We start from the raw sequence: 70,595 nt of genomic DNA, 5'->3' as shown, positions 1-70,595 counted from the left end.
CTACTTCACTACTCTACTTAAGTACTAAAAGGCTGTATCTGTACTCTACTGGAGTATTATTTTTTTCTCCCACTTCCACTTTTACTTGAGTACATATTTTCGATGAATGAAATACTTTTACTCCAATACATTTTTTTTATGTGCTGCATCGTTACTCGTTACTGTTGTGAATTCCTCATGCTACGGAGACTGTGTAGGTTACAGAGATCGCGTCGTGTTTTCATTACGGTTGCCCGTTCAGAAGTCAGAGACGATGTAAGTTTGTACTCTTTCTATTTAGCTATTTTTGCAACAGATTAAGCTATTCCTGAGTTGTTTCAGTCTGCAATGAGTACTGAATGTTAACCGTTTTACCCTGTGATAAGCTGCTAGTTTATCTGTATTTTGCTAGCTTGCTAACTTTCCTGTTCATCACATGTTACTAGCTAGTGTGTGATACGTTTTTTGAGGCTTCAATCGTTACTGTGCTGGAGAGGATGTTCATTTTACTTGCACAGTGTGATAATTGTACATTTTATTTCAGTATTTGTTAATATTTGTTATTTTTAATATAATATATTTAATATTTGTTAATTCCTTTGGCTACAGCCTTGGCTAAACATTTGACATCATATAAACAATATGATATTCAAACTTTTGACTGCTTTCTTTAATAACTAAATAACACAATACTTGTACTTTTACTTTCAGTACTTAAAGAGCACTTGAACTTCTACTCAAGTCACTTTTTTGATAGAGCACTTGTACTTTTACTCAAGTATGGGTCTCTAGTAATTTATACACGTCTGTTAATAAGGCCCATGGGCTGGTCTCTTTGTTTACAGTAATGTCATAGTTAGCAAATAGCACAACATTGATTGAACTGAAACATGATATAAATAGCAAATAATCAATCCACGTAGAAGTTGCCTTTTGTTAATTACACAGCTTTATTATATGTTTCTTTAGTATGGACTTCTCAGTAATGAGCAGGTATCCATTGAACAAGGCCTAGACTACAGTACAGGATATATTTAAGACAAGAGAGGAGAGGGTTCAAAGAGTCAAGAATGGAAGCAGCCAGGACCTCAGAGAACTTCACTGCTGGAAAATCTGGGACAGCACGTGTGACATTTACCTCCAAGCTTAACCCCAACCATCTGTATTGTTAGAGGGCTCACTCTGACACAGATCAACAACAATCAGCAGAATGAAGCCAGGTCATATAATTATCTCATCCTTAAATGAGTTTTTTCCTTAGAAACTCCAGCTGCCCCTCACTTAACAATCCTCATGGAGAGATTTTTGTTAAGCTCAAAACAATGATAGGCCTACTAATAAAACTGTAAGAGTGTGCCAAGAAAAATCAACAAAGAAGGGAAAGGGAGAAGAAGAAGCCAACGGGTGGAGGATAGAGATTCTGTGGTCGTCCATCCCAGTCGATGCAGGGTGTATGGGGGCCGAGCCCCTCCAGCACCCCTGATCAACCCCAACTACTTGGCCTTTAGGAGGACGCAGCAGCGTTGGTCTTGTCGTCACGGGTGACAGGGATGCTGCGGTCGCTGCGGCCGGATTCACTCCCCCCGGTGATCTTTGGCCCGGTCAGAGTCAGCAGACCATCAGTTGACAGGGTGCAGGAGATTGCTGATTGGTCAACACTGGAGGGGAGGCGGTAGCGGCGGTGAAACTCACGGGAGATGTAACCGTGGTCGTCCTGAAAAACAGCAAGGTTAATGCCACAGTGGCAGGGTCAGTCCAAGGAAAGACTAAATGATCAAAGGAGCTGTTCACTCCAAGAATTCAATTCTATCTTTATATAAATGGCCATATATTCTGTGCAAAGATTACACTTACGGAAAAGAATCAAAGAATCTCACAACAAAATAGCAACAGTGAGCTGGGATAAACGTTTTATTTTGGAGGTTTTGAGATTTGGAGGTACTATCAGGAACTACAACAAACCAACACACCAAACTATTTAGCAGCTCCTGCAGCATATTTCAAATGTATTGTAGCTAAACAGAATGTGTATGAAAGTGATGGATTTGCCTCGTGATGTTATGTATTCTTATATTATATATATTGTATAAGTGTGCTGTTAAAACCAGGTGGTCTTGCCTGCTGACAGGAAGTTAAAGGAAGTTAAAGTAACCTGTTGACCAGATGTATCTCATTGTACTAAGTAAGGACACGGGAGCACAGTCATTTGGCTACTAGTCTCGCTTTCCCAGACAGTGCTGCCGAGGAGGGTCTGGCTAGCCCACACAGCATTCGAGGATAGGAGAAAAACGTACTGTGGTTTATTGCCATTTCTTTAAACCAATCACAATCCACCATGGACAGAGCCACGGTGCCTCTGCAAAATAGTCTCGAAGGAACTTGTTTAGGTGGAACGTGTACGTTCAAAAGTTGTTTTAGTCGTGCAACAGAAAACTCAGATTGGACAGATAGTCTAGCTAGCTGTCTCAATTTACCCTGCAGACATCTGAGGAGCAGTTTACCATAGTCCTCATAAATCGGCCGGAGCTTAAAATGCCAAGAGTGACACCTGGCGGGAATTTCCGGCGGCAACGGAGCAGTCCCGGAAGTGCAACGTCGTGGATATAGACCAGAGGTGCCCAAATTCTTTCGTATGAAGGGCCAAAATGTATCTGGATGGAAGGCCACGGGCCAAAAATAAATGTCGATGTTGAAGAATACCGTAATTCTTGCCATTCTCCATAGATAAAATGTACATATGTAATTTAAATGGGTAGTTTACCAGCACTGTGCATTACATTGTCGTTAAACTCAGATTACGTACTTTTTAACTGCACAAAATGTATGTTTCGTAATCATTACTTTTAAAATAAGAGGAGAATAAGCATGAATATGTCAAATCCATGGCGGGCCAAAACAAGGAGAACACGGGCCAAATTTGAGCGGCTTTGATATAGACTATTTGGCTACAAAACACTTGGGTTATTCAACACTGTTTAGAAACATGTATTGGAAATTTAATAAAACAGATTCTCTTGACTTTTCAGCAGTTTGGTGGAAGAGCAGTCTGCCTTCATAATGGGTCAAAAGGTTATATGAACTTTTCATTGACTGAGGATAAGCAGATAAGGGTAGAGTTTTTCTTTCCTAATCTGAAGATAGTACTGCAGAGTAAATACACCCAGGATAGATTCTGCTAATTGTTCCACTTGACATGGTTTAATTTTACTGCCATTAAGGAAGAATATTGAATGTAGATTAGGGATTCTATTAAACTATAAGGACCTGTGAACAAAAATCGGTGACCATGTTGTGTAATGTATGGTATTTTTGGGTCCTTCTCACTGTTGTGTCGCATTGCTAGACCTTCCTCCACAACGCGAAGGAGGGTCTGGCTAGTGCACACAGTACTCCGGGATGGGAGAAAAACGTGCTCTGGTTTATTGGCATTTCTTTAAACCAATCACAATCGTCTTGGGCGGCACTAAGCGCCGGATGGAGCAACGGTGCCTCTGCAAAATAGCCTCAGGAAGGAACTTGTTTTGGTGGAACATGTGTACGTTCAAAAGTTGTTTTTGTCGTGCAACAGAAAACTCAGATTGGACAGATTTTAGAGTTTAGAATGCCAACACAAAGAAAGCAGATGGTGACAGACATCCGGCCGAAAATTAAGGACATCCGACGGAATTTCCGGCGGCACCTGAACAATCCCGGAAATAAAATGTCTGATCACCTGTTTTCTAACTTTGTGTTTCCACTCACAATACAAAATAAAATGTTCAAGGTCAAAGATGACCTGAGCACCTCCCTCCCACCTTAAAATGGCTAGAAGACTTCTTGATCACATACATCGTTTTAGCTTGTATATATATATATATATATATATATATATATATACACACACACACAGTGTGCAGCTATACAATGGTGACCCTCCAGCAGAGGGCACAGTCCTACTAGTTAGTTTAGTTTAGATTCCAGCTGATCCAGAATGCTGCAGCCCAGAGCTAGGAAAGGAGATCATATTTCTCCCTTAACATCCAGGATCGAATTAAAACTCTTTCTCCTGACCTACAAAGCTGTTAATGGTCAGGCACCATCATATCTTAAAGAGCTCAAAGTAGCCCATTGCCCCAGTAGAGCGCTGCACTCCCAGAATGCAGAGTTACTTGTGGAACCAGCTCCCAGTCTGGGTTCGGGAAGCAGACACCATCTCCATATTTAAGAGTAAGCTTAAAACTCTCCTCTTTGATAAATCTTATAGTTAGGGCTGGCCCAGGTTTGTCTCGGACTAGCTCTTTGTTATGCTGCTATAGTTTTAGACTGCCAGGGGCTTCCTTTGAGCTCCTCTTTCTCTTCATCTGTGTGCATTCATGTCCCTTTAATGCATGTTCCTAACTTAGCTCCGGGGCGCTTCTTCCCCAGAGTCCTTATGCTTCTCGCCTCGCAGATTTCCTTGGATTGGGGTGGCACCTGGATCGTTTTTTGCAGCTGGTGCCGTGGTCCTGCTCGACGCCCTCCTACGCCCTGCACTGCTACTACTATTATTTCTAGTCATAGTTCTATTATCTTTATTGTTACTATAATTGCCACTGCGCATCATGCCAACTGCTATAATTATTATTAAATCATATGTCTGTATCTGTGTCTCTGTGTCCCAACAGTAAGTGGCAGATGGCCGCCCACCATGCCTGTTTAAAGGAAGTTTTTCCTCACCACTGTTGCACTAAATGCTTGCTCTTGGAGGGAGTTGTTGGGTCATTGTAAATTATAGAGTGCGGTCTAGACCTACTCTATCTGTAAAGTGTCCTGTGATAACTTCTGTTATGATATGACACTATATATAAAATTGAATTGAATTTAGTGTGACTATTCTGAAATATTGATAACACAAATTTAGTCGCACAATGTTTCAACTACAGAGCTCCCTCTTAAATGTATTCTGTTGAACATTAAACCATGCCTCCTATCATTACCTTTAAGCAGTTATATCACTTATTCTGAGACAACTTTTTCAATATATGTTTTACAAAATATAGTACTGTTGGATCAAGGTATCGTTGCTCTATGGAGGGAAATGAACCAAAATATTAGACAGCCCTGTCTGCAAACATTGACCCCATGCCTTATTTAACAGTCTCACTAACTAATATTAAAAGTGATGTGTGTATAAGAGACAATAGAAGCATTACCTGTCTTTCTCCATGCTTGCCCTGGATCTCCACATAGTCATCAGTGACCTTCACACTGAGCTCATCGGGAGAGAAGTGCTTGACGTCCAGGTAGACTGTGTACTTATCCCTGTCAGACCTCACCTGTGGGACACACACAAGCATAGAGAGGGTCCATTGTATCATAACATTGTCAAAATATAGATTTCTTTAAGAGCTTGAACCAAAGTTTAGGTTCTTCAACTTTTATAAATACAATTTCTTGACTTTGAATTGCGATGAGCACAGTAGAAGTTAAGATGTAGAGCAACTAACTCAAGACTGTCACTGGAACAATAAACAAAGATCTTAGACATGATCTTAACTTCACTAAAACCATTCTTGTTTGGAGGCAGATTAACACAATCCTTCTCTCTTTTTATATCTGTTCTCCTATGAACATATGGGTTAAACAAACATCTACATATTTCTCCAAAGTACTAGATGCGTAATGATGTGATTCCTGGCATGGAGGAGCCCGAGTCTGGTCTTGTTACCTCAGAGAAGCCGGAGTTGGTAGAATCCAAAAAGTTGCGGAACAGCGACTGTCTGTAATAGGGGCTGATGGTGGAGGTGGTGTAGGGGAAGAAGTCGTGGTCAAACATGCCCTCTCCAAAAAACTGGTCAAAGAGGCGGGCAGGGTAGGCAGAGCCCAGGGCACGTCTGAACCAAGGGTGCTGGATGGCAATATCCATAGTGACTGTTTTGTTTTGTCTAGCTCGGCTTGGTGTGGCTCAGGTTGGCAGATGTACCTGCTCAGCTCAGAGTCCAGCAGCTGAAGGAAGGGAGGTGCGGCAAGATGAAGAGAACAGAATTTTGATGAAAGGCAGTGAGTGAAGAACGTTTCCAGAGTGCTTTGTCCTCTGCTCTACAGCTGCCTCCTATTTATATACCTGAGAGCCAGAAAGAGAGGCTTTATCCACGATCCCTCTGGAATGGCATTATCTCATGGTGGGTTGGGCCCTGTCAGCAAAATCAGGGTTGAGGATGGGGGGGCACTGTTGGGTCCAGACCCTGGTGTGACCCAGTGCCACCCACACATCAGACACCCAGGGCTGCCAAAACAAACCCTGCTGGACGGAGAGGAGGGAGGAGGAGGGCATGACAGAGACAATGAGGTCAGGAAGCAAAACTAAAGACACAAAAGAGTTTACCTGAGTGATAATGCATCAAACAGATACACACATATCTATTCTGTCAGTCAGTCAGTGACATAATACTGCTGTATTGTTCTGCCTGCGTGGTTGGACGGAGGGCAGATTTAAAAAAACAATGCTGCCCAGGGTCAATGGAGCAACAACAACTGTCACAGAGAGAGGAGAACAGACGGTTTTTGGTGCAAACATATTACTAACATATTACTAATGTAGATTACTCAAGTCGAAAGAATAGCAGCATTTCAAGGTTGTCATATAATGTCATGATTACTTTTAAAATTTAAATTAACTTTTAATTGTCCCAATTAAAGGGTGTACAATAACAGAAAAACACAGAAAAGGCTGTTTTACAACCGCGGTGTTGGCCCTAAAACAACTGTTGAGATGTTTTCCAGTCTGGATGTTGACCACACAACAGCAATGAGACTGCTCTTGGGTCTTATTGAAAGCAACAAAATATCGTACCATGCATTGTATTGCGGCCAACACACAGATTTAAATAACATTCACTGAGTCACTTTAGTTCCATACAATAAGTGCACAGAAGAAATCCGTGAATGGATGGGGCAACATTTCCTCCCGTTACACAAAGATAGATTTGGGATAATTGTTTTTGGTGCCAAAGAAGAGTGAGTAAAAGTCAGCGCTCACCTTGAATCCCTAAGTTGTTGTTTGAGGTACTTGTACTTCAATCCTATTCTTTTCTTTTCATTACTTTCTACTGCTACTCCACTACATTTCAGGAGGAAATATTGTAGTTTTCACATTACTACATTTATTTATATATATATATATATATATATATATATATATATATATATATCGCTATTTTATAGCACCACACTTCAACGGTAGCATAATGAGGGTCCCTATGTTAACCGAAGCATTGAGAACTTGAAGACAGTTTATTAAAAAGATAGATTATAAAGACAGTAGCGTTCATGTTTACATGCGGGCGCCATCTTGGAAAACAGTCAGGAGTCATTCGACTGGACGAACGCCGTGCAACCAGTAACCAGTAACATAGCTCAAACACAGCGTTCAGGGCAGGGATGCAATGCTGTGATTGGCTCTTGGAATTCATGGCCAATTCTGGTTGGTTTAACTGAAACGTGACGCCCCAAATCAGCTGATCAGTTTAGGAAAGAGAGGTAAATAAAGCTTAAAAGTCTTCCTGAAAGAATTTACGCTGAGCTTAATATATATACTCATTTTCAATGCAGACATTTTACAGAGAATTTTTACAGTGTGGTATTAGTACTTTAACTTTCACCACTGGAGAGTACAGCCACCTATCAAGGAGTTTAGTTCTAGAGCCAGTGCAACGTGTATACGTTAGCCCAATTACTGCAATAAATAAAAAAATCGATATTAATTAATAAAATAATACCACTTCTTGTCTAAGTGTTCTACTGATGAATACAAGGAAGGAAGCCTTTTACAGATATATACATTACATAGATGCAACAGCATGAATACTTGTAAAATTTGATGCAATTAAAGACAACAGGCCATAATTTGTAGAGTAACTTCTAATGTAACGGGTCACTTCCCATGCCTGTTGTTTCACCACCAATGACTTCCCGCCACCTGCATTAGTCTAATCCCACAGGGCTTTGGCCAGCCAGCACAGAGGCTTAGCCGCTCCATGCGTCCCCAGGCCAAGAGCAACTAGGCCAGCCAGCCGGGGTTGGGGCGGTTTTAGGGGCAGTTTGGGGAGGTTGTTGGGGTTTGGGGTTACTAGCTGCTGCAGACCGGACTTAGATGCCGTTAGACTGGCTGCAGTTCAGCAAAGTCAGCATTCTGGGTTTGTATCAATGGGACAGACAATGCCTGTGTGCCCTGTGTTTCCATAGCTCTGAAAAGCCTTTTTGGCTGACAACCTGACGGGATGGACATCCTCATATTCATTCATAGATTTTTGCTCTTTATAAAGAGCTAAGAAAGTTCAAAAGGACAAACATGTAGGAAGGAAAGATCTTTAAAAAACAAACATCATGTTATTGGAATATATCTGACATTAAACTCACTGTCATCTTAGACTTCACCATACCTTCTGTAAACTTTGGCATCTTCCAGTATAGGTTTGTAATAATAGTTTCACATTTCTTTCGAGTCCATCTAGAAATCTACACACTGACATACATTTATATTGCAACAGCTTTTGGTTGCTGTAATTACTCCTCCTGTTTATACTAACATCCGTTCCTTACACAACCCTTTCTCCTAGAAATCATTGGTTCGTTCCCCAGCCCTCCAGTCTACATGTCAAAGTGTCCTTGGGCAAGATTCTGAACCCCAAATAGCTCCCAAAGCTGTGCCATAGGTGTGTACATGATACGATTAGATCCTGATGAGCAGATTGGCCTTACCTTACAACATAGAACAATTTTACAGGTGTGTAGTTGAGCTCAAAATGAAGGCTCGAAGGTGGATGTTGTCCAAGCAAGGGCGCAGATAGAAGGGGTGTGCAGTGACCCCCCCACACGTTACACCCCTGGCCCAATTTGGCGTTGCAGTTGGTGTGATCCCATTGCAAGATGGTCTCTAGATTCTCTTGATTATTTGTTTATTTATTTATGTAGCATGTGGGTTTAAAATAGTAGATATATGTATATTGAACTATGTATTTGGAACCTAGATATCCCTGCTCTTTGAGAGCTGAGAGGCCAAGTTCTGCTGCCCCCTGCTGCACTGACATCATATCACCTTCCTCACCATATAAACTCTAAAACCTCCCTGACCCAGATGGAAAAAATAAAACATAAAAGTGGGACTACACTGCTAGTGCCTATCAGTTCTAATATGCAAGACCACTTGAATGACACAACGGGATTTTGAAAACTGCCCAAATGTTGTGTAGGACAAATATAGAGACAACATCTGTCTTAATTTGGATGGATCTGTGCTTAGTAATTTAATGTGTGTGTGTGTGTGTGTGTGTGTGTGTGTCTGTGAACTGTGCATAACTCCACACTGCACCCTGCTGGTGTTTTGCTGCCCCATCAGATGTAACTTGTTCATCCTTCCTGTTGGATCATTTAACTGGCTTTAATATTGTGTTATTTGACACACACACACACACACACACACACACACACACACACACACACACACACACACACACACACACACACACACACACACACACACACACATTTTATTAAATTACTAAGCACAGATCCATCCAAATTAAGACAGACGTTGTCTCTATATTTGTCCTACACAACATTTGGGCAGTTTTCAAAATCCCATTGTGTCATTCAAATGGTCTTGCATATTAGAACTGATAGGCACTAGCAGTGTAGTCCCACTTTTATGTTTTATTTTTCCATTTGGGTTTTGACAATCATTTTGGGTACTTTGTGGATGACTTTTTTTTAATTAATTTTTTAAAATTTGTAATGGAACATGAAGGAACAGCCACAGTGAGCTTTTTGATAAAGAGCTGCAGGCGACAGGCTGCACACCTTCAACTTCTCAGCAACATAACTTTACTATGTTCTGCTGTTGGAAAACTGCTTGTGCTGTGTGCAGCATGAAACAGATTAGGGCTGCAATCATTATTGACTCACATTTTTAAACAATGTGATTCTGTTGTGGCCTGCACTGTGAACCGATACACATACAATATTTTAACGAAGCACAAAGCACAGCAAATTTCTGAGCAGTGGAAGAGTAGGTAAAACACTGGAAAAGAATATTACTGTTCCACTGCTACTTGTTCACACGACCCATTAATTAAACAGCAATAAACAAATAGGGACCTAAAATGCTCCATATAATAGCAATACTAGGGGTCCTAAACTCCAAAGGAAAATAATAATACATTCATGGGTGTGATTCCCTAAAATTAAGTCAAATGAAAATGACTTGGATGAGCTGTTTGTTTTGATAAAATGAAATCAAAGACGACATAAAGAAAACCAAGAGCAGGGTGTGGACAATTCTGAAAAATGCATCGTAGAAACGGAAGGTGTGCAGGGGTTGGACACTAAAATACTTACTGTGTTTGAAAGTTTTTGCTCTCGTTATGTACGTGTTTGTCTTCATTAAAGGACAATTCCGGCGCAAAATGAACCTAGGGGTTAATAACATATGTGTACCGAGTCGACCGTTCTCTGGGACATGTTTTCATGCTAATCGAATGTGTCTCTAGCTTGAAACAAGCTAGCGCAAACCGCTGATTAGCTTATAAAGCTAGCCTTCGGGGCAGAGGGTAAATCGCTATTTCTACACCACTAACAAGGTTCAAAATAGAACCACACTTCAATGGTAGCATAATGAGGTGAGTCCCTAAATGATGAACCTAGGGGTTAATAACATATGTGTACCGAGTCGACCGTTCTCTGGGACATGTTTTCATGCTAATCAAATGTGTCTCTAGCTTGAAACAAGCTAGCGCAAACCGCTGATTTGCTTATAAAGCTATCCTTCGGGGCAGAGGGTAAATCGCTATTTCTACACCACTAACAAGGCTCAAAATCGAACTACACTTCAACGGTAGCATAATGAGGTGAGTCCCTCAATGAGTCCCTACATGTAAACCGAAGCATTGAGAACTTTGTAAGTGTACAGACAGTTTAGATGGCGCCTGCCTGTATACATGAATGGTAAAGTCTTTATAATCTATCTTTTTAATAAACTGTCTGTACACTTACAAAGTTCTCAATGCTTCTGTTTACATTTAGGGACCCTCATTATGCTACCGTTGAAGTGTGGTGCTATCTTGATCCTTGTTAGTGAATAACTAAGAACTTGTTAGGAATAGCGATTTTCCCTCTGCCCCGAAGGCTAGCGTTATAAGTTAATCACCGATTTGCGCTAGCTTGTTTCAAGCTAACTTTAAAACCCAAAAATTATCTTATTTTGTGTTTGAAACATAGCATTGTTATTTAAAAGAAATAGGGCTGCCAGGGTTCATAAGAAATGTATGAATATTTGTAATTTTAGGTTATGTATAAACCAGAATTAATTAGCTGATGTGCTGTTTTCAAGAGCACATAAATTATGAAGGAATCATGATGGATTTCAGATACATGATGAAATATAAATATATATATTAAACAAATATTTCATCAATCTCAGAATCTCATAGGACATTTCTATGAAAACAGATGAAAACATCATCTTTAATGTGTCTTGTACAAACCTGTATTCACATTAAGTGGATAACAACCATTAAGACACAATCATGGGAACAAATATGAAGGCTCAACAATGAACAGTGCAAGTAAAAAAAAAAGCTATTAAAATTTAGATATAAAAGGCTGTTTTTACCTTGATAAATAGGTTTAACTTTGATGAAATCTTTCATTTCTACTTATCGCTCCTTTTTCTCCTCAGTTTGAACATGTGGTGTACAATCACAGACAGATGTAATGTGACATAAAAGGAAAGTTAACACGGAAGGAGGGCTGGACTGAAGATACTGAATCCACATCAGAGGCTGCTCTGCTTACATCCCCGACCCTGGAAACACACAGACTAATTTATAAATGCATTTATGTAGACACTAATCTAAAAAAAGCATGTTTTTAGCTTTGTTTTGGGGTTCAGGGGGTTGAACAAATGTTGCGACAGTGGCACCTGTTGGAGGGCCTGCAGGTCCTCCATGGTCTGCTGGGCAGCCAGTCTCAGGCTGGGCTGCACACTGGAGGTGAGCCGGCTGACACGAGCATGGAGGTCTGGATCCAGCAGAGCAGAGCCCAGCAGGAGCAGCACCTCCTCCTCCAACAACACCGACTGCAGGAGACGCAGAGAGTGAAGACACACCTCCCAGTCTCCATCTGTCAAACAAACCGAGATCAGAGGCACCGATTTTTTTTTTACTGAGGCGTAGTCTGTGGGGTTTCCAGTCGTAATAACAATGTCAATTTTTGTGGCAGCGTCCATTTCTTTAGTATGAAGTGCAATATGTTCAATGTTTGATTTTTGAAGTAATCCAAAAGTATTCAGATTAGATTTAAAAAAAAATTGTAATCCAATGCATTACATTACTAATTTCAAAAATCGCCATGTAATTTGTATTCAGTAATGTACAGTTCAAAGTAATCCTACCCAAATCTGCTTACAAGTATACAGAATCAGCTTTATTGGCCATGTTTGCGTAAACAAATTTGACTCCAGTTAATTTTTGCTCTAAAAGTACAACACTCACTTAACATATAAAGAATAAAAAAAGAAAGGACAGTAAGAAATATAAAAATATAAAAAAAATACTGTTAAGTATACAGTATAACAATACAATAGAATTTACAAATTTACAAACGATATACAATAACAATTGAAGAGAGGGAAGCAATAGTGCAAAGATTTAAGATTTAAATATAGTGCAAGGCAGTTCAGTGCAATGGTAATATATTAATAACAATATTGTAATTGTAAGATTAAAATATATATGAGGTAGATGAGCAGAACAGTGTTGATTGACTTTGTTCAGTGTGAGGGTGGGAGCTATTTCTGAGCGTTCAACAGAGTGACTGCTTGGGGAAAGAAGCTGTCTTTGTGTCGGCTGGTTTTGGTGAACAGTGCCCTGTATCGCCGTACACACTTTTCACCACAACTGTACATACCAGCTGTTTAATGTTCGTTTATCAGCAGTGCCTTTGGTGCACACACTGTTCATGAATAGACAGTTAATGACTTTCCGAGGGCTCGAAGGCTGAGGTCACTGCATTGTGAAGGACAGGAAGCCTAACTATGCTGTTACTATGTAACACACATATTTATGTTACATAGTAGCATAAATGTGTCTTGTTATAAGAATGTGTCTTGCAGTTTGTACCACAGTTGAGCTGTTCTGAATGAGACTGGTGTGTTTCCAAAAAAAAAGTCTCCTTACCGTCCAGCAGGGTCCAGATGAGAGGCAGGAGTCCTGGGTTCTCACTGATGCCCTTCAGTCCTTTAACACTGATGCTGACATTATACAGAGCCATCAGCATCAACCTGCAGCAAAACAAAACTACTGTGTACTGCAGAAGTACAGCACTGCCACCTACTGCCCACATCTAGACACTTAACATGCCTGTCTGAATCTACATTCATTTAAGCTTTTAATAACCAGTAAGTGGTAAATGTGCACACAAATGGTGGCTTCTCTACACTATATAGTGCAATAAGTGATAATGCTCCTGTTTTCTTGTTATATCTGCTTTTTGCTTAGAACAGTGTTGGAAATTATAGCTATAAGGTTTTAACTTCAAGAGGTCCGGCCATTAATTGAAGTACAGGTTCAGATTTTTTCAAATCTGTCAACACTCACAAGCCATATGAACACTGAGAGAGGGATTGGTCACTGCGATTATTCCTCCTATACATACTGACAAGAGGTGTTCAGTACACGTACAAGTGACTGAAAGCACCTGTTAGCTCAGATGTGATTCACACTACGTTATTTTCTTGTTAAAAAATTGTATTAAAAGCCACAGAAACAATCCTAATGTGATAACTCTGTTGCAAATAACAAAATGCTGAGCTATATAACCAGTCCTGGTATAGGCTAGTTTTGTACTGAGCTGAATTTAACAGCTTGAACCAGCCGCAGACTGACTGGGGGCGCCTAGCTAACTCACCTGCTAGAGCGCCCCATATACAGAGGCTCAGTCCTCGACGCAGATGTCCTTTTGCTGCATGTCATTCCCTTCTCGCTCCCCTTCAAGTCTAAGCTGTCCTGTCATAATAAAGGCCTAAAAATGCCAAAGAAATAATCTTAAAAAGATTCAGCAGTGTGAAACTAATTTAGTGGAATTCTATGTCCTGGTATTTGTGTGTGGTTTATTGCTATGTTTTCGTGACAAACCTACATGGACATAACCCTCCACCACAGGCAATCATACATATGGCATATGAGTGTTGCATTAAGATAAACTTTGCAAAAATCTGAATCTTTAAGAAGTCACACTATTTTTCTCCTGATCCTTTCTGTAGTATCTATTGGACATGTTTTTTTGTTAGAGTTAGAGTTAGAATTCATTCAAAATCTACACATTTTATGTTTAGGGTACTAACTAACCCTGGCTAAGCAACAATGTTATATGAAAACAGTAGGATTTTGCAAATGACTTCTTGAGAAACAAGCAAAGCTCCACATACACTTTCAGTTTGGGGAAGACACCGGGCTTCATCAGCTCCAAAAGCTTCATCAGAGTGTCCAGTAGGACAGAGCTTGACAGGAAGTCCCGGCCACGTGTTACTGCTGCTACGTCTGATTGATGAGAAATAAAGACAAAGCAGGTGATTGTGGGGATTCCTGGTCTGTAGTAGCAGTAAGCAAATGACACATTTTTAGTCTATGTTGCATTCAGGTCCTGCAGGAAGATTTGCACAAATGAAATCAATGTACTGTATTTAGCTTATTGACACATTTCGTTTGATATGGTCACAATGTCATGACTGCAGTTTTCTGGTCTTCTCCATCAGCCTGATATTACATTCTGATAGTACATCCACCTTAGTTGCTGAGAGGCTGGTACAGTGACTAATGACCTGCATACATATTAAGTGAGGGCCAGAAATGAGATCCCTCCTCTGAAGCTGCTGTGACTCAGTGGATCCAGGCAGGGCTCAGTGGCACGGGTGGAAGTAGCAGATTACATTTACTCTTGTTGCTGTAAACAAAGTATTTTTTCGAGTATTGCTAAAAATCTATATTTTCACATTAACGTTTTTATCAAAAGTATCGTACTTTGCTACATTTCAAGTGGCATCCGTTACACAGTAAAAACAAAAGTCACATTCAGTTATGAGAATGGAACAGAAGAAAGGAGTTAATGATGGGCATGGTTCTGGCAAAAAACTAATTCTTAAGGACTGGAGAACATCAAATCCACCTTGTTTCAGAAACTGGCTACATGAACTTGTTTCAGTCATCCACCTGGAGAAACTGCTTTTTGCAATAGCTGGACCCAATTTGATTCTACCTATATTTATGCACGTATTTATGCACTAATTTTGTTTTGGCTAGTCTTTATTTTATTTTTTTATGCATACTACTGGACATTTACGGGTTTTGGTCACCTTGACTTGGGGTTAAGATAAACTTTGCATACTTGTACCACTCCCCCCTTGTGTGTGTGTGTGTGTGTGTGTGTGTGTGTGTGTGTGTGCTTGTTTTACTATATTCGTGGGGTCCAAAAACCGGGGAATACAGTATACTTGTGGCCAGCCTTGTGGGGCCCAAAATGCTGGACCCCACAAGGTTAAAGGGCTGTTTGAGGGTTAAGACTTGGTTTTAGGATTAGGGTTAGAATTAGGTTATGGTTAGGGTGAGGGTAAGGGTTAAGGTTAGGCATTTAGTTGTGATGGTTAAGGTTAGGGTAAGGGGCTAGGGAATGCATTATGTCAATGACGGGTCCCCACAAAGATAGTGAAACAAACGTGTGTGTGTGTGTGTGTGTGTGTGTGTGTGTGTGTGTGTGTGTGTGTGAGAGTGTGTGTGTGTGTGTGTGTGTGTGTGTGTGTGTGTGTGTGTGTGTGTGTGTGTGTGTGAAAGTGTGCATGTGGGTATGTATTTGTTTGTTTCGTTTGTATTTTGGGTGTTGATTTTTATATTTTGTTCATATATTGTCAAAAAACGTCAATAAAAAGAAATCTTAAAAAAAGAAAAGAAGAAAGGAGATAAATGACCGGCTGGAGCAGAGAAAAAGCTGCAGGTGTGTCTGTGGCATAGACTGTATATAAAGATGGATGACGCGCCTCCACTTCCACCCGCTGTACAAAAGTGAAGCCAAAATATCCCAGCGCTACCATCTTGTAATTTTGGAGCCAGAGTCCGAGCAGTTGTGCTCGGGCGGGGGGAGCCATGGTATCGGAAGTCCCGCTCACACACCTGCCCGACCAATCGCAAGTCAATCACAGCTGTCAATTCATGATGTTTCACCCCGTTTTTGAAGCATCAAATAACTAATGAAAATCTAACTTTTCAGGAAAATTACGCTTGAACAAACATCTAAAATAACAGGAACTATCTTTGGAAAAAATGTATTTGACGTGTCCTTTGGTTTTTTAGTTTGGCCCATGTCACATCTACTAACATGAAGGAGGCGGTGTTTATGACCTATAGTGCAGACAGCCAACATGGGGGGATAGAGATGTTTTGGCTTCACTTATACAGTCTATGCATCAACCCCTGTCTTTGGCTGTAGGAGATACACGTTGTTAATGTTAATGTTTACGTTTACCGGCCGAGGGTCAGCCATCAGTGGATGCTGCTGGGGTGCGGAACTTACCGGGGCCAGGCCTAATACTTAGCGAACAGTACAAATGCAATCGAATTATGGATCACATCCTTATGGGTTATAGTTAGCATTATTGTACCTTGGCATAGTACTAAGTGTACCTAGTGTGTCAAACAGCTCTATTGTAGTCCAGCCTTTACTTCTGTGACGAACGTGCGTCACATTGTAACACATGTTATAATGCTCGCCTAGCTACTAGCGTGGCACGCCCTCATACTCTGCTCCTGACAGGCTTGTAGTGCTGACCTAGGTACTGCGCATGTGCGACTCCCAACAAAGATGCAACAGAAGTGAGATGCCTCACTCGGTAGCTAAAACTGAGAGCTCAACACACAGGGTGAAAAGAGGAGCTGCAGCAATGTGTAGTACAACAAAAATATGGTGTTTTTTGAAAATAAAACCATGTAAACCTATTCTGATATAACCTCTACATACAATTATGAACCTGAAAATGAGCATAATATGAGCACTTTAATTAAATGTGTACACAAGTACGTTTACTTGTAAAATGGCTTTAAAGTAACAGAACGTTTTACATTCAATATTATAGTACTCTTTCCACCTCTGCTCAGTGGTATAAAACCTACTGATGTACAGAAATATTATATAAATACTATTATTACTATTACTATTACTATTAATACTATTAATGAGCAATAGAAAAGTGGTGCAAAATATAAATCTTAAAGTGTGTGCGAATACACCAGTGTGTTGCAATACAGAAGCTGTGAACTCACTAGTAATGGTTCCAGCCATAGCAAGCACAAACTGGTGCTCCTGGGAGTTGTGGTCCTCAGTTTGAGTTTTCGCCTCCTCATCAAGAGACCTGACGAAACTCTCCAGAGTCTGAGCAGCTACAGCCAGGAAGGATTGCAGCTTCCCCTACACCATACCAGCACACACACAAACACACACACACACACACACACACACACACAGATATCAAATGATCTCACTGTTTAATGTGAAACCCTGAGAGCTTACAGTTTGGTAAGAGTATAACACACACACACACACACACACACACACACACACACACACAGACCAGACAGTGGAGACGACTCACATCAGCCAGCCAGCGTGTGACCGTGTCCTCACTGGAAGAGCAACTCCACAGCAGACTGCAGGCTGCAGATCCCAGACCAGAGCAGAAGTCTGCCTGCTGCTGCAGCTCTGCTCCGCTCTGCCACAGCTGTTCACGTAACAGCAGCTTCTCCTACACACACACACACACACACACACACACACACACACACACACACACACACACACACACGCAAGTGGTAACACACAGCAAGGTTTCCTGATATGACAAAATAATGGCCGAGGTAAAGCCATAGAGTGGAGTTTTCTCCACCAAGGATTTATTTTCTATATTGGAACATTTTTCAATGTTATTGATACATACTTATGATTGTGTTCATCTAAAAATGACAAGCTATCTGCATGGCTAGGAAGACTGACTTTTTTGTTTGTTTGTCTGAAACAACCCCTTTAAAGCCTGATCATTGATCTCATTGTCGTGTCAAGTAATGAGTCCATTTTACAGTCATACAGTACACAGACAACATGTTGCCTGCACTCTCTCACCTCCCTCTCTTTCTGACATTCAGTCTGCACTGCGTCCAATCGGGACTGAAGGTGTAGACACTCCTGTCGCAGCTGCTCCTGTTCCTGCGCAAGGTGCTCCTTCACTACACACACACACACACACACACACACACATTCTTCATAAAAACAATAGCAACAACCAACTAGTATTTAGAAATACCACGTGAATTATCATTATTATCATTATCTTTTAATGAATTGCTTATTCTTTGATTATCCAGCTGGCGGGTCAATCTCAGTCTCTATGTATAATTTAAGCCAGGTAGAGAATAATATTAACTTTCTGAAAGCCACTGCTGCTCAATAACCCTGTTTGTTTGTGTCCCTGTCTAAACAGACTTCCTCTGTGCTGGACAATCCATCGTCCTCCTGGGACCCCACTCTCTCTGCTGGCTGTGTCTCTTTCCAGGTTTCCATGGTTGAGAGGAGGTTGTGTGGCTCAAGCTCTAGCTGTTTGGAGACATCTGGAAGCTGCTTGATATTTCTCGGATCCATTCTCTTCATGTATGTTCACATTGTATGCCATTTTTGTCATGTGGAATGACTATACTCTAACTTCATTATGTTGGTTATTCTGTACACACAACATCTATTGCACGTCTGTCCATCCTGGGAGAGGGATCCCTCCTCAGTTGCTCTTCCTGAAGTTTTTTTACACTTGGGGGGAGTCTTTCCTTAAGCCCCTTTGAGGCAAATTTGTGATAGTGGGCTATATAAATAAAATTGACTTGACTTTATATTTATTATAAACAGAACAAAACGTATTGATGATAAAACTGCAACTTCAATCACAGAATCTACTAGCACTGAAAAGCTAAAACAGCCTATAGTTTTAGCAGAAAACTTCCATTTTTTTCTTTTTCAAAAGCCCTCCTTGTCCTATGACTTTACCTTTTAATTCTGTTTTTTAGAAGTATATTATGACAACACGCATTTACAATGCAATAATAACTAAAGCTATAGCTAACCGTTTAAGTATAAACATGTAACGGAAACAATGTTGTCATTAAACAAAATACATCTTTTGTGCATTTTAAAGTAAAATGTAAAGTAAAGTAGTAGATGACGGAAAATTTGCTCTAGGATTTGGAACTGCACATCTAGCTTTCAAACTGGCTAGTGCCTACTGAGCTGGTAGATATCTGTGAAGTCATCCAGGTCATAGTTATCCAAAGAAGGGATAAAATCAAGGGCAACTGGACTTGGTTAAAGGTATTCCGAAGACCTTTTGTCTCTCATCCAAGCGTCTTCTTCAGTTCTGTAGCTGGTAACCTCACCACATTCGAAACGCACAGGAGTAAGGTAACTGAAATCCAGTTCCACTGTTCACGAAATAAATCAGCAGCGCCAATCACAACTCTCATATTGGGGAGTATCTCACAATGACATGGCATTTACTATATTAAAGAATTTTCAAGGTAAAATTGTATGTAAGCGTACTTGTCTGAGCTGCTCGAGCTTTATGCAGCATTTCTATCAGGTCTCCATTCAGAACTCTGGGCAGGAACTCCCTCAGCTGCATGACTTCTGTGGTTAACTTCTCTAAATCACTTCTCCTCACTCTGACAAACCCATTCTAAAAGAAAAAAAGATAAACTTCAATGCATTGATCTAAAAAGATGTTAAGATAGTATTTTAAAAATGATCTATCCAAGCAAGAGGGAGGTTCACACAATATAAGATCATGCATAGATATTATCATACCCCTGTGAGATTACATAGAATGAAATTGATGAATGATAATATGTGTTGGAAGTGTAAAACAGAGGTAGGAACTTTTCTTCACTGTGTATGGGAATGTGCATTAGTGAGTCAATTTTGGGTCAAAGTTGTGGACTTCCTGAGTAACTGGTCAGGTACAGTGATTCCCCTGACTCCTGCCGTATGTTTACTAGGGGACAGATCACAAATACCGAATATATCCAAAATAACTTTCTCTGTCATTATGGTGGGCTTGGTCACAGCTTCTAGAGTTATTTTAAGACACTGGAAAACTACTGTATCTCCTAATCTGAAAGACTGGACTAATGCAATGGTGGAGACAGCATCTTATGAGTCTATGCTTCACAAACTGTCGGCTAACAAGGAGGATGGGACGACCTCTTGGGATCTTTTTTGGACCTACACAAGGACTAATGAAAACTCAACCTAAGAAAGCAGAGCGTCTTCGTCCTCCTGTAGACTGGATTTCCCCCTTATATTTACTTTATTTTTCCTCTGTGACATGTCATATGCTTATGCCAAGATTCTGAAATGTATGACCAACCCTGTACTTATATACTCTGCTATTAAGAATTCAATAAAAATTTAAATAATAAAAAAAAAAAAAAGATCTATCCACCCACCAAATAACTAATCTGCACACAACAAAGGGTGAACATAAAGTGACAACATCATATCATCTGGTTTTTCAAGTTTTCAGTAATCCATAATCTCAATTATTTATATTTAAATATGTGGTTAAAACTGTTTAGCCATCATTTTACGAATTATGGAAAAATATTAGAAACACTTCTGAATATAAAGCAGTCCAATACAATATAAAATGCAGACTCACATATAACCACAGAGTTTTTGATATATAATATATAATATTTAAACATGTACTGCTTACACACACAAACCACTATTTGATGCAGGCAGATGGACACAGGTTGTACCTGTGTTTGACCTAGTCAGCAGTCTGCAGTCACCGGTTAAACCCTGGTTGTCAGTATTCACACAACAAAGCTCTACAAATTACAGACACTGTTCAACACAGAATAATACCAGAATTGTTAATGTAGGTGCTAAACAGGACGTCAAAAGTTTCAGTTTGTTAAAGTGGTCAGTGACACTGCAATGTTTACAATAAATGAGGTGTTTTCATTTTATGAAATTTTATGGAATTTGTTTGGTCAACTTATGAAAGAGTTAAACTCACATTTTACATGTTCACCTGGTTGAGTAATCCCTTTAATAATCCCAAAGTCCAAAACACCTGCAAATGCACAGTACAGTCCGGCAATATTAGGACAGTGATACACTTTTGCGTGATGGCTCCAGCAAAGGAGGGGACCAAGGTGGAATTTCAACAAAAACTTTATTAGACTACTCATATCAATTAATGATCCACCTGGCCTATGAAGCAATCCATTATTCTTGCTTGTTGTGTAGGCTTTTTTACTTTGTGTGTGTGGTCTTCTTCATCATAATCAGTTGGACTGAGGTCAGGTGACTGATTCAGCCAGTGAAGAATATTTCACCGTTTGGCCATAAAACGCTCATTGCTCACCTTGTTTGTATGTTAAAGGGGTGATAGAATGCAAAACCAATTTTACCTTGTCATAGTTGAATAACAACAGTTTGGTGGGTAAATAGGACATACATAGAACCTCAAAATCCCATTGACACTTTCCTCTGCAAATCTCACAATTTGAAACTGCTGAACTGAAAACGGGCAAATCTCCTCCTTATTTGACTCTAGTCTCTATCTTTGTCACGCCCCAACATTTACATAGGCTACACCACTGATCTGAGATCAGGTAGTCTTCTGAATATTTCGCGCAGATCTCAGAAATTGTATACATTGTTCATCTGCTATTTTACCACAAAATTTACTTCTGAGACTTTTTTATGCGAGAAATCAACTATGTAGAGGTCAAATATGGGCCGTTTTACGAAAATTGATGGCTAATTGCAAATTTTGTCCGACTGTGTGTCGGAGTTCAGCGGCCGGTGCTGCCTGGGTTGCTGCCTCGCCGCCTGGCCTGTCTTCCTTCACAGACCCCGGCCTGCTGTGAGCTAGATGGAGCTCCGTCACGGCTGGCAGCCCACGGTGCTCGATACCCGCGCAAAGTTACCGTTTCTGGGTTAGTGGACTACCAAACGCCGCTGCCCTGACAGAGCTCCAGGGCCTGCAGCTCGCTGCTCTCCCTCCCCTCTTCCTGCTAAATGGCCGGTGTGTGTGAGTGAGAGCGCGGTCAGCGAGCTTGTTATGCCCGCAATCTCTTACCACATGTTCCAGTTAATCTTATAATGGATATGTGTGTTGAGTTATTTAAACAAACGATCGGGGAAATAAACGCCTCTTGTCTGCGAGTCTCATTGATAGAGCCCACGGCTGGATGGAGCTCTATCAATGAGAGCTAGCTAGCCTCCTCTTAGACCTCTGAAATTCACAAAAATGCATTAAATTGAAATCGGACACAATTGTTAGCTTTATAAGACCTTGGGGTAGATGTAATATAAGTGGCGTGACGAAATTCAAACTGTAAACATACTCTAATTATGCCAAAAGTGTAGCTAACTAGCCGCGATCTGTACACATAGGATTGAAGGAACTAGCTAGCAGCTAACGAAACCCCTCATGTTCACAAAAATGCATTAAATTGAAATCGGACACAATTGTTAGCTTTATAAGACCTTGGGGTAGCTGTAATATACGTGGCGTGACGAAATTCAAACTGTAATTAAAGCTGCAAGCAGCGATGGACGGGCCCTCGCGCCTCGGCGCGTCGGAGTTACCGGCGGACGCCGCTCCTTGCGACCGTGCATTTGCGCGGCACTCAGACGCCACAAATCATCATCAATGAAAAGGGAACTCCCTGCCTAGTGCAACAATACCTCACACAAGACTCTACATCATACAGTTAATTTGCTGTGAAAAGGGGCGTGGCTAAATTATAGGGTGCGGGTCAAACCATCACCAATTAAAAAGGAAGTCTCTGCTGAGTTCATTGATACCTCACATAAGACACTACCTTAAACGGTTCAAATGTTATGAAACGGGGCGTGGCTTAAGCATAGGGGGGCGGGCCAAACCATCACCAATGAAGAAGGAACGCTCTGCTGAGTTCACTGATATCTCACACAATGGTAAACCGTAAATGGTTCAAATGTTATGAAAGGGGGCGTGGCTTAAGCATAGGGGGCGGGTCAAACCATCACCAATTAAAAATGAACTCTGTTCTGAGTTCAATGACACCTCACACAAGACCCTACCTTAAACGGTTCAAATGTTATGAAAGGGGGCGTGGCTTAAACATAGGGGGCGGGCCAAACGATCACCAATGAAGAAGGAACTCTCTGCTGAGTTCAATGACACCTCACACAAGACTCTACCTTAGATGGATCAGCATTCATGAAAGGGGGCGTGGCTTAAGCATAGGGGGCAGGCCAAACCATCACCAATGAAGAAGCAACTCTCTGCTGAGTTCAATGACACCTCACACAAGACTCTACCTTAAACGGTACAAATGTTATGAAAGGGGGCGTGGCCTGAGTAAGTGGGCGTGGTTATATTATAGGGGCCGGCTCATTATCACATGTAGACCACACACTCTAAGTTTCATGTAAATCGAATGATGTTTGTCATATAAGGCGCATTTCCTGTTGCCAGCGGGGGGCGCTATGACCAAAAGTCAAATATGGCCTGTAGGTGTCCTCAGGCCTGGACCCTTGTCAATCTTGAGAATTTTCGGGCAGATACGACAACGTACACTCAAGTTACAACAATTTATTTGTTCATCGCTCAACACTCAAAATGCCCGCCACGCCACGCCCACACCGTCAGACGAAAAGTTTTTCTTTTAATAACTTTTCATCTTTAAGGTGTTGGGATGATAGAGACCAAGTTTGAAGTACATCGGATGAAATCTCTAAGAGGAGTTCGTTAAAGTATAGCACCTTGACTTTTAGGCCTACTTCCTGTTGCCACTAGGGGGCGCTATGACTTTAAGTAAATATCAGCCTTTATTTGTCCTCAGGGTTGGACTCTTATGAATCCTGAAAAGTTTCGAGCCAATCGGACAATGTACACTCGAGTTACACCCACTTCCTGTTTCGGCGGCGAAACGCACAAAATGGCCGCCCCGCCACGGCCATGCCCTATGACGAAAAGTTTTTCTTTTAACAACTTTTCATCTTTAATGTCTTAAGATGGCACAGACCGAATTTGAAGTTGATCGGATGAAATCTCTAGGAGGAGTTCGTTAAAGTACGACATGTGGAAATGGCCAAAATCGCACTAATTTCGAACTTTGAAATCAAAATGGCGGACTTCCTGTTGGGCTTAGGGTATGGCTTCAATGACGTTTTTTGTACATCTTGACATGATACATATGTGTACCAAGTTTCGTGAGTCTACGTTAAACGCACTGCAGGGGCTCAATTTTTTTAACATTGTAGGGGGCGCTAGCGAGCCATTTTTGCGTGCCTATTCCCGAAACCCTTAAAATACGTAAATTTTCACCAGACTTGATGCGACTGCCAAATTTGGTGAGTTTTTGAATATGTTAAGCCCCTCAAAAAGCCAATTCATTTGCCGGGAAAATAATAATTCCTTCAGTTTCAATAGGGCCTTCGCCGCTGTCTAATATACTCTAGTTATGCCAGCAGCTGGCAGCCGGCCAGCGCCGGTAGTCCAGTAACCGAGAAACGGTAACTTTCACTGGGTATGGAGGTTGCCACTTTCTCGTCAGACTGTGTGGAGCTCCTAAAGTCCGACACGTCTTACCAAATTTGCCATCAATTTTCGTAAAACGGCCCATATTTGAGCTTTATATAGTTGATTTCTCGCATAAAAAAGTCTCAGACCTGAATTTAATAGAGCGCAACAGTCCCACCCACAGCAGGTTCCGGAAGTAAAAATACAATGCAATTTCTCCATTGACAGTTGCAGTATAAGCACTAACTTTGTTTAGAGATAAATGTCTTTTATTCGCGATGTCTTGGATAAGTACTTCATTACCCACAATCCTGAACAATCCCACAATCCCAGAGTGATGCCTCTGATCCGTCACGAGGATTTACGACACTGCACGAAACACGATCTGTTCCACGCTTCTGACGTTAGCCTCCACCGGGAAGCTAACGTTAGTTTAGCTAACAGCTAATTCGGCTAACCGCTAGCTGACAGCTTGATTCAGTCTAAAATAACGTTAACTCAAACTTAACACTGGGTAAAGCCGGCTACATAAGCCGTTATATATGTTAACTGTTATTTTCAGGTTTTATTTTGAGGGTCTTTTAAAGTTATTACATGCTGTCTCAGCTAGCGGTTAGCCGAATTAGCTGTTAGCTAAACTAACGTTAGCTTCCTTTGTTCAGTGGTGCGTGGTGGTTTATGGGATGAGTAGTTCCTTCGCTCTGAGATGACGATATGTACACAGTGTTGTACCTTTAATTTTTTTTGAATTTTCTGTTCGTTTTTTCACTCGAAATGATACGTTGTATGTTTATGAGTCACATCCCATCTGGTTAGCCTAAGGGCCCTGACACACCAACCAGACGGGCCGACCGTCGGCAGAAAAGCCAGTCGGACTGATCAGTCGGGTCCCGAGGTCCAAAAAATGCCTCAGAACACACTGAGGCGACGCCGACTTGAGCGTACGCTCTGCGCATGCGCGAAACGTAATACGTCTCCATAGCAGCAGGTGGCGCTGCTCTGTATTGTTTCCATTAACAGTCTGATTATTTCCCAGAAAATGAAAACCAGCAGCTGATTGGACGAACGCGTCACGTGGTTCTTTTTTCTCCGGAAATTCCAAGGGGGTAAGCTTCTCCTTGGACCGCGAACCTCCTATGGCGCCATTTTAATGCTACAAAGCGATCACCCCCCGTTAGCATTCCACTGACTGCCATTCATTTTGGCGCCACTTTGACAGCGAATAACTTTACATCTGAAACGTTTAAAGACTCTATTTGTCCATTGTTTATTTCTAAAGAAACACGACAATGTATAAAAAGCTCCATTACCTTGTACCTCACGTTATGGCTCCGTAGCAGACGTTTTTGTAAAAATAGGCTAACAATTGTGTCATAACCACGCGACTTACTGTTGCATAGTAGAGGAATTACCGTATAGTACAGGAGAAGCCTGCAGGCAGTTTCGTCTCACATTAGCTGTTTAAGTGTAAATACTAATGTTAACTAGCATTTTAGTTAGCAATAATTAGCCTGTGCCTATGTTTTCTCCTTACATATACCTACGCTCTCCGTCTCTGCAAGATTGGGAATGATTGAGATTTCTCTTGGCACAGCTACCAGAAGACTTAGAACTTTCAGACATTTACGTCGTCTCTCTCAGTTGGAGGCTGCGCAGTAACGCTCAGCGCTCACCGGAAAAGTGCTTCTAACGGCCTTCACTGGTCTCCGTCCAGAGCAACGGGATCTGTTGGTCCATTCTTATATACAGTCTATGGGAAATTCACAGCCAGACTGTCATGGCGGCTTGTTCAGAATACGATCTCATATTGTACTAAAATAGTTCACCGAAACGTGTTTCTGAAAACATTTTAAGCGAGAAATAGGCCATGCAGTTGCTGAATCTGTCTTCATTTCATATTGACAAAGGTCTGTTTAAAAGATTTTCGTCAGATTTTGAGCGGCTCATCCGCTCCCCATTTCCGGGTGAGTCCAGACTGCCCTGTCCCCGACTGAACATGTCGGGTCGGCCCAAATGAATGCCTACGGCTCCTCGGACGGCCGACAGCACCGAACAGACTCGAGTCATATAGCTAGACTGTAAAAATGAGTGTGGCTGGAGTAGAGCCAAACAATAGAAAATGTCAAAGTGCTCTGGATTAAACCTTGACAGCAGTCTGGTATGAATAGGTCAATCATAGATTGAGTGTGTGTTCTAGATTTTGTTGAGGATTTATTACCTGTTTCCTTGCCTTCATCTTTGCGCCATAAGTCAGAGCTAGCGATTTCCCGCCTAATGATCCTGACATCTTGTTACGGTCGGAGTGTTTATGGTCTTCTTCTACTTCTGCTGTTGATTCTACTTTTCCTGTGTGAGTGTTAGCATTGTTGGTAGCATTAATAAAGTGTGTTAGTAAAGTTACCTCCGTGTTCCTCAAACCCAGCACCAATGCAGGCTGGAGTTGTTCAGCATAAAGAATAGTTTCAAAAATAATTAGATAAATAATGTTCACTTGTGAGTATAATTTCAAAGTTTCCCTCCGACCTCTAGGCGGCACAACGGCGGATGGTGTGTTCCTCCTGACCGGTTTTGAACCAAAACCGCCTAAAACAAATAACTAAAATGCAATCTGGTCAAAGTCACACTGCCTAGTGCGAGACTCCAGTCCGGGTTTTGTGATTTTCCAGCCGCTCAGAGACAGAGGCTTATCTCTTCTTCCTTTGTGTTTGAAGGTTTGAACCTTTTTTTTTAGTCTGCACCGTGGGACAATCGGCGGGAACATTCGAGAAAAACGTTTCTCTGCAACTTTCGTAATCCACTAATGTCTGAGGGACTAGAACCCGACTTCTCCAGCGATGAGGTGTTTAACAGCCGGTTTCCCATCCACCGCGCCTGTCGGGATGGAGATGTTGGAGCTCTGGTCTCACTGTTACAGCAGCTCTCAAACCAGGCTCATCTGACTGCTGAGGACTCGTGCTACGGATGGACCCCTATACACTGGGCTGCTCACTATGGCCAGGTAGGAATTAACGCTAATTACTAGCCAGATTAACAGATTTAGCTAACGTTACCTAGCGAAATGTAGTTTTCATTAAATATATACTGTTTTATAGCTATGGGTAAAACTACGTCGGGGATGTTTTAGATTGTGTGAAGACATTCAGGTCCTGCATAACTTAATATTAACGTTATAACGTTACCATAAAGTAACGTTAGTTAAGGTAAGGTTAACGTCAACTGCAGTGAACTTGAATCACTGCTTCGCTAACTTGAATTGTCCTCATGGTACTTTTCAACCATAAAATGGGTCAGGACAGTAGCGACTAGCGTTAACCATGTCTAAAGGTTGATATTTTAAGGGAATAATGTGCTATTAGTGAAGTCTGCTGTTGCCCGCCGTTGTTTTTTTTTCTGACTGAACTGCACCCATAGACCCATGGACGTATCACGTATTAGGCATGGTATTATGCTACCATACAGTTGTGTCTGATTTGTAACTGTACAATAAAGTTGTCTTGGTCGAAAAAAATAAATAATTAACGTAACGGGTGGCAGGATTGTCATTGGTTCCAGTGGAGCCAATGGCTACACAGGCGCCAAAATAGCTCTAGGAAAACAGGAAAATGTCTATAGATGTGATCTGTAACAGACTTCTATATATGTCTATGGTAACAGGGTAGCTATATACAGATTATTATAAAAACATACTATTAATAGAGTACAGTATAGTATGGGATATGAAGTGTAATATAACGTGAAATGTAGTGATAGTATAATGTACAGTAGCAGCATAGAATAGCATAATATAGTATAATGACTATAAAATGCCTGGCTGGTCAGAGTGATTTGGACAGTCTGTGGTTTCCACTGCTGTCATAGTCTTGATGCAATGCCATCAAGTGTCATGGAAACCTGGTATTTTTAGCATTAAAACTCAGTAAAAATTTCAGCAAAGGCAAATCCTTCCTGTCCTTTATTTACACCAGCATCTCTCAACCACGGGGTTGACCCTATACAGGGTCAGTTGATATTCAAACAGGGTTGTGGGAGATTTGTTACAATAAAAATAACTCAGTGCACACCAGGAGGCTCCTATCAGTATTCTTCAACAGTTCATTAACGTGAGCTTCCTGGTGTGTGATGATTGATTTGATTCTCTGTTTACCACCAGATGTTTTCAATTGTCTCATCATTGGCCTGTATTCTGTGTTTCCGTGCACATAGTTGGAGTGTGTGGTGTGCCTGGTGCAGATGGGTTGTGAGGTGAACACAGTGACCAGCCGATTCAACCAGACACCCACACACACTGCAGCGTTTGGCGGACATCCTCACTGCGTGGCCTGGCTGACTCAGGCTGGAGCCGACGTCAACGTGCAGGTCAGTATTCCAACCCCATCCAGCAGCAGTGGAACCAGATGTAATCGTGTGCAATTACATTGAAAATGTGAAATATGAATATGTGTCATATCTTAATCTATTGTTTTGAATCTAGAGATTATTGAAGATCTAATATATAACACACATGTGAATGGATCAACACTGGTCTAGTATATGAAAATAGGACCGGTGGTTTTACCATCACAAAAAGCATGCCTGTTGTCTTTTTGTCACAATTCCATAAATCTGGATGTGGATGTTCATCAGAAATGCCTGTGTCTATAGGATTACAGCTCTAACATTATTTTAGGCTAGGAATAATAACAATGAATCTACGACCGATTAACTGGTCATTGAGAAAATATTAAAGAACGTGAATTTTAATTGATCTACTATAAATTAAAGATCGGAAATATAAACAACATGTAGTCTCCTATTACATTCTCGCTATCAGTAGAATGGTGTATTTTCAAAGCATATTTCAATGACTCACATTTGCAACCAGAAGGCACAACATTACTATTTATTACATTAGTACCATCCGAGCGGCTGGACTGATTGTGACCAGGCTGTGCTCCCATCATGTTAAAATGCTAATTTTCCTCAATAGGTAGGCTAAAATCAGGACACTGTGAGCCGGAGATATTTTTTAGGTTCTATTGTCTTATTGCTCAGTTGATTTTGAGCATCTTTCTTCTCTTTCATTTTAGAATTTGTCTTTGGCAGCGTTTCACAATAGACACATTCCTTCTGTTCCCTTTATTTCAAAGTAAGAGTGTACAGTTATCTAAGAAACTTCATCAAAGCTGCAACACAATCCTACACATGTGCTTAATGTTTGCATCTGTACAGTATATATATAACTGACAAATAACTGAAATATTGAAGTAAAGGCCAAGTACCTAAACATTGTACTTAAGAACTGTACTAGAGTAAATGTGCCTTGTTACTTTCCGCCTCTGGCAATGATGATGTAGTGAGTGACATGTAACGAATAAACATAAATAATACCACTGGATTACATTTAATGTCACCTAGAATCAGGGTTCAAAATTAGCATGTGCTGGTACTAAACATATTCAAGAATGCAATGTTGTGTTTGTAATGGCCTTTATTATAACCTTTTATAAATGGATGGATGGAACGGTTCACAAAATTTACAGTTCGGTTCATATCCCGGTTTTTGGGGGGGTCAGTGTTTCTCGGTTCGCTATATTTAGTTTTTTTGTTGCCGATTTCAACATGCTTTTCAAATATTTATTTGGCAAAACAAGTTAACTGTTTGCCTTAACACAATTCTGGACCATAAGGAACATAAACACTTCTTCATTGTCAAATCTTTGTTAAAAGAATATGTTTTCTAATTAGTGCAAACAAAATGTAATTTTTATATAAAAATGGCCACATTATAGGCCATCAACATGAAGTGAAGCAGCACTGGACTCTTTTTTTTAATATATATATATATATATATATATATACACAACAGCAGCCAATAGCATGCATGTTCTTAATGGAAATATATTTTATCAAAAGAAAAAAGTGCCACTGTGTTATTAAAAAAATTTGGGATTTACTGTGTTGCTGAAATGCTGGCAAGAGGGGATATTATAGCGCAGCTCAAGTAATGTTACATTAATCGTATGCTGAAACTCTGCATCCACCACGACAGTTATAAATTGGCTTGTCTGTCTGAATCTGGGTGGAGAGGCTGTTCAGGTGCTGCGGAGAGAAGGAGTGGCTCTGTCCTACCCGACACTCTCCTCCTTGCGCTGTCAACGGACACACTGGCGTGGTGTCTCCGTAAATGCACCATCATATTGGAAGTATTGCTGCTAGCATTAGCCACACGTGCTGCATAGTGCTGGCACACAGTCGCCATTTAATAGTGTGTTCCATTTACCTCAGAAGCCGGAGTCGGGAACGACGTCACACCCGAGTTGAATGCATTCCATTTACAAGTCCGATTTTTCATTGTGGGGGTAGCTCTAGCCAGGTTAGCCATTGTTAACAATACCAGTTGTAAACAACGCATTATGCTGTTTTTGTACATACAAACAGTGTAACAACATGTCCACAGATAGAAGATGGACAGCACTGTGTGTACGACCGATTTAGTGAGACACAAGAAAGACAGAAGTGCTAATAACTGTATGTTACTACAGCTTTCACAACTGTTGCCATGTTGGATTTTGAACTCGGGGTACTGCGAGGTTGTCCGAGTTCCGAGCTCGGAAATCCGAGGTCAGCGGGGCGTGTTTCTGACTTTGACCTCGGAAAATCCGACTTCCGAGTACAAATGGAACACGCTATTGTCCTCCGCTTTTTTCCGTCATTGTCAGGTAACACTAAATCCATAATGCTTCCCATACAGCACACCTAAACTGACTGTGGGCTGCGATTTCGCTGGGTTATGGGCTTTTTTCCCACCAAGAACTTTATTTTAAGTTTTTTTTCTGCACAAGCCTTTTTGCCTGAAACCTTGAGGTTAAAATGAAAGAAACACGCCCCGAACCGTGACTAGCGGAACAATCGGTTTAGATTTATTTTACTTGAACCGTTCCATCCCTAATATCCCCGGAGTTAAACATTGTGTCTTTAGGATTTTGTAGGTGAGGCTCCCATCCACAAGGCGGCTCGTTCAGGTAGCTTGGAGTGTATCCAGGTCCTGTTGATAGCAGGTGCTAAGCCACAGTAAGTATTCTGCAGGTCTGATCTCAGTGCAGCATAGCAGCAGCTACACATCTCACATCCCATATCCCACCTCTGCTGTTTATAGATACACTCACTGGTTTTGGTGAGAAATCACCAGTCAGTGAAAACCTTCAAATGTAAATCCATATAGTTTGTAATTTGCAACATCATTTCTGCTTAAGCATTTGCATTTTCTGCATGTTGTGCATAGTTTGATCATAAAACTAAAGGTGACATTTATATCCTGAATAAACAACAGCGTGGATTTGGCCACCAGCCCAATGCAATTTTATTTACGTCCTTTAAATTCTGACATATTTCTTAACGTTGTAGAAGCTCTGCTGCTGTGGTGTTAGTGTATTTTCTGTTGTCATATATATATATATATCAGCGTATTGCTAACATCACATCAGCTGTTAGAGAGGGAACTGGCCACACTGGTTTACTTTCATCTGTCTTATAGTCATCAGCATTTTAAGCATTCTTCATGTAGGTCATTTCAACAATGTAGCTTTAACCAAATATGATTTACGTCCAGATTTAGTTTGGGTCCATCATTGCCACAGTTCCCCATATGTCGTCCCAGTTCAGATTTGGGAGCAGTAATGGACACTTAAAAAAATTATTAGGGATGTCAAACGATTACATTTTTTTTTTAATCGCGATTAATTGCTTAAGTTCTATAGTTAATCGCGATTAATCGCATATTTTATCACATGATTAAAATTCTATTATTTTGCATTTCAGAACAGTTATTAAGTACATATTAACAATCAAAAGCAATTCTTACCAGTGTATCTTGATTGGGAATCAAATGAATGCAAAGAAAGTTACTTTATGAACTTGATTTTGAGATTTGTAATTATTTATTTACTGTAAACAAAAGAAAAATGTGTGAATCTGTCATTATTGCACAATTCCTCCAAGTACCTAACTAAAAAACTAAAAATCCCTATCCTTACTAGAGTCAATATAGTGTTTAGTAACTCCTAAATAGGGCTGTCAAACGATTAATTTCTTTTAATTTCTCTGAATTTCTGCGATTAATAAAAATGAATCGCATCGCGATTAACGCATTAATGCTGACAGCCCTAAAAATTATTGAAAATTGTCTCCTCCAGTAATTTGGAAATGACCCTTAGCCACTCTATGTGAGTGTTATAACTTTCAGTGATTGTATTTAAACAAATTTTAAAAAAAAAATCTATAATTGTGTACTAACATCTTGTTTTCTTAAAACAACTCAACAAGTAGGTGTGGGCTCAGGTCACATGTTTCCTAAATGTGTGAAATGTGTGTAAACAGTGATGTGATCTGCTTTAAGGCAGACAAAAGTTGACGGTCATGAGAGAAAAGAGGTGACATTTTTGGTTTTCAATCCAAGATGGGGCCCTAGATCTCACTGTGAGACACGCCAGATTGACAGCTGATATACAGCTTTGGAGAACAAAGACAGTCTGTGTCAATATCCTGACCACGACAGAGACCACGCTTTTACATTAAGCTGTCTAAATTTTAACACCAAGATTTTATTAGACCATCTCAAACAGTGTGACGCGACATGGTTTTGTAAGTGTAAATATGCCTTTATTTTGTCTTGCTTCAAGGTATTGACACTCATTTCTAGAAAGTTTCTTGAATAAGGGAAACTGCACTTATAACAGGTGGATTTATCTCACCCCACTGAAAAACAAAAAAAAAACATGCAATTAATAATCTCCACCCAAACGGATTGAAGCGTAAAAAATATTCCAGATTGGCCCTTTCCCTCTAAACCAGCTGATTTAAAGTGGATGTAAAGTAATGTTATTTGTGTTTGTTGTGTGTTTTTTTTTTTTTCAACAGCTGCACAGGTAAAATGTTCTCATACAGTATGCCAAATAATAGAGATAAGTCAATAAGAATGTTGACAGTATGCTAAAGCAGAAAAGCTCATGTGTTTCTGTTTACGTATGGCACACTGACAAAGAGGCATTGTTTTAACTTGGAGACAACAGAAATGCATTGCATTTATATAAGACATCTATAATTGGGGGGGCATGGGAGGCTTGTATCATGTGGACACGCCAACAGTTTTGTTGTCATTACTTAGAATTCCTCATGGGGGCGGCAGAAACTACGCACTATAGCTTTAAAGGTAAAGCAAGAATAAATACTGTTGCATTTAACATATTTGGCCATTTTTTTAATTGAAAGAAATGATACTTCTTTAATTATACAAAGTAGGGCATAAAAGACAACATCATTTGGTATTGTATGGGCACTGATTTGGAAACATTTCAAATGTTACCCAGCCTTCAGTATCGGCGGGTTCTGCCTATGTCCATTGTGGCCTCACGGCAAGAAAGAAGGTTGTTGGATCGAATGGATCCATCAAAGTGATGGTCTAATTTTGCATTTAGTGCATGAAATCAGCTTTATATATGTATCTACAGTATTTCATTTGGTGATTACTTAAATGTCGATTGATAATTAATTGTCAAACCAATGTGGCTCTAAAGAGTCCAGCACAGAAAACTGCATTTTTCGAGTGTACATGTCATCTCCGGTGTTATTAAATGGTTACAATTTGTTGGTGAGCTCCCCCGCCATCAAAACATGTGAGGGTCTTAGTAACTCTGAAGTCCTCTGGACCGCTAACCTGTGTCAGACCGAGGAGCTACTTTAAGCAATAAAAAAGTATTAAATGTATAGTGTATTACTATTAGGCCAAAAACGTAGGAGTCCTAAAGGTAGGACTGACACAAACATCATTTTTTTTAGGAGTTTCTCTTTAACTCAGCTACTTTTAGCCATATCAACAGGAGCTGACAGTGGTGATAGATGATTGTAGTAGTCAGTGATCATTCATCAATTCATCCGGTGGATACAAACATGACTCCAACATAAATGTTGCTCCGTCTTTACTGGGTGTGTAAATATACAGCTGTTGCTAACACGTTCAACATATGACCTTTATAAGTTGGAAATATGTCAGTGTTGAGATCTCAGGTTTTTCTGCTACCTCCCCCCCCCCCAAGACACCAAATAATCCATTAATGCAGCTCTAATATTTGCTCTCTTTTTTAGCACAGACGCTAAACCTTTCTTCAGTGCAATTTGTGTTGGCTCCAACTTCGAGAGAAATCAAATGAGTTGCGGTTGATTTAGACGTGGAATCAGTGTCAGTAAAGAAGCATCATGAGCTTTTCAGCCTCGGGGGAACTTCACAGTCAGCAATAGTGAAGGGTGTTTAGAAACTTGTAGTGCCTGTTACTTTTATTTATTTTTTTATTTGAAACTGTTTAATTTGTCCTAACATGTTAAATATTGAACTGAATATTTAGAATTTTGCTTTTGGATCATATGCTATATGTTAAGTAAAGAAAGAATAACCATGAGCTTGATTTTTCAAACTGCAAACACCCCTGCACGTTCTGATGTTTTACAGCTTTTCAATTTGAACACGATTTTCTTGAGTAATCCCAGAAAGAGGGAGCAATCCAAATAGGCACTGCAGAATCTGCCACATGTGCATCAGCGAGCATCTTACAGTTGTTCGCTTCCTACACTTTCTGCAGCTGGCAAACTGGCGAGGTATTTCCTGCAGCGGTTGGTTTCAAGTTTCAGAAAGCACTGATGATGATGATAGTCGTGTCTTGACTTGCATGCTTACTGTGCTAACAAAGGGTGAGCTCACTGGACGCACTTCAGGAGTTACTATAGAAATCACAGAAAGCTCAGTCTCAGCTGGAGGATTATTTTTGCCGTAGTGGAGGGAAAGGAGCTGATGTGAAGAATGAAAGCATGTTAGGAGACGAATAAAATGAAATGCTTCTTTTAACAGGTTCTTGGCTAAATATCATAATTTGACTGACCTTTATGCTCCCAGAGTTTCTACACAGACCTGTTGTTGTCCTTGTGCCGATGAGTAATGGCACCGTTTGTAACACCATCCATTTAAACATTCAAACATATTGTTTGGAAAGGTGTGACAAAATAGTTTCAACTCAAAGGTCCACTTGCTAACTTCGTTCTGAGCTTTTTCGTCCGCATCACACCGTCTTCATCAGCGAGTAAAGCTGGCTCAGGCGTTAATCTTGTCTCGTGTGGTCACTTAATAACAGATGGTCATATATGCGTATCCCATGATGACATGACAGCCATGACAACTAAACAAACTCCACCCACTGTTTAGGGCTGCAACTAACGATTATTTTCATAGTCGATTAATCTGTCGATTATTTTCTCGATGAATCAATTAGTTGTTTGATCTGTAAAAATGTCAAAACATGGTGAAAAATGTGGATCAGTGTTTCCCAAAGCCTAAGAGGATGTCCTCAAATGTCTCGTTTTGTCCAAAACTCAAAGATATTCAGTTTACTGTCACAAATGAGAGAAGAAACTAGAAGATATTCACATTTAACAAGCTGGAATCAGAGAAATCTTTTTTTTTTTTTTTTTATAAAAAAAATGACTTTTTTTTTTTATATAAAAAAATGACTAATCGATTATCAAAATAGTTGGCGATTAATTTAATAATTGACAACTAATCGATGAATCGATTCATAGAGGTTGCACCTCTACCACTGTTGAACACCACGAGATGCGGTTTAAAGAAAAGCTAGTGAGTGCACCCTTAAATTGAGATTTCCTTTGTCACTCATGCTGATGCTCAAAATCTGTATGAGTTCCTGTGTAAACTGTAGGAACTCTGACGAGTAAAGCTTCTCTCAACACCAGACAAGACACATGTTCAGACTTACTGGAGAAAATTATCAAAAATCTATAATGAGTTTTATTTATTTCTGGACCGTAGAATGTTTGCTAAACCTTTTAAACTTTATTAGCTTTAATAAAAACCCTTGCTGTTGTTCAGCACTCCCATAATGGCCATCTCCCACCTCTCTGTTAACAATTCAATTCAACAATTTATTTTTCAAACATTCTATGGTGAAATACATGAAGAACTGAAGGTTTATGGAACAGAAGAACCTATAAATTGGTCACAACTTGAGCTTTTACTTTGGTTAGCTCTGGTTTTAGCTCCTTTTAGCAATAACTTAACCCCACTTTAGAGCTGGGTAAATTTTTTTTCTATTCAGGGTTATCCTCAAAAACACACAATTAACTTAATTTATAGGTTTATATGATGAACTATTAAGACTACTGATTGTCAATCAGGGTTAGAACCAAAGCGCCATGTACTGTGAGCATACAGAAGTTATTAACTAGAGCCCAATAAATCAGAAAGTCCAATATTGTTTTATGAGAGTTAAAGTTGAATTAAGAGTTGGTGTATTGTATATGTTAGCTAATAACCAGGGCCACACCAAGTCTGCGGACGCACAATTCCACAGAAGTTTCCGCAGATTAAAACAACAGTGTATATGACGAGATAGTATACAATGAACTAATATAAGATGATATATTGATATCCGATTTTTTTTTATCCCTCGATGATCAATATTAGTATTGGCCCCTTAAAAATCGGCTATCAGCTAAAAAAGTAGTTAAAACTTGGAAGCTTGAATACTCGGTGTTAGCCTGCATTTAAATAAAACTTCCTTTTGTTAGACCTTTTTATATTTTTGTCTGGTATTGAGGAAGATACATATCTAAATTTGGTTATTTCAGAGCCTAGTTAGAAGATATTTCATTTTATGTAAATGGGGTAGAGCTTACTTTACTAACATTTCATAACAGGACCCTGTTCTTTATCTAAAGTGTATTTTATTGTTAATGTTTTGTACTACAGAGGATAGCTATTTTGTCATTAGCTTTGATCTTGAATCAGTTGTTTTTATCTTTTATAAAAGTCAAAATGCGCCCCCAATTTTTTTTTTAAATAGCACATATACACATATAGCCACATTCACATTTTACCAGCCCACCAGTAATATTTTATTAATTTAGCTAAATGAATGTGTTGCAGGGTAGATTGTCAAGACCACAAGAACACATTTGGGCCACGATAATCTCTCCCTGCAATAGTAAAGCCCTCTTACTTCTTACAGGCCTTAATTTGGTCAGTGTAAACCTTAAGCCAGTCAGTGATGAGTGCAGGATGCTGTTAGAGATGTAACACTGTGATGTCTGAGAGGGGAGCAGTCTTGTCTCACCCTTCCCCTGTTCTTGTTCAGTTTAAGGAACGCCAGCGGGCAGACAGCAGCAGACCTGGCCCACGCTCACGGCTTCCTCGACTGTTTCTGCCTCATCTCCAAAACCAAGAAGCACCTGCTGCAGCTCAGTGGACTCCGTGTGACTGGAGTACAGAATGGAAACGGCGCCCCATGTGGTCAGGGCCTGCTCAGCAGAAAGAGGCTGCTGACAGCGGCAGACACTGGTCACATGAAGAAAGCCAGGGGAGCTGATAGTAAGACATTTGTTGGCTTTTTTGTATTGCACTTCATACTGTGAGCTTAACCGATACAGCGCTGCAATTTACCAACAAAAAAAAAATACATTATTTACTAGTGGAAATGTGTCTTTGAATAAACCTTCACAGAATAACAGTCCCTCCAGAAAAACGCAATTATGCGATCGCATAATTCAATGCATAATCAGCCAAAGTCCGCATATTTATGCGGGGGCCGCATTTTTTCAAATACGCCGCACTTTCGCCGCATAAATTGCCGATTTCTGCGCAAAATATGCGGGGCTTGCATGATTTCATAATCTCCGCATTTTCGTCGCAAAAAAGTCACATATATCTTAGCAGAAAGTTGAAAAATGTTGCGTTTACTTCACACAAGAGCAGCCATTTTCCCCTGTTGTCATGGGAACGTTATGAAGTGACGTAATTACGCGACGTGAACTTCATCAAAAAGCTGCAAACCCCGCGATGAAGCCATGATGAAACCGCAGTTTTTGCAAGTTCCCCTGCAATTTCATCACATAAAATTGCATAAATAACCCGCGTATTCCATCGCATTTTTTAAGAAAACGTGCCGCATAATCAAGGATTTTTGCCCGCAACAATCACAAAAAAACTCCGCATTTTTCTGGAAGGACTGGAATAAAACATTAAAGGTCCGGTGTGTAACGTGTTTAGTTGTTAATTATCAAAATATGTGTTGCCCGTTCACAAACTTGTCCTTTTTCATGACTATTTACCACCACCATCAATTCCCAGTATTCCTTTTGGCTTGAAATTTTACATTTGCATTCGCATGAACTGGGGTAGACGCTCCATATTCATGCGCCATCTTGAAATATGTTAGCCGGTAAGGGACATACATGACATCCTGCTCCTCCTTTCGCGTTTTCGCTGTCACATGATAAACTCACTGGTGCTGCTAATGCTGCTAATGTGTATCGTAGCTTCCCGGCCCCCGGGAGGACTACATGGATGACAACACGTATTCAAAATCCAAATTTCAGGAACAGGAGTCTTCTTCTTCGCCCAGAAAAAGAAAAAGGAGATTGAAAAGAGCAAGAGACCAACTTTTTGAAGCGTGAAGGCTACCGTAGCTGTAATACGTACTTTGAACTGCGTGGTGCGAGAGAGTTGATTGTGATATATGATCTCAACGCTAGATGGGAGAAATTCCTACACATTGGACCTTTAAGAGATTGTGCATTAATATACAATAAATGATATAAGCATGAGCATGCAATAACAAAAAAGATAAAAGAATTTCCTACTTCAGATTTGTAATAAAAGACTTGTAGATATTCTTTTATGCCTTTTTAAACAGATTGATTTAGGCTTTATGTTCAGGTGTGATGGTGTACAGAATACTTTGGCAAACACCAACGTCATTCAACTTCATATCTAGGCAAAAGGGCTGCATACGTTATACATTTTATGACACTTTTAACTAGTATTGTCAGAAAATGATTATCCCTACTGTTTGGTGCGCAGGAGTACATGGCATTCTCTTTTCCAACCCGGCCCTGCCCATTTCAAAGCATGGAGAAGAGCGCAAACGGAAATGTCTCCTATGAAATAACCCAAAGTGTTGTAACTTTGGTAGAAAATGTGTTTCTGTAGGACCCCCATCACTCATAGTAAGAAACTGTTGGGGGAAAATAAGTACAGTCAAACTGGCGATAATACATATTCCTGTGGAACCCCTGTACTAACAAGACTTTTTTTATTTCACTGTCTCCTGCTGCAGATGTTTTGGTACAGATGCAGGGCAGTGGAGATGAGGAGCTGGAGAGCATGAACATGGAGTCTGCACAGGAGCTCCACTCAGGTGGGACTGGAGCTTTTTTTTTTTAGTGTGTGATTATAACAGATGTATTTGCTAATAAAACAAAGCTCGCGAAATAATAAAGTACAATGTTGCGTGGACTGCTTTTAAAGAGAATTTGTTTTGTTATTAAAGCAGATGACGACGCCGAAGCCACCACCAATGGCCATTATCACACACTGCCTTATGCTGACCAGGATGGCCGTGAGCCACCCAAAAGCATCTCCTCACCGCCTTCCGCTCCAGCCAATCAGCAGCCGGCAGCAGTGCCTGCTCAGCACGCTGACATGTGTGGTTCCCTGCATCTGACCGGCAGTCCCAGCAGCTGCGTGTCCCACCGCCCGCCCCGGCGGGGGCTGATAGGAGCAGACTGCGGGGACTTCCTGCATTACGGACACTACCACGGCTTCGGAGACACCGCGGAGGAGCTGGGCGACAGCAGCTGCCTTGACTACAGCAGCAGCGTCCGAGCTGAGCACAGATACAAACAGGCTGTGGCCAGCACCATCCACCTCTACCACGACTCATAAAGGACACACATCGCGGAGGATTGCCTTTCACAGCCAGCCTCCTGGAAACAGGGAAGCACTGCTCTTTTATATGCCTTCTCTTAACTTGCATTAAAGAACAGTCTCACATTTTGGGGAATGATTAATTTGCTGCCAAACCCAAAGTCACTACTACTCCTACTACAGACATCCAGGACATGTTTAACCTCGTTTGATGAAATATTCCAAACTCAAAGTTCACTCACTAGCTTTTTTCAACTGCATCTCATGGTCTTCATCAGTGGATGGAGCTTGCTGGAGAAAGATCAGGGACAGCATTCACATCCGACACAACAGAGACAGGGCTTACAATCACACTCCCCACCCCATATTGGAAAGCCTAGCTTCACCAAAAGAGAAAGAACTCAGACGCTAATTAGTACAGTCTAATTAACATATTGTATTTCAATATAGTCCAACTAAATAATAGTGTGTACCATATACATTATGTACCATTGTCATAGTTTATACACGTTTATATACGTTGTGCATTGCTTTGTGCAACAGTGTACATCACACTCAAAAATCTAGTCTTTTTTTTTTTTTTTTTTGTCTTTTTGGGTGTCCCTAATTTAGTTTTTTCAATGTGAACCCAGTCAGTCAGAACTGAAATAATTTTTTTTTACTTTTGCTCAGCTAGGCTTAACATAGCTCTGTACTGGAAGTACAGAAATTATTATTATTAAAAAAATTTAGCCGTGGAGTTTTCTGTTGTCCTGGAGATGGCTTATATTGATATAAAACGGATATCGATTTTGTCTCTGACTCTTAGTATTACAGCTTTTTCTCAAAATGTTAGACTGCTCCTTTAATGCTAGCATTTGCAAGTTGAATGTTGGATTTATATAAAATGGTCCTAAACATCCCCGCTCCATATGTTGCATTGTAAAACACAATTTTGACCGTTTCCAGCTTAAACATAATGTTCCGTTCTTCAAAATGAACAGCCGGAGGTGTGGATTGTTAGGGGTCCGCACCTGTGTAGTCTCGCATTGCCAGACCTTCCTGCACAGCGCTGCAGAGGAGGGTCCCGGCTAGGCGCTGCTCTGGTTTATTGGCTTCTCTTTAAACCAATCACAATCGTCTTGGGCGTTTGCTAAGCGCCGGATGGAGCCACGGTGCCGCTGCAAAATAGCCTCGGGAAGGAACTTGTTTTGGTGGAACGTGTGTACGTTCAAAGGTCCTCTACATCATGGATATAGACTAGCACCTGTGTGACCATCAGACAGTTTCTACAAGGCCAGTGTTTAATTATTACTTTCCTGAATGTCCTGCGTTACCTTCTAAGCTCCATTAATCCTCACTGAAGTTGAGCATAAAGAGACACACAATATTTTCTCCAATGTATTTCTGTATGTACATTGATCTTTCTGTCTCTGCTACTGCTGGCTGGTTTGCACTATTAAGGGCTGTGGGTTATGCGGTGTTTTGTGCGTGTTGGTGGCTGTCCTCTCTGAATGTGGCCTGATCTGCCGTACCTTCTGCAGCGAGGAACAACTGCACTGACAATCCTTGCGAGCCTTGATCTACCAAAGGGAATGTTAATGGTTAGAGTTTTTTTTTTTTTTTTTTTTAAATCATTTGTTATTTATGTTTTAGAGCAGATGAACCGCTTTTTGATTAAATAATGTACTGTAATCTTATAAAGCATACTGTAGGCTTTTTGGGAATCTTTCGGATATTGTATCTGAAGGAATGCCTCTTTTTTGGAAACACTATGTCAGCTGTGCGGAAATGTGCACTGCTGCTTTTGACTGTTTTTTATACTTGTTCTGGTTTTGCCTCTTTTGCTATTAAACAGGTTTTGCAGTTTCATAAAAATGGTACAAGGTGTGAGTTTTTGATTTTTTGTGATGTGGTGAGGGATTTTTTTATTAGTTGGTTTCTGTTTTTTTTTTATTGAATAAGATGTGCATCTAAAAGAGTTGTAAAGTGGTGGGACAAACCGAGCTGCTACTAAACTGTAACTTGTCTCCATCACAAGTAAAGTCATTACTAGGGCTGCAACTAACGATTATTTTCATAGTCGATTATTTTCTCGATTAATCGATTAGTTTGATCTATAAAAATGTCAAAACATGGTGAAAAATGTGGATCAGTGTTTCCCAAAAAGCCTAAGATGACATCCTCAAATGTCTTGTTTTGTCCAAAACTCAAAGATATTCAGTTTACTGTCACAAAGGAGAGAAGAAACTAGAAGATATTCACATTTAACAAGCTGGAATCAGAGAAATCTTATTTTTTTAAATAAAAAAATGACTCGATTAATCGATTATCAACATAGTTGGCGATTAATTTAATAGTTGACAACTAATCGATTCATCGTTGCACCTCTAGTCATTACAACCAAGAAAAAAATAATTAAAAATGCTTTATTTCCTATCTGAAATATCACTTCTTAAAATCATAAAAAAATGGCAAAATGCAGAATACAAAAGAGGGTATGAATTACAATATATTTAAATTTAAATTAAAAGCTGTAAAGCAAAGCTGAGTGTGAATCACTTCCCCAGATCCAGTTGAATAGTCTTCTGCAGACTGGCTATGCTGGCGTCCAGAGCTGCCAGGCCGTCTCTGAACGCCGCCTCGTCTCTGGTGTCAAAGGTCGTCCCTGACCTCGTGCTCCAATCGGACCACACGGATTCCACGTCACACTGGGACAGCGTGGAGTTCGACACGCGTCTGCGCTTCTTCTCCAGCCGCCACCAACGTGACTGGCCTTCATCTGAACAACGCGACTGGTCGAGATGAGAGTTTTCGGGTTTGTCACCGTGCTGAGATCTGACATCGGGGTGTGATGATGTGTCTCTCGGCTGGACTGAGCTCGGTTTCTTCTGCTCTAGTGTGTTTCCTTCTCTCTCTGCGGCCACACGCACATGCTCGGTGTGCGTTTGCTCCGGCTGACCCAGAGACATCAGGAACTGGGTGATGCGGTCAGTGGGGGGCTCTGCTGGATCCCGTCTGTGCTGGTGCTGGTGCAGGTTAAAATGTTGTTTTGTTGGCACAGTGTCTAAGACTGAGCTGGCAACAGATGTAGGACAATTTAACGAATCCTGATTCTGAAGAATCCTGAAACAGACAGAGGAGAGGAGAAATCTGAGGGGGCTTCATGGTGAATTTCTCACAATGATGTGCCACGCTCACATTTTCTCTACAAAAAGGCATTCTTGTGGTCAAGGAGCTTTCAGCACCAATATTTTGCACTTCTCAAAGCAAAGCTTGAGCACTCTCGTTCTGGAAGAGACCCAGAGAGAACAAACCCACCATCCACACAAACATTTACACAGTAACACACACACACACACACACACACCTACCTTTTAAGGTTTCCTATCTCTTCCAGTCTTTGCTGGGCAAGTGAATCCAACTCCCTCTTCTCTCGCTCACTGTCCAGCAACCTGCTTCTAGTGGCCTCTAAGTCTATACACACACACATACACACACACACACACACACACACACACATTTGCATTACATAAATAACCCCACCAATGTCCACATAATTTGCATTTATTGATCAGCTCAAAAAGATCACACGTGGTTAGAGCAATGTGAGGAGAAGTGAGAGCATCAGCACGTACTGGTCTCAGCAAGACTGCATGTGGTATGATCGCACAGTAGATCTCAGTAAGTCTGAACCTGTTTTGATGACCGCATTACCTGCTTCTCTGTCTGCCAGCTGTCTCTGTGTGTCCTGAAGGGCTTTCCGTAGTTCTGTGAGGTCATCCTGGAGTTCCTGCAGTCGGGACTGAGCGGTCGTGAGATCCTCCTGCAAAGTCAACACTGTGGAGAGATGCAGGATTCAAAACTACAAATACATCCCTTTAGTCCTAAAAGAACTTGAACACAGAGAACAACAAAAAACACACACACACACACACACAGGCTTTACCTTCTGAGTTACAGAGTGTATCCATATTCTGTTGTCTCTCGGCTTTCTCCTTCTCCTTTAACTGCTGGTTAAGAATCCTCACACGTCTGGACAGACACACACGCACACACACACACACACACACACGTTTGTTTCACTATCTTTGTGGGGACCTGTCATTGACATAATACATTCCCTAGCCCCTTACCCTAACCTTAACCATCACAACTAAATGCCTAACCTTAACCCTTACCCCCACCCTAACCATAACCTAATTCTAACCCTAATCCTAAAACCAAGTCTTAACCCTCAAACAGCCCTTTAACACACAAGGCTGGGCAGACCCCACAAGTATACTGTATTCCCCGGTACTTGTGTTTACAATATGTTGCCATTTTTGTCTATACTGTCATTTTACTATGCTGGGTATATTCTGTACATTTGCATGTCTTTCTGTCCGTCCTGGGCAAGGGATCCCTCCTCTGTTGCTCTTCCTAAGGTTTCTTCAATTATTCTTCCTGTTAAAATGGGTTTTTGGGGAGTTTTTTCCTTATCTAAACCGAGGGTCAAAGGACAGAAAGTGTCCTATGATGTACAGATTGTAAGCCTGTCGAGGCAAATTTGATTGATTTGTCTTGACGTACAATGTGATCACTGAGGTGGGTACACGCAGACATCAGTTAACCACCAGCTGGAGCTTGAAGTGAGAGATAAGGTACCTGCGGAGCTGAGTGTTCTGGCTGTGTAGTGATGATAGGTCTGGTGTGGTCGGGATGTTTGATCCATCAGCAATCATCAGTGGTGAAGACACCGTCTGCTCCAGATGACTGAGCAGCCTCTCTGCTACACTGCCTAGACAGAGACACACACACACACACACACACGGTTAATATGATTTTTATGGTCTCCATGTCACAGCAGAGGGGGAATGCAACGAGAAAAGTTTTCAAGGCCCTCAAGCACTTTGTTTACAGACTTTCACTCCAGGTGCAAACTTCACTAATATAATAGTGAAATGTGATAATGTAATATTCTGCTTTTATGTATACATTTACCTGTATAGTGAAGCTTACTGTACATAAATGGCTGAGGCACGTTCCAGTTAGACCCATTCAGATAAATAATATTTGTATGGAATACAGGTTTGAAATCTCTGAATTGATCATCTTCGTGGCAAGAACTGAGCTCTGAAGTGGACATTTCAGACATCACAGTAGTAATAGGTTGATATATTAATGTGTCGATAGATTCTGTACTGACAGACAGCCGTGTTACCTTGTCCAGAGATCAGAGCCTTGAGTTCTGCAAGCAGATACTGTACTGTCTTCAATTTCACTTCTTTCTCTGCACTGCAGTCCTCCCCGCTGTGTGGGTCCTGAGGGACTTTATCAACTTCTCCAAGCTCTAGCTGCATGTTTGACATCTTCAAGGTACAGGTGTTTATGTGCGAGCGTGTGGGTCTGACAGCTGCGTGTGGGTCTGCCACAGTGCTTTGGGTATTGAGGTCTCTCGCAGGAACAATCTCCTCTTCTCGATCGCACTCGGCCTCACAGTGTGTGTGTGGAGCTTCAGAAGCAGGCTGGCAGTCATTCTGAGGGAGAGGCGGCTGGCCTGAGTGAGGGTTGGGCTGAGGCGGAGGGATTGAGGGCTGGGGTGAAGAGATGGAGGTCTGGGGCTTGGGTGAAGGGTTGGTGGCAGGGAGATGCTGCGGTGTTTGGCTGGGTGAAGAAGGGATGTGAGACTGCGGCAGGGCGGGAGGGTGTTTCTGAGGTGGACGGAGCTTCACTCGTGAGTGTGCAGCTGGGACAGCGGACTGATGAGTTGTTCTTGGAGTTGTGCTGCCTGACTGACAGCTCATCTGGTCTAGAGGTGGAGATGAAGGGAATATGTAGCAGCATTAGGCAGGTGTGTAACAGAGGACCGTGCCAGCCTGGTTTCTGAGACATCACCACTGATATGTCAGCTGCACCCACCCACCTTGTCCCGCAACCACTGCCTGCAAAAGTCGGTTGTCTTCATTCTTGACTGAATCTCTCTCACATTCTCATACAAACAATAACTGGGAGCTGAGTACACATACCAAATTAATATGTTTTTTTATATCCCACTTTAGGGAATTAGGTGAGCTAGGTGAGCTAGGGAGTTGCCTATAGCACTACCATCTAGAAAGGCACCAAAGAAAAAGATGACATTTTTTTGTAATTTATTTCAGGCACCCAATCTACTTTCAAGTATGTCACACTGATGTCCAATGCTGCATTACATTGTAAAAACAAAATAAAAGAAAATCACATTGCTCAGACTACACAAAACACCTGATGCTGTTAAAATAATCTGTTGGGGGACACTCTGCTGGAGGCTGACGAATCATTCAGTGAAACTGCTGGATGTTGCTAATTTTGTGACGCTGCAATAGTATTTGTAAGAATTAATGTATGACTGATCAAGTAACCCATGTTCCATACAAACAGCAGGACTAAACTCATAACTGGGATAAGGAATATTGGCTAAGAGTGCAGTTGCGACCTAAACTAGTCATGTAGTGGCCAGAACAGGGACAGAGACTAGTGTAAAAGGTACTAACTGAGAGATTGTTAATGTTATGAACCAGAGTTGAGTGCGAGTCTGACACCAAAATGTCTAGAAACGGCCCTGTTAATTACAACATCAAGTGCTTGAGTTGTCTTCACTAGTAAATCAAGGGCAACAATGGAAATACATCTTGGACTTTATTGTGTCATCCTTGACATATTGTAGTTGCACGTGATCCTCCTTCTCACAATGTCAAATAAATACATACACTCACTGACCTGTATTCTTGATGGGTTTCTTTAATCGTGAGGTAGATGGTCTTGATTTAGCTTCTCCATCCTTCACTGCTTCGGGAAGGCCTGGCAAGGCAGGCGCACACACACACACACACACACACACACAATTGTGTGCTTTTAAGAGTTTTGTAACACCTCACACTGCTCAATGTACTTGTGTTTACAATATATTGATATTTTTTGTCTATACTGTCATTCTACTATGCTCGGTATATTCTGTACACACGACATTTGCATGTCTTTACCACTGCCCAACCTTTACCACTGACCCAAAAATCTGCTTTTGCCAATTGGGGATTCTCAAACAAACACAGGATTACGGTAAACCTACTGGCCTGATTTTCATGAAATTGTGTGGAGGTGTGTAGCATTTGCCAAAAAAAAAAAAAAAAGAACTCGAGAGATTTTGGAGCGGAACCGAATCACGGGGCGGACGCGCAAATCTTTTTTCACTTTCGTTAACATCGCAAGATAGTGCTGCGCGAATGTGGTGTCAGAAGAAAAACATTACTACCCAAATGGGAAAATTCACACTCTATTAACATTGTGAAATAGGGCATGCCTTGGCGAAGGTCTGCACTCTCAGAGTGCCCTTCTGGTTAATTCATGTATTTGAGTATTAATTCAATGTGAGTCTGTTTGTCCAACCAACATGCTAAACCCCAAAGATATAAATGATAGAAAACAGATATAAAGTGGAGAAGTTGGCATTTTTGTTAGATTAAAAGGATTATGAAATTGTTCTTTTCTCTTAAATCAACTAAACAATTGATCAAATGACTGTTTCAGCATTACTTACAACAAACTATTGGCTGCTCTATTCATGACCAATCAAGTTAGGAAACCCAACTGACCTGTCTTCTCAGCCTGAAGGATTCCACTGAGCAAGGCAGCACACCGGTCTAGACCCTTGTGGAGAGAAGTAACCTTAAAAAAATAAATAAATAAGATCCTAAGTCAGAGGGGGAATAGAGTCAACAAGTTAACACATACAAGTTGTATGCAGTGGTGTCCATTCATTCATCATTTACCAGACTAACATTTCCTTAATGGATGATAAAGTGGTGAAAACCTGACTGTGTAATAGTTCATAGCCTACATTACATTTGTTCAGCTTTAATCTGACAGGGGCCAGCTACTGAAGATGAAAACTATAGTTGAAGATTTAAAATATCCTTGTCTACTGCACTACCTGGTCTTCAGAGTCTGTGGAGTACAGAGAGTAGGCTGGCTCAGGGCAGGCTGCTGGTCCTGGTTTTGGAGTCACTCTAACAACACAGAGAAGCACAGCACATCATAAGAATGGGGGAGTGCAAACAGGAACATAACAGTGTTAAATAAGAAGTATGTAAGTATAAAAAAACTGAACTATAGCAATGATCGGGGTCCTAGCACATTGCGAACATTTGGATGGTTGTTTCATATTTCATTGACAAGAAGCAAAACTCTTAATTTTCTTTCAAATAATTCATCGTGGTCACCATTTTTTGCAATATGTATACATGTGTAGAAAATAAATTGCAAAATGTTGACATTTTTAGAGCAGAAGACCAGTGGACCAAAGATGTAGGTGACTTAAGACATTAAAATGATTAAACTATTTCGACTCCAGGCCAAGGCATTTTCAAGATAATTGCAAAAATGTAAACTTTGATTATTGCGGTGTCACCTTGAGGTCAATGAGTGTCATTGTATGTGCCTGAGCAGTGGGTGGAATTTGCAACCCACCTTGCAATGTTGCTGTTTATTATAAGTTTTACGGTTTTTGCAGCACAAACACTTTTAAACACAGAAGAAGATAGAAGATAAAAAAAAACATTACGGCTCGAGCAGCGAGCTTTGCTCCCTAATAAAGGCCAGTGTACTCACCGTCTCCTGGCCAGCTGCCCTTTGACTCCTCCTGTCAGCCTCCCTGACGTCACCACCTGCCAGTCACAAACCGATTTCCAACAGTTGTAGCACTGAAGCATCCTAACATTCTTAAAAACCTGTCTGTGAGACAGTTCTGTCCACATGTTTGTCACTGTGAGAGCTACCTGCCAATCAATACTGGGTAGAAAGAACCACTGGAGCTGTGGTATAAATACACTTCTAGTTTAGAAAAATACATGTTGTGTTAATTACCCTGGCTTGCAGCCTGGAATGAAGTTCTTACATCCCCAAATGTCTGTAAAATAAAATCATAAACTACTTGTGCAGTGTCTACATTGCATATTATACTACTGGTATGGATATATTGTCGTTTTTCTAAAAAATGCTCAAAGGACATATTATATTTTCTGGGTAAAACATTTTACAGACATCCTTATTTTATTCCATACCATGGCTGTGTGGGATGTGTCCCAGCTGGTCCAGCTTTTACATCAACCCTACATCCCAAATCTGAGCTCACATTTACACCAGTGTTGAGCACTACCAAAGAGCCAAGTCATTATATTATTGGAACATATTTAATGTTTATAACATGCATGATGTTATGCTAGGTTGCACTTTGGACTTTATACTACTTGCACTTTTTTTTCATTGCACTTTGCAAACTTAACGTTTGCTATTACTTCTTTTTTAGTGTCTTTGTTGTTGCCCTATGTGCAGTATGTTTTCTTGTTGCTTGTTGTTGATAGTGTGTAGCCATAGACTGTATACAGTATATGTGTGTAGCCTACAGCACGTTTCTCCCATGTTTTCAGTTTTTTAATGCTGCACCTGAATCCCCTGGGGACAATAAAGACTTATTTTAATTTAATTTATTTTTTTATTGAATAATTATAACCTTCATTTAGTCATGTTGAATGTAAGTCTGTCAGATATACCTTTTTTAAAGTATGCATTTTGCATTGTTAACACTTATATTACGCGATCAACATATTAGCTAAAGCACAACTACACAACTACAGCCCTGCAATTTACTATGCAACACCATAGATTGTTTTTTTCTTCTAACAATTAATAAACAACAAACAATAAATCTAGAAATGGTCACTACAACAGCTGACTAGCAATCTAGAAATGTTCACTACAACAGCTGACTAGCTTCAACTTCAAAGCAGTGTCATGGAGTAACGTTAGATTACACTGGTTATACTGTTGAGCTACGAATGTGTAATGTATCCACGCATACAGCAGAGTAGCTAACACACTTAAAACCGTATTAGATCTCTCCTGTGTCTTTGTGAAGCTACTCTTACAGTTCCAATCTCTGCTGCCGTCTTTGTGAAGCTAACGTTACTCCAATGACAATAAACAGCTAGTTATGCGTCAGTTGTGTATTAAGTCCAATTTACTGTAGTCGGTTAACGTTAACGTTACCTTGCTTTTAGCAGTTCCTTTCATGGTGAAATACAGCAGCCTCAGTCAACTAACGCTACCACTTTGCAGAATTTGATTTCTGTGCTGTCAATCACAGTGGAGACTGTTTTGACTGACGATAGCTGAGCTGATAGGTTTAAAGCGTGTTGTCGGCTTTTTTTATTATTATTTCTACAGCTTCCGGTTAAAGCACAAGTTTAAAACGGAAAACATGTAGCTGACCAATCAAAAATGACACGGAAAGCCACACACTCAAAGTGGGCGGAGCTGCAGGCTGAGCGTAGCCCTTCTATATACAGTCTATGGCCCTAGCATACTGTGTACAGTATGTTACATGGACTAATCACAGAAACACGGACTGTTTGGATAATGAACCAATCTAGAAGTTATGTTATGACCATTGATTAGAACTAGTTCAACTTGATCAACTAACTACATTTTGTCCGTTAGCTTAACTTGTCCACAACCGTTTCTATGGAGACGACGCCAGCCACCTCAGAGGCGCGAAAAACAAAAACACCTTCAATTCATTAATTAAGTAGTACTATAGACTGTACTCAAGTACTCATACCACACTGTAAAAATACTTCACTACAAGTTAAAGTCAACTTTTTGTGAGATCAGAAAACAGCCCTGTTTTCCATCTAATCCAAGGCGGGTTTTAAACATAGACTGTATAATATTATGGTTTTAAATCGTTTATTTAGCTTAAGAAGTACAGTTGTCTCAACTCATAAAGGAACGGCCAAAATCACCAAATTTGGAGATACATGATTTAACATGGAAGGGTATTTTAAAAAGCTGTCAGACGAATGTACATGAGCAAAAAGAGCACTCTTTGCCTTTGAAATCTAGTGGAATAGAAGTAGAAAGGAACATACTCTTTAGCAGAGCAGCACAAGGCAATACATTAATAAATATAATAGTGGAGGTCGAGTGGTGTGGCGATGATATCATCGATACGATAAAAAGCCAGCTTCACCATCCAGACGAAGCCAAAAGAGAGCCGTTTTCAAAAAAGTGCGTTTTCAGGCAGTGCGTTTACTGGATTCGTGTGGACGAGGGGCCCAAACGATGCTAAAAATGTGCGTTTGCACCAAAAAACGTCTCCGTGTGGATGGGGCCTATAGTCTTTGTGTTTTCCCTTGTCCTTTGTCAGATCATTGTTTGTAGTATGTCTCTGCGTCAGAGTGCTTTGTGGTTTTTCCTGTCAGTTTGTTTGTTCCAGTAGTGTTTCGTGTGTCAGTCAAGATCAAGTTTTTTACTCCCTGGATTTCCTTTTGTTTCTTGTTCCTGTGTTTTGGATGTCTTTTGTTTTTTTTCGTATTTCCAGTTCTCCTTTTTACCTTTGCCCTGGAATCAGTTGTTGCCTTCTCATTCGGGACTCCCTTTGTTGATAAGTAGGCTACTTTGTTCTTTTTGCCTAATAAAATCCACAAGCTCAACTCTCGCCTATCTGCTCTCTGCTTTTGGGTCCACCATTCCCTGCAACATACAACACATGTATATTTAAGATATTTTCTACTACAGTTCCCTCCTTTCTTGATTGTAAGATCAACAAAAGAAAATACTATTACTATACCAGTATGGCCTGTGAGTTCCATCCATAGAGATAAAATGGATTCACTTTATTCCTATGGTTCCATCTCATGTAGCTTAACAGTGGCCATGTTCAGAGAAGCATTACAATTTGGTAAGAACATATTCATTCAGGTCATAGTTTCATAGACACACACTAGGCCAAACATCCCACTCCAGTAAATCTAGAAATGGGTTCATCATCACTTTTACCAATATTATTGTAATTTCTCACCCCAAAACATGTCATTTTGGCAAAGTCTTCATGTTACTGTATTATCAACATCAACTACAGTATAGATCAGGAGTCCGTTTCAGAAAGCAGGTTTAGTGAAAACTCTGAGTTTGTTAACCCTGAGATGAGGGAAACTCTGGGTTTTCTGTTTCAGAAAGAGAGGTAACTTAACCTCAGAGTCAGTTACTATGGTAACTGAGTCTGTGAACCTAACCTGGTCGGGAGCAGGTTTTCTTCAAGAAACCTTGAGTTTCTCTTTTTAAGTACTATAAATATAAACTTGACCTGACTTTGAAGTGTGTCATACAGTGCATGTTAAATTGAGTCACTAGATAACATGACATGGAGGCTATTGAAAAAGAATTAGGCATTTTCCATACAAATATTTCATTTGTCATTAAATTGAAGAAAAAAAACAACATAAAACCCATATAAAGATGTGTCCTGTGTAGTGATACAATTTAGTGTTTAATTTGTCACTGTGTACAATAGATGGAAGTTATTGAAAAAAAATCATGATGTTTAATTGAAATAGCCTATTTATGTAAAATAGAAAAAGCACTCAAATACTAATGAATACTAATTCATTATATTAATGAAGAACCACACCTTCCTACAGGCCACCACAGCCACTAACTCCTAGTGGTTGGAGAGCCATCTTGGAGGTGTATAATCTCCCCCTACTGGACTGGATATGGAACACTAGATTGACAGTAAAAAGGAACATCTAAATTGTCTGTTAAATCTGGAGGAATTTTAACATAAAAGACTTTTTTTTTTTTTTTTTACATATTTTCACTTACTTATAACCTGGAAATGTATTTTGATCTATTTCTGTCTATCCTAATGTCATTTGTGTCTTGATTTGTGTATGAAAGTGTAAGATATTACACTAGAGAGTACCCTAAACATTTGTCAAAATGCCACAAAAAATGATAGTCAGATAGCCTACAATACCTATTGCTATTCGTCCCACAATGCAACACTTCACCTTTGATAGATGCATACATTGCAGTTATAGGCCACCATTGTGCAAACTGATGATTCAGAAGTATCTAAAAATGGAATCTACTGCTAGTTCTCTTAATACATCCATGTTCTCACTAGACAAATGAATGTTTTTTGTTTTTGTTTTTTTAGACAAATGAATGTTTAATGAGTAGTGAAAAAGTGGATGAGGAACACTAACTGCAACCTGTGTTAGTATAGGCTACTTGACTTTATGACACAAAACTACAATGTTGCTAATTTTATTTTCATTCCTGAATGGTAGAAGTTGAACAATGTCATTAAAAGGTATATCATGTAAAATAAATATCAATTCACGTTAAAAATGAAACGTGTTACGGAAAACATGTACCGACATTGATTGACCATTAAAATACTTTTAAATGACACGCTCCAATCTTATCACACGTGACTTCATCACGTCATCACTTTCTCATCACTCATCAATCACTCACCAAACTACACTTTCTGTGCCTGGCTTGAAATACATTTAAATTAACTGTATTTGTCGGTACACGATCCGTTCTGCCTGCACGATCCGTTCTGCACATGCGCAAAATGTTCGCGCATGCGCGGTTGTACGAGGATTTACGACACTGCACGATCTGTTCCACGCTTCCGGTCGACAGCCAAGCTAACGTTAGTTTAGCTAACAGCTAATTCAGCTAACTGCTAGCTGATTGTAGCGGTCAGCCTCCACAGGCAAGCTAACGTTAGTTTAGCTAACAGCTAATTCGGCTAACTGCTAGCTGAGACAGCATGTAATAACTTTAAAAGACCCTCAAAATAAAACTTGAAAATAAACGTTGACATATATAACAAACACCTAACATATATAACAGCTGTTACGTCAGTTCTACTTTACTTGTGCTCATTTAAAATACAATCACTCAATACTTGTCTTTATTGTTATTACTGTGAAGTCTTAATTTAGCTGTAGCCTGCTTTTCCCATTACGTTTGAGTTAACGTTATTTTAGACTGAATCTAGCTGTCAGCTAGCGGTTAGCCGAATTAGCTGTTAGCTAAACTAACGTTAGCTTCCCAGTGGAGGCTAGCCATAGGCTAGCGTGGAACAGATCGTGCAGGTCGTATGGATACGTAAAACAGTATTATCTTGCGCATGTGCAGAACGGATCGTGCAGGCAGAACGGATCGTGTACCGACAGTATTATTCATATGTGCGTTTGTCAACATGATTGTTGTAAGCAAAATAATCAATTTAAGGATTTATAAAAAAAAAAAAAAAAAAAACTGTAAATGAAAGAAAATGTTTTTTTGCTACCATAGACATACAAACTATGTCAGTCTATTGTTACCTTGGCAACGACTAACCTATTCTGCCTGAGTTAGCCATCTACGTATCAAAACAAAACAGTATAACGTTCATCAACATTGACAGTTGAACAGTTGAGCTTCCCGCTAGCTACCTGTTAACTTGTTTCTCTGGTAAGTGATTTTGTTGAAGTTGAAGTTCCTAATTGGGTCACATAATCGGACGATCTGTTTAACGTTAGACGCGTGAACGTTGATGTTAATGAGTTTTACTGCACCAATTAATTTTACTGAAATATATCTAATTTTAGTTTGGAAAACGGGCAAGGATGGCCTTGTATTAGCTAGCTAATGGACTGTACAAATTTTCTGAATTGTAGCTAACGTTATAACGTTACAGTAGTCCGACGCGCGATGCAGCTGTTTAAACTGCTAACCCTAGCTAACGTTAATGCTAGCTAACGTTATTTCAACTTGACTAGTTGTCTAGCTAGCTAACTCACCGGTGAAAACAACATGAACAAACGTTCATAAGGATTAATATTTAAGCCGAGTTTCAGATATTTTTCTTTTAGTATCAACCGGAAGACAACTCGTGTCATGCTGTTAGGCTAACATTATGGGCTAGCTAGCTAGCAGCCGAAAAGCTATGTGCGTTACAGTAACGTTAACCAGTTAATTAACGTTAGCCTTCAAAGTCGTATAAATATTACGTTATAATAACCAAAACCAAACATATGTAGAGATAAAAACTAAATTCAGTGTTTGACAAAATGTTTTATTTAGCTACTATAACCTTTGCAGTGTAACGTAATATCGTTTAAGTTCCCACACAAGTTCCAGAATGTGAAGCTCAAACTGATGTTTATAGTCAAATATTTATCCGAACTGAAACAACAGTTGAGCTTCCCAGACATTATCTAGCTAGCTACCTGTTACGCCGCCTTCACACTGGCAGTTGAAAGCTGGCAGTTGCCGGCTTTCTTTCAAACTTTCAACTGGTAGTTGAAAATTGGCTTTCAACTGCCAGGCGTATTGCATATTACGGAGCTGCTGATTTCAAGTGTGAAGGCGGCGTTAACGTAAACCAGTTAAACTCAAAGGTGATAGCTAAGACATAATACAGGTGGACAACAATTTAACCGCAGCCAAGTTATACTTGTTTCTCTGTTAGGTGATTTTGCCAGAAAGCTGAAGTTCCTAATTGGGTCACATAATCGGACGATCTGTTTAACGTTAGACGCGTGAACGTTGATGTTAATGAGTTTTACTGCACCAATTAATTTTACTGAAATATATCTAATTTTAGTTTGGAAAACGGGCAAGGATGGCCTTGTATTAGCTAGCTAATGGACTGTACAAGTTTTCTTAATTTTAACGTTATAACGTTACAGTAGTCCAACGCGCGATGCAGCTGTTTAAACTGCTAACCCTAGCTAACGTTAATGCTAGCTAACGTTATTTCAACTTGACCAGTTGTCTAGCTAGCTAACTCACCGGTGAAAACAACATGAACAAACGTTCATAAGGATAAATATTTAAGCCGAGTTTCAGATTCTTTTTTTGTATCAGCCGGAAGACAACTCGTGCCATGCTGTTAGGCTAACATTATGGGCTAGCTAGCAGCCGAAAAGCTATGTGCGTTACAGTAACCGTTAATTAACGTTAGCCTTCAAAGTCGTATAATTACACGTTTTGGTTAGCCAGGACTTAAAACTAGCATTACAGTAACGTTAGCTGACGTGACTTTGTCCTAACCTTAACTTATGTTTGCTCTTCTGTGAGTTCAAAACGTGTTTCTCTGTAAAAATTAGCTGGTAACGTTACATTTGCAATAAACCTGATGAACTCATAAAATATGATGCATACCAATAAACCTAAAATGCTACTTACACATGATGCATGACTGAGTAATTATAATCTAAATATCTAATATATATAACAGTGTACGTTTTCTGCATTATGTGACAAGTAATGCATTACTTTTTACTGGTAATTATGTGTTTTTATATTGCAGTATTGCATCTTTTACTCAAGTAAAGGATCTGAATGCTTCCTCCACACATCAATAAATACATATTTAAATTAAATAAATAAATGTATTTCTCACATAACCATACAGATAATTGTCTTTTGTGTTGAGGCTTTTAGCCAACATTAGTTGATATGATGGTGTATGGAAATTTGTTTGTAGTGCCCACATCACTGCCAAATTGCATTTTAGAAACAAAATAGCAACATATATTTTAGAAACAATAATGTCCCAGTTACTTGTTTTATTTGTGCATTTTTTTTCTTGTCTGTCTCTCCGTCCCCTTCTCCTTTCTGATTGTCACCTGCCTGTTTGCCACAGTTTGCAAGCTCTGCTATGTGCGTGTACCATATTCTTCCACTGGCAGCACGACTAACATGGCAGCTGTATTCTCAGTAACGTAACAATCTGCAAGAAACAGCTTTGCTTATAAACCACTAAAATAGCAGTGATAGGCAGCACAGTTTGGCTTAGTTATCAATGCCGTTAGCATCGTGGCTAACACTTTTGTTTTTGCTAGCACCGCCTTTACAACAGAGCTGCTTCAATACACTTGTTAGATAATTGTTTTTATTACAGAGTTCTCTGTTGATTTGTGTTTGTCACCGTGTGCTCGTGGTGGAAAATGAATGTAAACGGAGAGTGGCGTGTCGGAAATGCAATGCGCTGTGACGTTGTCTGTGCTATCATTACAATGCGTCTGTAATGATAGCCTGTCTCAAAAAAAGGCTTGTAGTTCTATCAAGTTGAGGTACATAAAGTTTGCTGTGTGGAGGATCTAATAGGCATTTTGATTTCAGGTTGGAAATATTTCTCTACTCTTTGCATTATTCTGCTTCATCTACGCTACGCTGGGAGTGGAGCTCTTTGGCAGGCTAGGTCAGTCACACTACTAGCATAATATAAACATACATATACAATTAGGCTTACTGCAAAGGATCATGGGCCCAGAGCTGATCCCATTTTTGCTCAGTATCCATATTGTAGCCAAGGAAAGCAAGAAAGCTTAAACTAAACATCAAGGAGTAGTCTTCCTCTGGAAGCAGCATAGTCAATACCACAGCCAACCCAGAGCATCATTTAGCTAATGTCATTTCAGCTTATCAGTGGACAGTGGACTATGACATTAATCATAAACACTATCGGCCTACTCTCATGTCACACTATTAATATGTAAAATAAAAAATCATTTTTTATTTTGGGGGATAAATAAACTGTATGTGCTAGCTTCTTAGGCTCTGACTCAAACACACATCTAAAGGATTTTATTTGAAATTAAACAACATGTCCACGGTGCATAAAAATCACTTCTGTATGTCTGCGTTGTTTGCCTCTGTGTCAATCAGAATGCACCGATGATAACATTTGCCTGGGTTTAAATCGACACGGCAACTTCAAACACTTTGGGATGGCCCTGCTCACGCTCTACCAAGTGTGGACCGGAGACAACTGGAGCAGGATTATGGCAGTATGCACACACACTGTCATGGACAGCTGTCCTGGGGGTGTTTGTTTTTGTCTGTTTTCCCTCTCCCCTTTTTTTTCCCTGTTTGTGTGTCTGTCTTGCCGGAGGAGCGGAATCTAGGTCAAGGGGCGTGGCCGGGCGAGCGACCCACCTGCACGGCTGCTGGCTATTCTTCATCACCGCCGCTCAGCTGTAACAGATTCTCTTAATTACGGCTGCAGTTTTTAGCCCCGTTGGAATCTGCATTCGGCGCCAGATCGTTTCGTTTACCATAGTGGTAACTTGGCTCTCTGCTATACCACGTAGTAATTCTAGTGAGTGTTTTTTGCCTGTGCTGTTGTTCCTCGAGCTCAGTACTTATCTGTTTCCTCTTCTCTTGCTTCAGACTAACATCTACACCTGTTCGCCGTTTGCCGCTGTTCAACAAGCTCCTCGCCTCTCAGCCGTGCCACCCTCTGCCCGGATACCTGTGAGCATTCATCAAGCTCCTCGCCTCTCTGCCGTGCCACCCTCTGCCTGGATCCCTGTGAGCTTTCGGACGCATGACATCCTTCTTCGTCCGCTGCAATCCTGACCTCACCGCCAGCGCTACAAGCTGACCTTCCTTCCTTGATTTCTTTTGTGATCATTAATTAAAGACACTTAAAAAGTAAATGAGTCATCGGACTCATCTCTGATGGAGACAAGTCCGCCTACAGGTGGGAGGCTGACCACCTGGTGACCTGGTGCAAGCAAAACAACCTAGAGCTCAACGCTCTAAAGACAGTGGAGATGGTTGTGGACTTCAGAAAGAACCCAGTCTCACCTGCTCCCATCACACCGATGGCCCGAACCCACTATCCCCAGACTTCAAATCCCAGCCACTCTCCAATACCAATCTTTGTCTCTTCCACTTTCTATCCTAATTGACTCCAGTGCTGAGGACAGTTTTATTAGCCAAGAGCTAGTTACTCAGACCGCCATTTCCATTGAGCCACTCCCAAAACCCCTCCGAGTCACTTCCCTAGACGGACGCCTCCTAGCTAAAGTAACTCATCAAACCGTACCCGTTACGTTAATTTTGTCAGGCAACCATCATGAACTTATTCGTTTCAAGATTATGTCCTCCTCTATCACACCTGTCCTCGGTTACCCTTGGCTTAGTCAACACAATCCTCAAATCGACTGGATTCGTCACGCCATTCATGGTTGGAGTGGCCACTGTCATTCAGAGTGTTTGGGTTCAGCTGTGCCTCCAGCTCCGCCGTCTGTATAATCTGTCCCGTTCCGAAAAAGAGGCAATGGAAAAATACATAGGCGACTCGTTAGCGACCGGCATTATCCGCCCTTCATCGTCCCCTTTGGGAGCCGTTTTTTTTTTTTTGTTGACAAAAAGGACAAGACTCTACGTCCCTGTATTGATTTTCGGGGGTTGAATAAAATCACAGTAAAGAATAAATATCCCCTGCCGCTAATAAACTCGGCTTTTGAACCCCTTCAGGGTGCCACTGTTTTTTCTAAACTGGACCTTCGAAATGCCTACCACCTCGTTAGGATTCGCCAGGGAGACGAGTGGAAGACTGCGTTCAACACGCATCTGGGTCATTTTGAATATCTAGTCATGCCTTTTGGGCTTACCAATGCCCCTGCTGTCTTCCAAGCATTGGTAAATGATGTTCTGAGGGACTTTTTGGACCGTTTTGTTTTTGTGTATTTGGATGATATTCTCATTTTTTCCAAGTCTCCAGGAGAGCACGTGACACACGTTCGGCAGGTTCTTCAGCGTCTCCTGGAGAATAAACTGTATGAAGGCGGAGAAATGTGAGTTTCACAAGCAGTCTGTTCCGTTTTTGGGATTCATCATCGAGAAAGGACAGGTTAAGGCAGACCCCGAAAAAATCAAAGCGGTGACAGAATGGCCCACACCATCAACCCGTAAGCAACTCCAACGTTTTTTGGGTTTTGCAAACTTTTACAGAAAGTGTTACGGTTTGAGGATATTTCTGTTCCCAGTTTGTTCATTTCTGTTGCCTTTATTTGTTTTATTGTGTATTATTCCTGTGTTCTGTGTTGTCAAGTTTCTGTGTTTAGTTGTGATTTCAGGTTTTTGTGAGTGTTCCTGTTTCCTGTTTTATTTTGATAGTCTGTTTTCTGTCCTGTCATGTCTAGTTTTACTTTTTGCCTTTGTTGATTGTCCTGCCCCGCCCTGATGTGTTTCACCTGTCGTGTCACCTGTCCCTCATTTGTTCATTACCTCTTGTATTTAACCCCTGTGTTCCCTTTGTCTTTTGTCAGATCGTTTTGTGTCTTGGTGCCGTCTGTTTGTGTCTTTGCCCAGTTAGTTTGTGTCTTTGCCCAGTTAGTTTTTGTCCTTGTGCCGTCAGCTTGTCCCCATTTTTGTATCCTTACCCTTGGTTTTTCCAGTCGCTGTACTGCCGCTTTTTGTTAATTAAATATTTGAGTTTCAACGCTGCTCCTGCCTGCCTCCCTCTCTCTGCATTTGGGTTCACCATTCCTCACTCCATACAACAGAAAGTTCATTAAAGACTTCAGTCAAGTGGTCGCTCCTCTCTCTAAACTCACATCCCCCAAAGTGCCTTTTCTGTGGTCCTCTGATGCTGAGCAAGCTATGAGTGTGTTGAAAAAACTGTTTTCCACTTCACCTGTGCTTATTAACCCTGACCCTGCTTTGCAGTTCATTTTGGAGGTGGACGCTTCGGACTCTGGGGTGGGAGCCGTCCTCTCCCAACGCTCCCCCTCAGATCAGAAACTTCACCCGTGCGCCTTTTTCTCAAAAAAGCTGTCACCCGCCGAGAAGAATTATGATGTGGGCAATCGCGAACTACTGGCAGTGAAGCTGGCGTTAGAGGAGTGGTGGCACTGGCTGGATGGGGCAGAGCAGCTGTTTGTGGTCTGGACGGACCATAAAAACCTGGAATTCATCCAATCCACCAAAAGACTCAACTCTCGCCAAGCCCGATGGGCTCTGTTTTTCAGACACACTCATGCATGCAGATACACACAAGCTCTATACATTTATTACACCCAAACCACTGACAAAGCACTTTTATATGAGAGAATCAATAACCCGCAATGAATTTGAGGGCTGGTATCCCGCTGATACCATGGCAACTTGCCAACAAAATGCCAAATTTAATCGATTAAAATATATTATTTGTTCAGTTTAATACTGATGCATTACTTTGAACTGCAAACACCTTCATCATGGGTGTCTGGTTACACTGCCCAGGTATTCTGAATGTGACCTTCCAGCCAATGAGAGAGGGATCACTCTAAAGTGTGATGTGATGGACGATGTACTGGGTTGTTTAAAAGTGTGTGATATGTTCTACTAGTTGGAGTTTGTATTCAGTGCACAGCATGAGGTTTGAAGTCCAAGTCTCTATTTCTCCATTAAAGACGCTTTGTGTTTATTTTATCTAGGATATTCTAATACGTTTCCAATCATTTTCTGGGAAGTGTCCTGGAAAGAATCTTTTCTAAGTTTGGTTCTAATTATAGGAAAGATGGAGACAATGTTCAATTGGTACACTGATTTATTTCAGTTAATTGCTTTAGTGTAACATAGGGAGTGTTTTAGTCACAGCAGGAAATTATTAGTAAATTACAGACCCATTAAATAAAGTGTTGCAATAATGTTGTATCCCAACTTATAAGAAGTTGTTTGTTTTTCTGAATGTTTTAATAGACATATTTTAAGTTTCTTATTGTCAGATTTAACGGTTACCCGTCAAGATTTCAAAGTAAGAGATTTTGTAATGGTGCCTCAGTCTTTGTGCCTCTTTTTTCATTTCTGAATCTTGCTCTGTGCTTCTCAAGGACACATTGAGGCAATGCCGTCCCAACGATGATGGCTCTTTGAGCTACTTGTACTGGGTCTCTCCAATCTACTTCTCCAGTTTTGTGGTTATGGTCCTGTTTGTGCTTACCTTACATTTTCTCAACGATTTCATATGACGTTTCCTGGAAAGAGCTATGTAATCTGATACTAATTATAGGGAAGTATAGGCATTGTCTTTATTTTACATTCTACATACAATTAATTCCAAATTAATAGTGGTGCACAGAAGGTCAACTGAACATGAAAACATTTAAAATGTATAGTCATGCATGCATATGTTCAGCATATATGAAGAGTAAAGTTTTCAATAATAAATGAAAAATGAATTCATATTTATGTGGGCCTAAATTTAGCTTTTCTTTCAAGGAATTTCCTCTTGAAATCAACTCCAGCTTATAAAGTCAAAACAAGTAAGCACATTCTATTTTTTCTATAATAAGTACCAAATTAAATAAAAGAGTATTTTCTTACTGTAACGTATTATACAGACAGCATTGAGGACACATTTGCATCAGGATCAGTCAGTCAGTTTCAGGGTAAAAAAAATTAAACAGTGGGAACAATGTTGTTGTTGTTGTTGTTGTTAGTCTGATTAATCCACTGAAAACATAATCCCCCCCCCGAAGACTGTTAAAGGAGAACTCCGGGCAATTTTTACGTTAATCTTGATCGCTATACGTATGTGAGTACTGTCGATAGCAAAAGAAACGAGCCGAATCGGTGCTAGCAACATGGAGCTGCTGCAGCTCGTTTCTTTTGCTATCGACAGTACTCGCATACGTATAGCGATCCAAGATTAACGTAAAAATTGCCCGGAGTTCTCCTTTAAGTGCATTCAGTGGATTATCAAGAGTAACAGGGACGCTGATTTTTGAAATGTAATTGATCAAACTGACCCTTCCAACCTCAGCTCCACTGTAAAATCACACCCTGTACAACCTCAAACCGGCTAAATCCTAAACTTCTAAAAACGGTAACAAGACAAGATTGAACATAATAGTAATGATAATGATAATAATAAACCATCTTTGATTTCTTACTTTGAGATTGAAATACAATTAAGTAATAGAAGAATATTTTAATGTTTCATAACAAACCTACTAACTTCTGTCTCCCCCTGGAGGAGGAGGAAGAACTGGAGCGTGAGCGGGCCGTGCTGTCTTCAGGCCAGAGTGTCGGAGCCAGGTCCAGCCCCAGCAACTCAGAGGGATCCTCAGAGTGCCGCCACAGACAGACATGAATTTTGGTATAAGCAGTTATGTGTTCATTTGTTTGTACGCCACATGGTCCTTTTGATGGCTGTTTTTATTTTAATACAAGAAGTTGATTAGAGATGTACTTATTTTGATGTTTTGTGATATGTAAATAAGATAGCAAATATTGTATTGTATTGAGGTTGTTATCCTAATAGAATGATATCCAGTAATGTCCACCAGTAATGAATGTGAATGTATGTAGTTTTCTTGTTTTCTCTTTCTTCTTCTTTGTACTTATACTAACTGTGTATATATGTTCATTTGGACTTGTATGTTGTGAGATGATTTAATATGAATAAATAGAACAGACTTGATTTACACATAGCTAACTGTTTTGACTTTTTTTATTCAGTTTTTTGTTGTTTTAAGTAGTGATATAGACTATGGGAGTTATGATCTTAAATTCTTCTTCTTCTTCTTCACCATCGCCTAATGTTTTGATAACATGTCTTCGCGCACATGCCGAACCAAATGAAGCCCACCGGTGGTGAAATGGTTAAACTGAGTGAAGCTCCTTGCTGATATTTTGATAAAAGCATTTTTCTGAGTAACTCACACTAAAAACATTTCGTATTACGTATCGTAGCAACCGGGGCCGAGTCCCTGAGAAAATCCAAATTTACATCACTCTTGGCTTAACGAAAAGAGTTGATCTTACAATAACAAATCATCTAATCACATTCAATTGATGAACGATTAAAATAATGGATGGATGGCTAGATGAATGGGGGAAAAAAAGAGATCAACCTGTGTGTGAGCAGTGCAGGCGAAGCGTCGTCGTACACCCGGGTCACAGGATGTGTCCTCCAGACAGAAACTGGCCTTGTGTCCCTCGGCGACCTTCTGTCCAGTAAAGACATCCAGCAAGTCATAGGTACTAAAGGCCTCCATACTGTGGTAATGCCTGCAGACACACAGACAGAGAGAGTGAGTGAGACACACAGATCCAAATGAGAGCTTTACTGCAAATGGGTTGTTTTTGTTTTGGTCAGCTCATATTGATGAGGCCAAAATAGGAAAAGTTATTCCTGTTCCTATATCATACACTCATCAGCACCAAGAAAGGAACTGAACAAACTGTAACTGGCACAAAATAGAGCTTTGGTTCTTTTTATTTTTTTAAAAACTGGCCTTTAGAAATGTTCTATCTTTGTTTATCAGTTGTATTTATTTCGCTAATGTGGTACTGAGGACAATTTACTTTTTACACACACACACACACACACACACGTTTGCATGATGGTTTTAAATGGTTAATTGATGATGGGAAATGTGATTATCAGTGAACCTGCAGTCTTAATAGATACTGCATTGTAATATTTATCAGTGTTTTTGTTACATGCTTGATTTCTTTACATATTTTGTTACTACAGTAATACAGCACTGTTAGTCATTTCATGCACATTTAAATTTGCATATTTTATTACTCTGTGAAGATCTGTGGAAGCTAGTAACTTATAAAATAATGTAGACAACAAGTGTATATTTACCAATACTTACCTATAATTACCTTAACTCACATCATCTCAAATGTATGATTTAGTCAAATCTGGTAGGTCAAAGAGTCTACACACCACTGTACATGGACTGGGAATAAGGACACTGAACTCACTGGTGACAGCTATGCCATTCCCACTCATGTCTGGGCTTCACTGGGAGGAAGTCAGCTGTTCCTTGGTTCTTCACTCGCTGTGGGAACCGCCCGGTTTATGTCCAGCCGCTCTGTCACAGCTACTATAGCTTCCAAATGGGCCTGAGGCCAACGCACATCCTAATGTGGCAACCTCAAAAGAACCATCGATGATTATCATTATTAATTTATTAATAAGTGTATACCCCATTGGTTTTTGGAATAACATTTTATCACACAGTAGAGAGCATGTGCATGACAAAATGTCAGAAAAAAGACAAGCGGTAATACAATACTCGTACCTTCACTAAGTAACTAATTACTGATTTCATTGGTCTCGACTTGACTGACATATTACAGTAATGCGGTGTGATGTCATATAAATAAGTGTACCTGGAAAGACAGTTTTCTTCAGCAGCACAGCAAAGTGCGTACATCTGCACTCTCTGGATGTAAGAGGCAGTTTGGATGTAGTAAGGGTCAGGAACCAAGTCTGGGAGACCTGCAAAAAAAAAAGAAATCATCCTCAACTTTAAATGAATGTAATGTATGAATGTAAACATGCATTGACTCAACCAGACACGTTTCCGTTTTCACATTTCCTTTGGTTAAGACTTTTGAAAATAGGAGTCTCTCTTCTGGAAAAGATGTGGAAGCTATTCAATTATATTCTCCAAGGAAGTTAGGGCAGAAAACATGAATTAATCATGCGGTATAAGCACAACCATACATCATCATAACATTACCTTGAGTATCTCACCTGTATCTAGTAGAAAATATATTTATATCTACTGATTCAAAATGCCAAATACTTTAATAGCATACTTCAGCAGATTATTGAATGGAGAACTTTGGATACTTTATACTCTCATAACTTATATTCTGCACCACTGCTGGCCAACTACTGCACTAATGACTTGCTCCCAGTCTGTCAATCAGACACTTAATTTAAATTTTGCTCAGAGGCTTTAATACTGGAGACATTAGTTTTGTCATTAACTCTGACTTTTATTAAAGATGCATTATAAAAAGGGGGATTTAATTTTTTTTAATGAGCATGTGGAATCTGTGCCTCAGTATTGCTCCACTCATTGCTCCACAGGGCTTCTTGATAATTCAGACCTTTGATTCAGGGTGTTATCCATTAAGATTTTTTTTTTTAAAAGTACGTTCAAACTACGTGTGTCAGGCTTTCCACTTTTTATATACTTTGGTTACAATGTCTCCACACCCATCGCTATGGGCGGGCCATAGGGGGCCGGGCCCGCCCCCAAAAATGCTTGTGCCCCCCCCCACTTGAGGCACAGATCTCTTAAAAAAATTACTTTAATTTTATATTATCATAGTTGATAATTTTGTGTTGCATTCTTTATCCTCCTGAGAACCAAGGAAAATAAGTTTTTCCCTAATCATATTTTTTGTGATTCCATACAAAAAAAAAAAAAAAAAAAAAACATCTCACAATTTACACATTTAAATTTTTATTTTTAATTTTTATTTTACAGCATGTCCACTGTAGTGGACAACAGGATCATTTGAGTACGAAAAGAGACAAATTTGGTAGATATAAATTCTACCAGACTATAGAGTTTTATTAACCTTAAGAATACATACATTTTGGGCTGTAGAGTGATCATTATCCAAGAATACAGACATTTTGATTACAAAATAGACACATTTATCATTCTTGAATCCTTTTCCTTGCATTTTGCAAGGATATCTTTACTATTAAAGGGATACTTCACTGATTTAGCATTAAGCTTTGTATCAGTAGAAACACGGTAGTATTTTTGAATGACCGTGCTTCCCTCCCTCATGTCCCCCTGAGAGGGGAGATCTCTGTATTGTGGGTCTGGAAAAATGTATACCGATGACGCAAAAATCGTCATTTTACGTCATCGGTATAAATTTTTCCAGAGGCAAAGGACTACAGCCAGTACTTCCGCATAGCCCATAGGGGGTTGGACGTCGTTTTTTTACGGAGATTGCCGAGGTAAAAACGAGTGTCAGCCATCTTGAATCATCGCTTAGCTTCTCAGCAGAAACAGATTCATTCATCCCGAAGGAAATTTTAGAACAACAATTATGTGCATACAAACTACTGCACACATGTACCACCGGGATACATTGCTAGCCGGTAAGGGGACATCCTCAGCGGTGTGCGGAAAGCATAAAGTTCCATGAAAGCCATCTTTGACTCCAGTGGTATTCTGTACAGTTATTTTTAACAGAAGAGGAGTGAAATAAAACAATCATTTGTCAAGGAATTTAAAAATCCAAAGCCGGGACAGGCTGGAACCACTCAACTAGCAAAGAGTGCATGAAGGTCGCAGTGATCCTTTTGGTTATCCAAGGATACATTTAAAAAAATGTAAGAAGTTTTCCACCACAATAAGGGTGTGTCAAAAAATAAATTCAGATGTAGGCCGTATAATGAATAAAATTGTTGTTTAGCAGTACCGTAATGTTAAAAATACTGTCTCATTTGTCATTTGTGCTTAAAGTGATGATGTTAGATAGAGATAGATATTTTATTGATCCCCAAGGGGAAATTCAAGATCCCAGTAGCTTAAAGACATCACACACAACATACACATACATCACAAACAGGATGATAAAATAACAAATCCACATGAATAGCATGGACAATAATATAATAAATAAATATATATAATAATATAGCCAGTAAACAGTGTAAGCAGTAAACAGTGGGCCAGTGGACAGTCAGTTCATAACTGTTGTTATAGGAGGTAGTGGAAGTGGTGGAGAGGGAGGAGAGGCAGACAGACTATGCAGAGAAGTCTATCTCTCCTCTTTAGTGAAGCATTGTGGAGTTGTATGTCAGTTTTGCATGGCACTGTGCGTAGTCTTGAGCTGATCATGCTCTTCTGCTTTGTGATAGTGCTGTGGAGTGGATGACAGTCATTGTCCAAAATGTTGAGCAGTTTGTTCAGGGTCCTATGTTATAGGAGCTATTCATGATACCAGTGGAGGACAACACTCATTTCATAATATTTTAGTTATAGTTATTGGCTGAAAGATTGTTGAATAGCCTATGTGTGGTAATCTAAGTAATCTGGATGGTGATACTGATGTTTGGGCTCGCCCCTTGAATTAACCCGAGATAAAAACAAATAAAAACAAATGTAAATAGAGGGAGATCAAGGTTTGCTCCTTCTAATTAAGGGCGACTGAAAATGGTATTCAAATTCAGTAGTCCAACAGCTGCTTAGCTGATCCATACCAAAGAGCCATGGGGAAAGGGCAACAACACTGCAGCCTCTCTACAGTGTCAAAGCAACACACAGACACGACAATCTAGGTCAATCGTGTGCAGTAATGTGGAAAAAGGACACTGTCGAATCGACATACATCACTACTTAAAACCAATAGTGTTGACAACCCAGTCTATAGCGTTGTGCCACATAATGCATTTCAAGGAACATTCAGGATCATTATTATGCTGTCTTTGTGTAGAGGCTATAAGTACCTTACAGAGGACTAAAGTTATAGATTTCACAAATTACTGAAATAGCTTGTGCTCTTTTATAATACAAAAACACATGGTCACATGATCTGATTAAAATACCAGGAGCTAGCAGGTATGATAATGACACACACACATTTACCTGACCTCTATGGAGGCTCATGACTTACTGTATAAATAATGGAAAATGTCTCCATCTTCTGGCAACAAGTCCCTGATGTTTAAAGAAGTGTTGGCTTTGCCTCTATTAACATTCAGTATCTACTGGGAGAGATCCACTAAGCCTAATGGATGTCTACTGTGTGCAAATATGCCTTCTAATTCCTGTAATCTGAATCTAAGGAAAAACTTGTGTCACAAACTTGTGCTTTGCATAAATTCACTTGAGATTTGGACTGACAAAGAGCACACATTCAGGGCTGCTCCTTGTAAGTTTACAAGGAGCAAATATTAGTGCAACAGGATGCCACCGTTATTAATATACTGTCAAGTATGCTATTGAAAGTATTCAAGCAACGTCAATTGGGCCTCAGCAACAAGATTTTCCCCCAGGTCCAATAACAAGTTGACCTAGCCATGTTGTTGGATAGTTTAATATCTAATAGGAATCATAGAATGGAATAGAAACTACTTTGTTTAGGTCTACTGTTTTTGCAAGCAAAAAGGCAGAACTATGCTATTAATCAGCAGCTTTTAATTATTTAATATGATTATTGTGTACAGTAAATTTGAAAATTAAATCAGGCTATAGGTCTATATGTCAAATGTTTGACAGAAATGTCAACTGAATTATACTCTGAAAAGTAGCCCACTGGAGCAGAAGCATACGGTAGGCTATCAATAGAAGTAGGACTTCAAAATTGTACAGTAGGCTATTTTAGTAAATGTGCACTTACTTTCCACTACTGCTGAACTGTAGCTTTGACCACATAACAGAGTATTTTGGAGCCAAACACATGTGGGTGTTTAGGCCTGTAATAACACCAGGTAGGCTAGAGGTAACTGGAACTGAACCCAGTTAAGACAGTGCTGGAGATTTGCTGCCCTCCGCAGGCTGCTTCCCGGTAAATGTGCTTCTTTTCGGAGACGGTCGCTGCAAGGAAACAGCAGACGTACGTGTTACGTCATATCCGGTAGGAGGGTCAAACTCAAAATTGAGTAATGGCAGTCTGTGTGGTTGTGCAATCATAATTTCATAATGATTATTATTGATTATCATTATCGTAACCCTGGATTGGAGAAGGCATTTATTTCATGAGTGCATATTATAGACTGTAAACAATAATAAAAATGCAAATTATCACTTAAAAAACTTTAAGGAAGCATCTTTGCAAATGCTGTGAGAACCAGTAAAATGCTTAAATATATTTCTATATCTATATTTCCTCTGAAATCACATGTAAAGTCCTAATTGATTACTTATAATTAGAATAAATAATTCCACGAAAGAAAAAGAGAGACAACAAATCAACTTCTGTAAGTCTTTTAATGACGTAAAAGCAGTATTTACACACTTGTTTTAGTTTATTCATCTCTATTATTAAATTGATTTGTCCCTCATATCAGCCTTCAGAGTTAGTCACAGTGGTTGGTCACCATCCAACACTGGAATGCAAAGATTGAAAAGAAAAGCAAGAATTATTCTCACATGGTACAGGCAACCTAGGAACAAAGGGTTTGATGAACAAATAAGAATCATTACCTTCAGTTATGTTAACCTTGTTAGTTAGCAGGAGTTCTGCTTGTGTTTCATCCATATTCATGTACAAAGAGTCAGCTTGGTGCTGTAGAAAGACAGGGGTTGAATCAGTTAGTACTGCCTTTTAGCAGCTTCTACAGTGACATTTTAACTGATGTTATCGTAGCATTTAGTTATTAAAGCTTACCATAAAGGCTGCAAACAGTGTGCTGCCGATGCCTCTCTGCACATGTTCCTCAATAACTGGGTATGAGCGGACAAAGTGCTGGCCAGAAATGAAAGTATTAGTGTGTGTTTGTACATGCATATTATGTACAGTGTGTGTGTGTATGTGTGTGTGTGTGTGTGTGTGTCTGACAGCAGGGATGTACCTTCAAGGCCAGACTGGCTTGTATTTGGGAATCAGTGTGTTCTCTGTTGCCCATAGCGTAGAGAAGATGTTGGATCACTCCGAGAGAGAGAAGCTCACGAGAAACCTCTTGACTGTCTTCGGCTAGCAGGCTGCAACACATTCAACACCATAAAAATATATCATATTATCTTATTATCCTTCCTGTATGACAACAGGTAAAGCAATAAGAAGATAAAGTCATTAAAGCAATATACTAGTAATACAAATGAAATACATTTCAGATTTTTTTTACATGTCACTATAAAAAAGAAAAGAACATCACGTTTACTGATGTTTGTTGTGTAATTAAACATT

The 70,595-nt window shown here is 40.2% G+C and overlaps 5 protein-coding genes and 2 long non-coding RNA genes across 11 annotated transcripts in view; 2 read left to right on the top strand and 5 right to left on the bottom strand.

Annotated features, from left to right (window-relative positions):
• Positions 1–910: 910 nt before the first annotated feature.
• On the bottom strand, positions 911–6,043 carry cryaa (crystallin, alpha A). Its single transcript, XM_031302406.2, has 3 exons — positions 5,666–6,043; positions 5,151–5,273; positions 911–1,693 (listed from the first exon to the last, which is right to left on the bottom strand). The coding sequence occupies exons 1-3, from the start codon at positions 5,861–5,863 to the stop codon at positions 1,484–1,486; spliced, it is 531 nt and encodes a 176-aa protein (XP_031158266.1). The 5' UTR covers positions 5,864–6,043; the 3' UTR covers positions 911–1,483.
• Positions 6,044–11,443: 5,400 nt separating this feature from the next.
• On the bottom strand, positions 11,444–27,376 carry LOC116051780 (heat shock transcription factor 2 binding protein). 3 transcript variants are annotated; one of them, XM_031302373.2, is made up of 11 exons: positions 26,820–26,903; positions 21,098–21,154; positions 20,789–20,834; positions 19,615–19,750; positions 18,154–18,257; positions 17,630–17,779; positions 17,301–17,445; positions 14,420–14,531; positions 13,170–13,273; positions 11,915–12,114; positions 11,444–11,797 (listed from the first exon to the last, which is right to left on the bottom strand). In XM_031302373.2, exons 4-11 carry the CDS (start codon positions 19,694–19,696, stop codon positions 11,768–11,770), a joined length of 927 nt encoding a protein of 308 aa, XP_031158233.1. In that variant the 5' UTR covers positions 19,697–19,750; positions 20,789–20,834; positions 21,098–21,154; positions 26,820–26,903; the 3' UTR covers positions 11,444–11,767. The 3 variants fall into 3 exon arrangements, with proteins under 3 accessions (XP_031158233.1, XP_031158231.1, XP_031158232.1); XM_031302371.2 differs by lacking the exons at positions 20,789–20,834; positions 21,098–21,154 and adding an exon at positions 27,125–27,376 and having other exon boundaries at positions 26,820–26,947; XM_031302372.2 differs by lacking the exons at positions 20,789–20,834; positions 21,098–21,154 and adding an exon at positions 27,093–27,312 and having other exon boundaries at positions 26,820–26,947.
• On the top strand, positions 27,341–41,275 carry LOC116051778 (ankyrin repeat domain-containing protein 10-like). 2 transcript variants are annotated; one of them, XM_031302370.2, is made up of 6 exons: positions 27,341–27,599; positions 28,805–28,957; positions 31,560–31,651; positions 37,774–38,006; positions 39,754–39,834; positions 39,970–41,275. In XM_031302370.2, the coding sequence occupies exons 1-6, from the start codon at positions 27,402–27,404 to the stop codon at positions 40,359–40,361; spliced, it is 1,149 nt and encodes a 382-aa protein (XP_031158230.1). In that variant the 5' UTR covers positions 27,341–27,401; the 3' UTR covers positions 40,362–41,275. The 2 variants fall into 2 exon arrangements, with proteins under 2 accessions (XP_031158230.1, XP_031158229.1); XM_031302369.2 differs by having other exon boundaries at positions 39,967–41,275.
• A 1,469-nt stretch (positions 41,276–42,744) lies between these two features.
• On the bottom strand, positions 42,745–50,611 carry ccdc14 (coiled-coil domain containing 14). 2 transcript variants are annotated; one of them, XM_031302367.2, is made up of 11 exons: positions 50,385–50,610; positions 48,948–49,003; positions 48,271–48,346; positions 47,936–48,005; positions 47,061–47,153; positions 45,526–46,113; positions 44,970–45,102; positions 44,272–44,357; positions 44,019–44,162; positions 43,697–43,799; positions 42,745–43,448 (listed from the first exon to the last, which is right to left on the bottom strand). In XM_031302367.2, exons 1-11 carry the CDS (start codon positions 50,406–50,408, stop codon positions 42,881–42,883), a joined length of 1,941 nt encoding a protein of 646 aa, XP_031158227.1. In that variant the 5' UTR covers positions 50,409–50,610; the 3' UTR covers positions 42,745–42,880. The 2 variants fall into 2 exon arrangements, with proteins under 2 accessions (XP_031158227.1, XP_031158228.1); XM_031302368.2 differs by having other exon boundaries at positions 42,881–43,448; positions 47,061–47,141; positions 47,933–48,005; positions 50,385–50,611.
• An 11,386-nt stretch (positions 50,612–61,997) lies between these two features.
• LOC118494488 lies at positions 61,998–63,149 on the top strand. The gene is made up of 2 exons (XR_004896647.1): positions 61,998–62,227; positions 62,941–63,149. It is a non-coding gene; the product is annotated as an uncharacterized LOC118494488 (long non-coding RNA).
• Positions 63,150–63,437: 288 nt separating this feature from the next.
• LOC116051803 lies at positions 63,438–64,775 on the bottom strand. Its single transcript, XR_004105448.2, has 3 exons — positions 64,686–64,775; positions 63,821–63,977; positions 63,438–63,676 (listed from the first exon to the last, which is right to left on the bottom strand). It is a non-coding gene; the product is annotated as an uncharacterized LOC116051803 (long non-coding RNA).
• A 4,928-nt stretch (positions 64,776–69,703) lies between these two features.
• LOC116051794 (armadillo-like helical domain containing protein 1) overlaps positions 69,704–70,595 on the bottom strand; it is a 3,616-nt gene continuing 2,724 nt past the window's right edge. Inside the window, exons 8-11 of the mRNA XM_031302396.2 lie at positions 70,261–70,390; positions 70,077–70,154; positions 69,893–69,974; positions 69,704–69,795 (exon numbers count right to left, since the gene is read on the bottom strand). Of these exons, the coding sequence (XP_031158256.1) occupies positions 69,770–69,795; positions 69,893–69,974; positions 70,077–70,154; positions 70,261–70,390 (316 nt within the window). The 3' untranslated portion in view covers positions 69,704–69,769. The remainder of the gene's footprint in view (positions 69,796–69,892; positions 69,975–70,076; positions 70,155–70,260; positions 70,391–70,595) is intronic.

Source organism: Sander lucioperca, chromosome 24 (assembly GCF_008315115.2).
Source record: "Sander lucioperca isolate FBNREF2018 chromosome 24, SLUC_FBN_1.2, whole genome shotgun sequence".
Classification (NCBI taxonomy): Eukaryota; Metazoa; Chordata; class Actinopteri; order Perciformes; family Percidae; genus Sander; species Sander lucioperca.
Note: the sequence above shows the minus strand (reverse complement) of the source record. Positions and strands in the feature narration are given on the sequence as shown.

Excerpts from the sequence above, each read along its gene's own strand:
- cryaa (XM_031302406.2), bottom strand. The coding sequence starts at position 5,863 with ATGGATATTGCCATCCAGCACCCTTGGTTCAGACGTGCCCTGGGCTCT. Across the intron at positions 5,274-5,665 it reads CCAACTCCGGCTTCTCTGAG|GTGAGGTCTGACAGGGATAA; the intron begins GTAACAAGACCA and ends TGTGTCCCACAG. Across the intron at positions 1,694-5,150 it reads GCAAGCATGGAGAAAGACAG|GACGACCACGGTTACATCTC; the intron begins GTAATGCTTCTA and ends GCTGTTTTTCAG.
- LOC116051780 (XM_031302371.2), bottom strand. The coding sequence starts at position 26,888 with ATGTCAGGATCATTAGGCGGGAAATCGCTAGCTCTGACTTATGGCGCA. Across the intron at positions 17,446-17,629 it reads TCACACGCTGGCTGGCTGAT|GGGAAGCTGCAATCCTTCCT; the intron begins GTGAGTCGTCTC and ends GGTATGGTGTAG. Across the intron at positions 14,532-17,300 it reads TATGGCTGGAACCATTACTA|ACGTAGCAGCAGTAACACGT; the intron begins GTGAGTTCACAG and ends CTCATCAATCAG.
- LOC116051778 (XM_031302369.2), top strand. The coding sequence starts at position 27,402 with ATGTCTGAGGGACTAGAACCCGACTTCTCCAGCGATGAGGTGTTTAAC. Across the intron at positions 28,958-31,559 it reads GAGCCGACGTCAACGTGCAG|GATTTTGTAGGTGAGGCTCC; the intron begins GTCAGTATTCCA and ends TTGTGTCTTTAG. Across the intron at positions 38,007-39,753 it reads GAAAGCCAGGGGAGCTGATA|ATGTTTTGGTACAGATGCAG; the intron begins GTAAGACATTTG and ends CTCCTGCTGCAG.
- ccdc14 (XM_031302367.2), bottom strand. The coding sequence starts at position 50,408 with ATGAAAGGAACTGCTAAAAGCAAG. Across the intron at positions 46,114-47,060 it reads GAAACCCATCAAGAATACAG|ACCAGATGAGCTGTCAGTCA; the intron begins GTCAGTGAGTGT and ends CTCCACCTCTAG. Across the intron at positions 44,358-44,969 it reads CAGAACACTCAGCTCCGCAG|ACGTGTGAGGATTCTTAACC; the intron begins GTACCTTATCTC and ends GTGTCTGTCCAG.